Source organism: Eucalyptus grandis, chromosome 11 (genome assembly GCF_016545825.1).
Source record: "Eucalyptus grandis isolate ANBG69807.140 chromosome 11, ASM1654582v1, whole genome shotgun sequence".
In the NCBI taxonomy this organism is placed as follows: Eukaryota; Viridiplantae; Streptophyta; class Magnoliopsida; order Myrtales; family Myrtaceae; genus Eucalyptus; species Eucalyptus grandis.
In genome coordinates, this window is record NC_052622.1 from 2,743,142 (window position 1) to 2,815,230 (window position 72,089).

The window sequence follows — 72,089 nt, forward strand, 5'->3', positions numbered from 1 at the left end:
CTAAGTTAAGCCCGAAATTTTCCTCATTGTTTTCAATTTCAAGAACTTCAGAGAAGATGCCTACTGCTTCTTCCTCAAGCAAGTACGAATTCTCCTGAGGATTACAGTGAACAAAACTAGGACTGTGGCATCACACTTCTTGTATATTCACTGTAACTTGCTACGATATTCAGCATATCAAGCAACTACCCAGCTCCGGTGTCTCAAGCTGGAATGCTACCATGCCTTGTGCGCCCTTTTCATTGACGAAGTTTTCACTGCTAATCTGATGGTTGCAGTAACATAACATCAGGAAGACAAAGACAAACATTTCTGGAGTTCTGAAAAGATAAGAGTAAAAAAAAATTTCTCTGGCATCAGTTCACACTTTGGAAAGTTCAGCTTCCCTAGCTGCAGGCTTACTAGTTGAACAGCAGCCCAACCTTTCCTTCGCTCCGGAGCTTAGCTCTCCTTCTTTCTGCAAGTAAGCAGGAACAATCCGCTTGACAGGCAATACCGACCGCCAATAACTCTGCTAATTTGCTGGCCAAAAGTGGATATAATGAAAGATGCCAGAGCCAATAAGCTTTTCCTCGCTTATCATAATTTCCAAATTCTTCATTTTTCCAACCAAAAAGGAAAGGAACGTTGAACAAGGGAATACCAAAACCAACTGAAGTCAAACTACTATGCCTCGTGGACGATGAACTGTCTTCATATTCACACAAGTTCAGAGCTAATCCTGACGCAAAATCTAAACAGGCAACGCCTTAGAGGGCGAGGATCGCACCAAATTCAAACTGAAATCCACAGATTAAAACGAGAGCTCGATCTCCAGGCTTTTTCCCAATCAATCACACGTCAAACTCAAACTCCTAATAGATCGCTCAACATTTCCAGTTTCACCCTCACGCAGCTAACCAACACTGGCGAAGCATCACGAGTGATCACCGACTACTTCATGCATCAAACACGGCCGACGAGCGACATACCTCGACGCTTCCATGTCCGCAACCTTCTCCGCCTCCGGCGTCGTCGATGAACTGAGGAACGACGTCGGTCAGGAACCTCTAGAGGGCGGGCTCGATCTCCAGCCTGTGGAGCTCGAGGGAGACGCCGATCGCGGAGAGGGAGCCGGAGCAGAGGAGGTCCTGCTCCGAGGCGAGAGGAAGAGCCGAGGGGAGGCGAGGGACCGGGAGGTCTAGGAAGGTTAGGGTTTGGGCCGGAGACGACGACGGAGGCGGCGGCGGCGGCGGCGGCGGAGGAGGAGGAGGTTCGGCGCTGAAGTAGTCGATGTTGAGGAAGCGAGTTCGCATCTTGTTTCTCAGGTTTGGGAGAGACGGAGGAGGAGAAGAGGGAGGGAGGTTTTAACGGCCGGCTTGGAAGGAAGATTTTGAATTTGGCGCTTCCCAGGTGGGGGGCCTTTATATACTGGAAGGCGAGCCGCGAGTTCGCCGAGTTGCAGCCCCTACTCAGCTGAGTGGCTTACCGGGTTACGGGGCGATTGATTCCTTTGTACTTCTTACTTTTATATATAATAAATAATTGCATAAATAATCTCTAAACTTCAATCTGCTATTTAATATGGTCTCTAACTTTTTATTTTATTCCATGTGACCATTAAATTTTAACTTAATATGTAATATAATTGTGGGACTTTTAGTCTATTCAAACCGTCCTTAAATTTAGTCTGTAAATATTCAATTTAGTTTATGAATTTATTATATTCGTTGATTCAATACACGGAACAAGTTTAAAATGGATAAATCATAATACAAATTGAACCAAAATTTAAGAATCATTTATGTAATTTGTTTTGCGTATAATTTTCCTTTCGAGAAAAGTAATAAACAAAATTTGAATATTTGAACACTATACGACTTTATAAGTCGGTTTTGAAATATTTTAAAAGGTTCCAAGCACTTCAAATCAACTAAAAGATAAACAATGCGTTTGGCAAGACTAAAAAAAAATGAAAAGTTAAAAGGTACCGGTCATTTTTGATAAATTTCATCACTTTGCGACTCCTATTTCTAGAAACTTTAAGTTCATCTAGAGTCTTGATATGAACATTCAAATTTGATTATGTGACCAAATTACTACTTTTTTTTTCTGAAAATGTTATTACCACTTCCCTTTTCTCATTTGGCATATTGGCTTTTTAGTTTCGTTTATTGAAGGGGGATTTGCTTGATTAGGCAAATCCAACATGTAAAGTCAGAAGTTTTAAGATTTGGATATACACAATAATAAATCGATGAAATTTGACAAAGATATTCGGAATTTCCCATAAGAAAAGATGTTGAACTCAATTCAAGATCAAACAATAGCAGAAGTAAGTTATTCAATACCTTAATTTAATAGATGCCATTCATCTAAATTTCAATAAGCTGTGACGTGGAATTCTTATCTTGCATGAGCATACTATTAACAAAAACAAAAGAGAGAAAGGAAAATTCTAGGGATATGCAATTGACCAACGAGGATCACTCATTTTTTTCTTCATTTATTCTCCACAACTTTTGCTGCTTCGTTTTTCTCCACTTGGGGCTCCTCCTTTTCCTCTTTCTTGTCCTCTTTCTTCTCTTCCTTCTTCTCCTCTTTCTTCTCCTCCACCGCTGGTCCTACCGATATGATGTCCACCTTCCCCACTTTCTTCAGCTTCTTCACCACCGCCACCGTGTCCATCAGCCCTATTACCGTCAGCTTCTGATCCGTCAAATCCGCCGCTATCGAGTCCACCCCTTTCCTCGCAGCGCATAATGGAAAGCACCCGTCAGCCACATAAATTCATTAAATGACCAGATGACAAAGTAAACCAGCCCCAGGATTTGCAGCAACACCAACTGATTCTTACGTAATTATAAATCCTCGCGTGAGAGAATAGCTTGAAAATGAACAGATTAAGGGTTATGAATTATGATACGGAAAATATCAGCAGCAGCTTCGATGGCCTTCTGCTTCGTTTTGTCGTCTGCCATCGTCAACACCTTCAGTATCACCTTCTGCAGCAATGAATTTAGAACAGGAAGGAAAAGATGGAGTTTAGAACAGTTGAATTTAGACGTTTTAAGATGCAGTTTTGTGAAGAAAACGAGATCATGCAGCTGAGCTTAAGAGAAAGTTAACGTGGATGGAGAGATATATGTGAAGCTGGAATGGACCCGAGCCATGAGTATTTGAAGCTTGGAAAGAGGGAACTCCGAAGGTGGGGAGGTGAGAGGTGAAGGTGGGAAGAGATTATATGGGGCATATTATTATTCGAGCTTTATGTAGCGACGTGCGCAACGTCCAACTCGAGGTCGGTCGATCTTTCTGAAAAACGTTCATCTCAAACAAGGAATATAAGGCAAAAAGTGCGCAGGTCACATCAATCCTTTTTCCTTGGACATGAAATTCTCAGGAATCACGAACACACGAAATCGAAGGACTTACTAGCAAAAACTGAATGGAGACATCATCCCTAGTTCAGGGATTTTCCAATTCAAAAGAGGTAGCAATAGCTCAAAATCCAAAATTATCAAGCAAGCATGTGCATTTATGTATATCAAATATTGTCTCGATATATCACCTGAGCGAGCGTGTCCTAATGTTCTGCATGATTTCCTAGGAGGTTTTCCCTAGTCACAACTAGTGACATCAATAGTATGGCCCATGGTGGGTTTCGATACGATTATGAAAAAATCGAAATAGAAGTTCATGATTTGAGATGAGTTATCACTTCCACTAGCTTATGTATCTTATTAATTAAGTCGAAATATAGTAAGGATGGACAAATTAATCTTCACAGATGTATGCAAATCACCCTGTCCACTTTACGGTTCAAATCCTTCTTGTGGTCTTTGATTGGGTTAAGGGAAAGCCATAATCGACATTCGAGATATATTGCTACTCATGATTTTTCCTCTTCATAGACTTTCGTTCTCGTTGGTATTACAGTTTCATATTAATCAAATGTTGCAGGCTCGAGATCGAATAAGTTGGCGTGGTTTTCTCCTTCCTCGTTTCTAAATCTAATACACCTTGCCTATATATCCAAATCTGCAAAATTGGTGTCCATGAGTTCTTTAAGAACCGGCCACCCTGATGCTTGTTTATCCCTTTTTCTGTGGTTCTTTGAACCAGGTCCCTTGATTTGAACCGAGTTTTTATGTCATGAACAACACCTGTCTAAAGCGGAATTCACCAGAATATAGGAGGAGGGGTCAATGTGGAAAGCTTCTTGCACCTCTTTCCTTTAAAAGTAGCTGATAGCGTCTCCATCCGGAAGAATCCAAACCCATCTCTGTACATCAAATACTACTACTTCCAGGGAAAACCAGAGGTTAATAAGTATCAAAGTGTTCTCGGGCTTTCTTATGCGTTCATTTTCTGGCCTCTAGGAATAAATTTTGGAGCTATCTCACCTGTATGGATCTCCCATATGGTCTCATTTATACATTGAAGTTATGGACATCTCCCACTTCATTGCTATATGTTTCTTCCCAGGCTTTATTGCAGCCGTCAGAATGACTATCCACGGTGCAAAAGTTCCTCAAGTTTTTGTATGTAGAATTTGCCTGTTTCATGAAAAAAATAAATGATTTAAAAAAAATATTTTTTTCTAAAAATAATCATTTAAAACTCTTACTAAAGTGAATAAATGAAAAGTATTTCCATAGTCCATTGAAATATTTAAATATAAATCATTGTCGATGATAAAAATATTTTTCATTGACTAATTATTATAATCGATCAATTTTAGAATAACATTTTTTAAATTATTTATTTTCCATGAAACAAACCTAGTCGTAGTGTATGTTTGATATCAACTGTAATTCCACAGGTAATCAACCAGTTTGGGTTATCCAGTTGCTTTGTCAAGAGAGGTATTTCCAAGCTAAAAAAAATTTCCCGAGAAAAGAGCAATAGTTTGGTCCAGTTCAATAGCGGATGTGCTTTGACATGTAGATTCGACATAATCATCTCGCCAATTTTCTCTTTGGATAGATGATTGATCACACGATCCCTTTGCCTTGATATATGATCACCCAATGAGTTGAGGGTCCTAATGTCCTAAAGTAAACGTTTATTACGAGCGAGTGACTTAAAATTACATTACACAATTAAATGGCCACTGAACACGAATACCTACATAGCTCTCTCCGGCAATATGGAAGTCTCCGTATTTGTACTTCGGAAACATCTCGAGCCACTTATTGAAAAATGTTTGACTATCCACGGCAAAGATCGAAAGAAAAGGAAGTAACTTGGACTTTTGAAAAGTATAGAGCGGGAGACAGAAAAACTAAGCGAAAGTAAAGTATGTAGAGCAAGTCATAAGTGCCGACCGATGCTATTACCAGCGATTGACTTGGCAACACTGAGGATAGAAAATCCAGCTCCAGCAGGGGAATCAAGGAAGAACAAATTGGCCTCTAGGAAAAAAGAAACAACAATATGTTATTATTCAATCAACGTCTTACATATGGACTACTTAGTGATGTCTAGGGCCATAGAGATTGGTTGGAAGGCCTAAAAGATGCATTGTCCATGAGTTTGAAAGAGATAGACTTGTCAAATGAATGAATTGGATCAGATTTGTGCTAGACCCGATCGAAAATGATTTGCTTAAATTGACCTAAGCCAAATTAGATCACAAGCTCCCAAACCAAGCATGTGCCTGAGAGGGAAGATACATTGGGACTCCGTGTCCCAAGCCTATCGCAACAAGGAATGGAAACCCTTCGTATATCTCGAATGAACCTGTGAGCTGATCGGTAATCGGAGAGTCTAGTTTTAGTCTATTGTGAATTACTGCATGAAAGTTTTTTCTCTAACTCAATTTGAATTGCGCTTACTAGATCATTATGGTTCCAAGGGTCCTATTTATCCTGTACATAAAAACTAATATTAGGTCCAACTTCCAAAAAGAAAAGATATCTTGATGATGAATCAGAATATAATAGTCATTATCTTCGATGAATGTTTATGCGGTAATCCTACTAATTCATTAAAATCATGAGTATATCTCAAATTAATCAAACATTGCGGACTTGAGATTAAATGTGTTGGCTTGGTTTTGTTCTTTCTTGTTTCCAAATCTAATGGGTCTCTATGAGTTCTTCAAAATCGGCAACATCGATGATTCTTTGTTGATTTTTCTGTAGTTCTTTCGAACCAGGGCATTGCTTAAGCCAGGAAACCATATGATGTATTATTCTCCAGAAATTTTTCATGCCCTTGATTTGAGCTAAGCTTTTGTATCATGAACAATACCTAGCTGGAGTGTACTTCACCGGAATATAAAATAGGGTCGATGTGGAAAGATTCCTGCAGCGCTCATGATAAAAAGAACAGCCCACTTGTCCCTAGTGCGGAAGCGAATACCCTTCCACACTATACAAGCACAAGCGAATACCCTTCCGCACTATACAAGCACAAGGGTAAGGTAGATTTTAGGAGAGATTGCGACATGTAACTTCACACTTTTAAGACGGTATAGTCCAATGTGTTAAGTCAATGTTGACAAATTAGTAATATATGGGATGAGAATCAATTGAATTTCAGTAAATAAACCCACACCAATCTCATATATTGTACGGTATCTTAGGAGTTTCAGAATCTTTTCTAGCTAAATTTACATTTCGACATACTATTTTCAATAGCACAATTAATACCTTTATACACATGAAAATTTTTCCTATTTAAGTGGATCGGATAAAGCTTCACTTAGAGGGTGACAAGTGTAGGAAGTTTTAAATGTACAATAATATACCTATACTATTATCAATAATGACTAAAATTTGTTATTTAGTTGACATTTTTCTTGATTGGTGTCATCTAATGACTGATAATTGATGATATATGATGATGGTAGGCATAGAGTCCAAGGTTATTTTATACTTTTTATGAGCTTTCTTCTCACACATAATAAGTGTTCTCCGTTATGAAACTATCAAGCAGCATCGCGATGACTTGACTCCCAAGTCGCACGTCTCTAAAAGAATTCAGAGTCGACATCATCTCTTTAAACTTTTACGCTCACATTCATAAACGGTCGCACAAAGTTGTATTCAATTACCATACTTCAATTGATGGCGACATGCATTTGCCCCAAAATAATTGATGAGGCAATTAGTTTCCAAAATCACACTTTGAATTTATCGGCTAGATGACAACACAAGAGGCTGTGATTTTATTACATCCCATCAAGTGAAGTGTTATTTTAAATGGAGAGGTGCGAAGGATGGATGGGCATGGGGGGTGACTTTCCTTTCTAGAATATTCCATAGAAAAGTCCTAAAGAAAAGCAACCTCTCTAAATAATCTTCTGTGGTATACAAGCACAAGGGTAAGGTCGATCTTATGAGAGATTGTGACATGCAGCAAGTGTACTCAAATGTTTTAAGTGAATGGTGACAAGTTATCAATATATGGGATGGGAATCGATTGGATTTCAACGATGGAGTACAGTGCACGGGAGATTTTAAGTTAATAGTCAAACGTCTTACTATTAACCTGTTTTTTGGTGCGTACAGCGCATGGGAGATTGATTATTGATAAAATAAATGCGGGCGAATTTTATTTTACTAAGTGCAATGAGGTGTAATTGTTTCTGGCAAAAGCTGCAATTTGTTAATCCCATATTTTTTTCTGGACAACCGTCCATTTGATCATTTATAGAAACCCTATAAGCTAATTTTCCGCATATACCCTTGATTTTCGAAAAAATTAACTTTGATAAAAGATTTACAAGACATATGTATCAACTATAGTATCTTATATTAAAACTTGAAGCCTCGCACAAAAGGAGCTTCGATGGAAGCCTCACACTCAATTCTTAAACATTCGCCATCACGATTTCGTCAACAACATAACAAAGAAATCAAAAGATCGAGTCTTGTTAGAAGCTCGCGGTGGCTGGAAGACACTGCTGGAAAATCAGAAGTGCCTCAGGTCTTAAGGACGAAGGGAGAAATGCATCCCTAAGCAATCGTTCACCGGCCGCTTCCCCACGCGTCCTCGCGATCCAAAATATTAGGGGCCCGTTGTTGTTGCGGCCCATTTGACCAGCACCAATTATCATGGCAGATACTGTATTGACGGCGCACCTAAAACATTTTATATCGTAAAAGAATTGATATGTGGAATCATGCGTGATATCAAAAGTTGTGAGCAAACGTAGTGATTCAGGTACTCAAGACAGTGCCTATTGTCTATTTAAATCGTATCGAAGTCTGATTTTCAAATCTAAATCCAGATTTTAAACACCCATGCTGAAAGTTAACATTATAAAAATTTTGTTAACGTTTTAAAGTTACAAATGTCAATATTGAATTATGAATTATTTCTTTGATTAGATATGCCAATCCCTTTTTAAGGTTATTTACCAACGTGTATTGGTCGTGAGTGAGTGCACAAGCACAAGGGGGTCTTAGATCAAAGCAGAGAACACGATTAAGGTGAGAGAGGAAAGGACAAAAATCAGATTTGATATTTTTCTTTTTTAAGTCTTGATAATTTTTATTTTTATTTTGAAATTTGGGGCGATGTATGTGTCTTCAGAATTCAACATTTTGTAGTCCAATAGCTAGAACTGTCCTCAACATTTCATAAAAAGATTAGGAGGCCCAGGTAAATCCAACCCAAGAAACAATTAACCTCCAGTCTAGTAAGTACACTTGTACATATTTTATAATAAAAAAAGATAAAAATTACTAATTTATCAAAACGTTAGTAAGTTATCAGTTAATTTCAAATTTTAACAGTATGGTTTAGTAAACTACTAAATTTAATGAATTTGACAATATTCCAATAAATTAGTAAATAACAAACATCTTTAAAATGTTATAAGTTGGTCAGTGTACATCCACTCCTCTATAGAATTTTCCAACAACCTAATAAGTAACAATATTTGTCAAATATTACAAGTACGGTTAGTAAGATTTCACTTTATAACGAATTTACCAATATCCGAATTCACAATGTATTCACATTGAGAAGAGTTGTTTGTTCACATTTCACGGAGTCCTTCATTATGATTAGGAGTGTGACATCTTGAAATTCGACCACGTTTCAATAAAGTGAAATGGACATGTCGTCAACATGCCTATGATTCTTTTTCTCTGAGCTGATCACTCACGAGTTAACTAATCTATTGGGTGAAGTCGTTAAGGGATGTATTTGTAGTAAAATCTCTAAAAGCTACTTAATTGGTTTGATTGGACTAAAATCGCGTCTGATCGATTCTAATCATGAAATTTAAATTGGTTTCGGGAATCGAATATTCGAGCGTGTCACAATTCATTTTTAGGACCGTCTCATCGTCTGTCAATTTATTGACGAAATTTCAAGAAAGAATTATCGGAGGAAAAATTGAAGACCAAAAGAAAATAGAAAGGGAAAAGGAAAAGAAAAGAAAAATAAGAATAAGGCTATTATTTTATTTCTTTTTCTCTCTCTCCCTTTTCTCTCTTTTTCTCTCTCTCTTCTCTCTCCTCTCTCTCCTCTCCCTTCCCCCCTTCGTGCGAGAACCCACCGACCGCCTACCCCCCTCTTGCCAAGTTCAAATTTGCTTCTTCTCTCTCTCCTTTTTGACCAGTCAACTCTCTTATCTTCTCTCTCTCTCTCTCTCTCTCTCTTCTTCTTCCTCCTCGTGCGTCGAACGAACAGAACCAGAAGCTGCAGCGCCGAGAGAAGAGGAAGACCGGAGCAGCTCGCCGAAGCCGTCGCCGCCCGTCCCGCCGCCCGCGCCCGCGCGTTCGCCGCTCGCCGCGCGCTCCGCCAGCCTCCGTTCCCTCGCGCCCAGGCGTTTCCCCCGCGCGACCCAACCCTGCTCCGCCTCTGTCCAGCTCGTCCAGCCACCTCCGGCCGCCGCCCAACTCCGTCCGGCCACCGTTCGGACCCGCCGGAGCTTCCCTCGCCCTCCCCCGGCCTTGCTTCGCCGCCCTAGCCGCCGGACCAGCCTCGGCCAGCCCAGATCAGCAACCCCACCGAGTGGGTTTCCAGCCCCCTTTGGGCTCGTTTTGGGCTGTTTCTGGGCCCCGAACCCGAGACCCGCTTTGAGGTTTATCGTTCCTCGCGTCGTCCCCATCGGATTGATCCCACTTGCGCGCGATTCCGGTGAGTAATCTCACTAATCACTGCTTAGTTTGCTAATTATTCTTAGGATTGGTTGGGTTTAATTAAATGCAATTAGGTGGTTAGATTTGAATGAATTAGTGTTTATTAGTCAATTATGATGCGAATTAAACAAATTGATTGTGCAATTAGCAAGTAGACGTACTCTACTATCTATTGAAAGTATTTCGGGATTTTTCCCGACCCTTAGCATGCTTCAATTAGGCAATTCGGGCATAAATTGGATTTTTAGTAATTAATTATTAATTTTCGAAATTAATTAATTATTTATTTATTTTCCGGAAATTCAACTGGGATGGCCCGTGACCGGAATTTTATGCTGGTGATCGTGGTGAAGTCCGTTTATTTAATTGGGTCTTATTTTGAGCTAAATGGAATTTTTAATATTTATTAATTAATTTTCGAAATTAATTAATTATTTATTTATTTTTCGGAAATTAAGATTGAGATGGTCGACGACGGAAATCTCGTGCTGATTGTCGTGGCGCAGTTCGTTTATTTAATTGAGCTTTAAATTGTATGGAATTGATTTAAATTGTGAATTTTAGGGTATGTCATTATTGAGTTGATTTGATTATTTGATGGAGAAATCGTTGGGCATTGGTTGTTAGCATCGAAAGTAAGTTAGTAATCACCTGAAAGAAAATACGTGGGCTCGGTGAATTGGAATATCACCTGGAGAATGCACGTGAGTTCGGTGGTTGAATATGTCATCTTGGCGAAGAGGTCGTCTAAGAGAATGCATGTGGCTCGGAGACTCGGTATGTCCTCCTGAAGAATGCATGTGGCTCAACAGTGTATGGCATCGTAAAAAGGCACGTGGGCTCGGTTAATTGATGCATCACTTTGGTGAGATAGCACTTAAGAGAAGGCACGTGGGCCCGGGCATCGTAAAAAGGACACGTGGCTCGGTGATCTGATGCGTCACCTTGGCGAACTAGTGCCTTAGAGAATGCACGTGGGTCCAGTATTTGAGAATGGCATCTAAAAGGGCACGTGGCTCGGTGACTTGATGTACCACCTTGGCGAAGAGGTCGCGTTAGAGAATGCACGTGGGCCCAAGGTTCGAGGCACGTGACTCGGAGACTTGGGATGTCGTCCTGGAGAATGCACGTGGCCTAGCTTTTAGATACTCCTCAGTGGGGAATGATTTGTGTGACATGTAATCGACTAGTTCGATTTGTTTGGAGTAAATGGGTGCCTATTGTGAATTGTACTGACTTGCAGGTGGGATCTGAGGCCAAGGTAAGTCCTCTGACTTATGCGTGTTTAGGCAGCCTATAGTATAATGGTTTACTAATCGGACCTTAGTGCGGTAGAACTCGCTGAGACGTAGTCTCATCCCGGTTTGGGGAAAACATTTCAGGACCCCGATGAGGAGCTGAGGAGGAGGAATCTGAGAAGGAGAACTCCGAGGTGAAACCTGAGGAGAAGAATTTTTGGAAGAAGAAGATAATACCGAGAGGAATCTTGAGTACGACCTGGATGGACGGAGATTCTATCTTCTTTTGAGAACTCCATTTTGATGTGAATAGTTATGAAGTACTCTGATTTGTGTTTTGTATAAAAGTTTGGTTATAAGTTTCAATATGAAAAATATGGCATTGCTTTTCTATCCCATCGTATTTATTGTCTGGGGATTATAATTGCTTCCGCATGTGCTTATAAAATGAAAGGGTCGGCGATACATAGTCCTGGGATATCGCATTATAAAATTGACCAAGCAAAAAGGATATGTGCATGCCCGAGGATCGGGGCGTGACAAGGAGTTCATGCAAATTTTTATCCCATGTCTCGAAATTGAAAAAGGAAACATAATCTTGGGAAAGGAATAGCCCTATGCCATTAATAATTTCGAGTCCTAATTTTGTATTGCCCTCAACATGCAATTGACAGCAAAAGCATAAATAGGACGAAATGAAATTTGCCAACATAATTTCACATCATTGACAACCAAAACAGTTAAAGTATAATGACATGGAGTACTGCTAGATTGTTAAGCAACACCAAATTACAAAATGACATGATTTGCACTTTGCAAGTTGTTCCATTGACAGCTTGCTGGAACAAGGTTGAAATTAAAGAAAAAAAATAAGTTACTATTGAAAAGGAGAAACAGACCAACTACAAAGACGATTCTACTTGAACAAGAAAACAAGAACTTCACGAGATTAATAAAGCATTGGACTAATTGATGTGGATAACAGGCCCGTTACACTCTTCCCAATCTCCTCAACTCGGCCACCTTCACTGCAACAATCACGTACACCATGTCTGCTTTATGATCCACAAAGTTGAAATACACCCGTCTCCAGTTCTTCTTGTACACCAAACTGCCAACAACTCCCCAAAACCCAGTCACAAACCCGAGTATTGTTACTATGTAGAACATTACCTTTTCAAGCTTACCTTCTTTATTGGCAACTTCTTCCGGCGCTTGAGGGGCCTTTGCTTCGGGGCATTTCTTTTGTAGAGGATCACCACAAAGTAGAGGATTGTCGGCATAAATGGAAGGATCATCAGTGTCTGGATTTGATTTCCTTTCGGAATTGGCCCCGTGAAGTTGTTGTGTGACAAGTTTAGTTTGCTCAGTGATATGAACGCAGAAAAGCTTTGTGGGATTGTTCCCGAAAGGTGATTATTTGAAAGATCAAGTGACTCGAGCGATCTCATGTCTCCAATCATAGTCGGGATGCCTCCAGAAAGAAAGTTGCGCGATAAGTTCAAGCCTCGCAATCCGGAGAGCAAGGTAAGCTCTCCTGGAATCTGCCCAACCAATTTGTTGCTCGAGAGATCTAAATTCACCATAAGCTGTAGATCAAGTGTCGTGTAGTCAAGATCCATCCCCTTCACAACCTGCTCCACATGCTCTTGAGTCCAATCTGTTGGAGGGGTGGCTGCTATAGTGTTGGATGATGTTGGCCCAAGCATGGGAGGTGCAGCCGCATAAGCAGGAGAGAGTGAGTTGCCTTCGTCTATGCTTTTGTTTAGTTTCATACCTTTCATATAGCCAAGACAATTTGGAACCGGTCCTGTCAGATTGTTGACTGCCATGTCCAATATTTGTAGTGCAGAGAGTAAGCATAGTTGTGAAGGAATGCTTCCATTGAACATGTTTTCCCGTAGTCTAAGAATCTGTAGTAACCGAAAACTTGGTCCAATCCAATGTGGAACACTTCCTGAGATTTTGTTTTCTCCAAGATCCAAAATCTGCAAGTCTTTACAATAGCTCAAAGTCACAGGAATTTCTCCATGGAGACTGTTGTTGTTCAAGTGTAATGATGCAAGCCCAATTAGATTTCCCAAAGAGTTTGGTATGACTCCGTACAACTTATTGGATGATAAATCAAGGTTCACCAACGGGCTCTCCTTCCAACATGCGGGAATTTCGCCAACTAATTCATTCCTTCCAAGGTGCAAGCCATACAGAAATTCCATCTCGCATATTGAAGTGGGTATTAGACCACTTAAGAGATTATTATTCAGATTCAAGGTTTCCAACTGAGGCATCACTAGGCCAATATCTTGCGAAATTGGTCCTGAAATTAAGTTGTGAGAGAGATCTAACGAAAACTTAGGAAAAAGAAATTTCGATAGAGATCCATTTATTTGGTTACGAGAGAGATCTAACGAATTTATTTGGTTGTGAGAGAGATCTAAATGTAGATAATAAAAAAATTCCGACAGAGATCTATTTATTTGGTTGTGAGAGAGATCTAACCAAGGAAATATCGACAGAGATCCATTTATTTGGTTGTGAGAGAGATCTAACTGTAGGTTATAAACAAATTCCGACAGAGATCTATTTATTTGGTTGTGAGAGAGATCTAACCAAGGAAATATTGACAGAGATCCATTTATTTGGTTGTGAGAGAGATCTAAATTTAGATAATAATCAAATTTTGATAGAGATCCATTTGTTTGATTGTAAGAAAGATCTAACCAGAGAAATTTCGACAAAGATCCATTTATTTGGTTGTGAGAGAGATTCAAGTAGGATAATGACATGAGACCGAGCCAATCTGGGAGAGATCCTGAAATGGAGGCATTAAACAAATCTATCTCCTCGAGACTGGCTTGCGTTCTTATCCATCGTGGAAATTCCATTCCAAACTTGCATGACGCCATCCCCATGTACCAAATATTGAAAGGTGGTATCCAGTCAGAATCCACCTTGATAACTAAATGGTTGTTGCTGATGTCCAATAACCATAGCTCCAAGAGGTTGGAGAAGTGGATTTCGGAAACTATTCCTCCTAAGGAATTTGCTGAAAGATCTAAATAGAAAAGATATTGGAGTTGTCCAAGACCCTGTGGAATAGTGCCATTTAGAAGATTGTTTCCGAGATCTAAAATTGATAAGACTTGCAATCTTCCAAATGCATCGGGAATATTCCCTGTTAATTGATTACCATAAAGACAAAGTACTCTCAAGCCTAACCAATCATATGGTGATGGTATGGTTCCATGTAATTGATTATTCGATAGGTCAAATAATGTCAAGTTTTTCAAGTGAAACAACCAATCTGGCAAAGCCCCTTGAAGAAAATTACCACTTATCCCTAGTCGCTCGAAGTTTTTCCCGATAAGCCCTGAAGAACTTCCCTCCACTAAAAATATCTCCTCATCAAGTTCGTTATGATCCAAATATAGTGACTTGAGGAACGGTTTTCCCTTAAGAAGGAGAACAACCCTCCTTCAATGCTTTGCAACGAATTGTGTGCAAGCTTGAGATCGACAAGACTTCTCAAGTTATCGAACCACCTTGGTACTGAAGAGTTGAAATAGTTTGACGAAAGATGAAGGTGCCGGAGAGAAGTCATGTTTTGAAATGGAATGCTTGGGATGGGGCCCCCCAACAAATTGCTTGAAAGATCGAGGTACTCAAGAGAAGTCATGTTTTGAAATGGAATGCTTGGGATGGGGCCCCCCAATGAATTCGCTGAAAGATCGAGGTACTCAAGATGAAGAGCAGTAGAATTGGCCAAGTAATCAAAAGACAGGTGAAAGTTATAAAGCCCACAATCTGATAGCCTCAAATGGGATAAAGTTGGGAGTGCACTGATCACCTGCATGAGGTCTCCAGATTTGTTAACATGTATTCCACTCATGTCGAGGTACTTTAATGCCTGAAGATGTGAAAGCCATTGAAAGTCATCAATAGCACCCGCGGGATAATAACCTTGGAGATTGAGGACTTCCAACTCGGTGAGATTTCCCCATTCATGAGGAACAATTGCAAAATCGAAAGAGTATGACAAGTCAAGGTACCTCAACTGCTTCATGGAGCCAATGAATTTGGGCATGTACGCATGTTTGAAAAAAATCCCACTCAAGTCTAGGTAGCTCAAGTATCTCAAGTTGAGCAAAGAAGGGTTTAGTTCACCAGCTGTTGAAAAAGCTCGTCGGAAGACGAAACCATATTCTGATGAAAACCATTCTGAAAACCAGATTTCTTCTCCTAGTGGGAATGGATATTCATTAACTGGTGTGATTTGGAGCTTGACGACGTGTCCATTTGCTCGGTTGCACGTCACTCCGATCCATCGACAGCAATCTTCACCATTCCAAGAAGAAAGGACGTGAGATGGGTTTGAGAGACTTTGTCTGAGTTGCAGCAGAGCATTCCTTTCTTCTTCAAAGCAGATGGAGGATGAGTTTCCGTTTCTGCACAAGCATACATATGCATTGTCTAAAATTAACAACAGACTTACTAATACAAGCACTTTTACACTATCATGTCCCGCCATGAACGATGGCGAAATTGAAAATGAAAGCTATATTGCACGCCGGCTCAGGCTTCAAGTCTTTGGCTTGGGTGCATTTGTTTAAATTTTGGGAAGTTGGTTTTGAGTGGATTCTTAAGAATGGACAAAGGGCATTTATAGTGAGCAAGGCAAGGAATGATAGTGAACGTAATCAATTGTTGTTCTATATCATCAGTGTACCATGCATATCACGTGTACATAATTTCATTTACCATCTCTGCAAACGTAAACATCAGTTTGTTGATTTTAAAATTATCCAGCAACATCCCTATGACTTGACTCCAAATCGACAATCTCCCAAAAAGTCAAATTTAAGATCATCTCATCAGACTTTTGTGCTTACAGTCGAAGATGTTGCTGGCCGGTCGCATTTCATTAGCATTGATTGGACCGGTGGAGTTAAGGCTTGCGTTGTAACAGGCATATGCCCCAAATAATTGATGAGGCAATTATATATTTTAAAATCATACTTTTAATTTATTAGCTAGATTTTTTTTTTTTTTTTTGGTCGGTAGTTAGATGAAAACCCTCCAAGTTGTAATTGTATCCCATCATCGAACAATGTAGGATAAAGTTAGAATATGTGCAAATTGGATTGGGAAGACATCAGGCAAAAAACTTGAAGATTAAGGAATAAAATATGAGGGAACCCACTATTAAATTAAAGTTAAAAGAGTGATATAAAGATATTGAGGAACTTGGCTTTCTTTTTTTTTTTTTTTTTTTTGAGGAGCTGCTGGTCGAATCTCATGTTTGTGGAATTTATGTATGGCCAAGTTTTGCAGTGCAAAACCCGCAAGCACCAAGTCAAGTCTCGAGGTCCATGTCATTATCTTATACAACGACTTGGGCTGCTAGCCCTGGCCGCATGTTTGTGGAATTTATGTATGGCGAAGTTTCGCAGTGCAAGACCCGCAAGCACCAAGTCAAGTCTTGAGGTCCATGGCATTATCTTATACAACGACTTGGGTCTATATTGATCTGTTTGCATTTCTTTTGCAGAAATGCATTTTCTAATAGAATTTTAATGAAATGGACGCTTCTCTCTGTGTAAATCGAGCAACTTACAGGATAATAGTTCATATCAATGTTATGGAAGCTGTAGGATCATTCTCTGTAAATCAACAGGAGGAAAAGGCTGACTTTCAATTTCATTCAACTGACAATATTCATATTACTGCCCTTCCACGTTGTAGAACTTTTACGGGATATATAGATGGAGAAATTATGGAAATGATGAAGTTCGAAAGAGGAAAAAGATAAGTGTGGTACAAATCATGAGACATTCCATTCCAGTGTCTCCATATAAGGTTTTGCCAGCATAACAATCTTTAAGTTACCGTAAAAATAATTACTTATTACGAGCCATGAATTACAGAAGTAGTGGACTCCATAACAATTTATAACTATTTGTTATTTGATTTTTTATAATCCAAAATAGACTGTTATTTTCATAATAAATTAAAGATTGTCACACAATTATTTCTCTTCTATATATTATTGAATGTTTGATCTTATTGCATTCTTTCTTAAAAACTTAGACCGATGACGAGTGTACCTGTGAAGTCATAAGCCATCGAATTATGGCCAATTAGGAATTATCAATTTGCTTCTTTACCTCTATATATCCTATGCGGGCCTTCTTTCTTTCATATCTCTCACATGTGCACTCAATGGTAGTTTCGAACAAAAGTTAATAATTTACAGGTCGGCAAAGCAAACTGCGCAAATAAATGTTGATAAATTGTTGCAGGAGTTGGTAATTTTGAAGTGACCAAATGAACATTGATAAGTGACTCAAGTTACTGCAACCTAATTCCATTTCAAGAATTTAGGGAATGACCTATTGGCCTTTATAAGATAAAGGACGAAATCTCTAGCTAAATATAGTGATTTAACGAGAATATCAATTTATTAAAACCTTTCATCAAATAAATATAACAACAAAAGCAAGGCCTTGTGAATTAATCAAAATGAATGTCATATATTTCATTTTAAAAGCTTTTACTCAAGTAATGTAAAAAGGAGTCCATGCCACCTCTTGCTCTCTCTATGACTCGATTAAGTTTGCTTATATTCAGAACCTGAAATGCTAAAAAGTAGGGTGAGCAAATCTACAATTCGATAAGTGATAATCACCCTTCTATATGATCAAACAAAAAAAGAATGCAGCTTTATAAACTAAGTGTGCATCCATATATATCAAAACAATTGAATTCATTGCATTCCCAACGTTTTAAGCATAATGCTTACATTCCAACACTCATAAGGGATGCACCCTATCATAAATCATGCAAAATCATATATACAACATATTTCATACTCATTCAATTGCCCATATCAAGAAAACTCTACCGTCATGCTTCATCAGGCTCAAAAACCATATTGGCTATGGTTATGCCTCAAAAATCAAATCTGTTGTCATTAAGCCTCAGAACAGAACCAGTCCATACATGTATGCCATATCATGTCTCAATAAGTTAGTTCACAATAAGTATCAAATTCATACCTCAATACAACATGCTGGCGTTAACAGAGTTACTACGATAGTTACTTAAAAAATGGCTTTTACACATTTTTCAGTAATATGAAGTGAATTTCGATATTCTTAGAGCACACAAAGAGAATTTACAAAGGGTTGTATGGGTGTGCTCAAATTTCATAACATGTCATGTGCACCAGTGATTTACATGCCGTGTGAGAAACGGATGCGCGCACCCAACGTATCCAACAATTCCAGGGAATCTAATCATCGTTTTGGTTTTCAATTGCGATTGGACGTTTTCATGTTTCCTTTAATTGAAGGTCGTGATATTGAAAGTCCACGAATGACTCCAACCCGAGTCAACCTTTATCACTTTTCCATGAATCTCTAACTTCATCCTTAAGCTAGTCCAGTATTAGTTTTCTTTTTTTCGTTTTTCTATTTTTGTGAAGCAGCAGTCCCAGTAGAGTAGCTATGTCTCACTTCCATAGGTTAGAGTTGAAACAGAGAGGAGAGGGGTTCGCCTTTGCCACCGCTATAAGCCGATAAAATCTTCCCTCAAACATTTAAATGTGGAAATCCCGGAAGTACCACGTCTTTGAGGTCCATATCCTCATTCTTCCAGATCCTTTTTGTCCAAATTTTTATGCGTCCATATTTATCTAGTTTGCATTCATTTATTTTATAATGAGCAAATATCGTGTATCTCTTATAATGCCATATTGTTCTACAAATGTTCCTGTTGAGCGTATAATGTCCCAAAACTACATCCATCAGAATTGGCAAAATGGATTTAATTGATGCAAATGCAAAATGTATATGATTAAATTGATCAAATTAGAATGTTTATGCATGAATTGGGGAAAAGTACCAAAGAAATCTTAAACATATTGCATTTGTACCAATTTAGTTCTAAACATTTCAATTAAATCAATTTAGTTCTAAACATTTTGAAATTAATACTAATTCAATTCATCCAGCCAATTTAAGCCGAAAATTGTTGACATAGATGCACACCGTCATAAGTGACATGGCCGATGTTAATGCTGATATTTTTCAAAAAAAATTAAATACTTTTATTTAATTTTTATTATTTTTAATTAATCTTTTATTTTCTTTTTTTTTTTAATCTCTTTTCCTTCTTTTCCTTCTTTTTCTCTATTTCTTTCCTTTTTGTTTTTCTTTCTTTTCTATTTTTTATTATTATTACACTTCACCTATCGCCAACCAGTAGAGGTCGTCAGCCGTCGAGGGTGAGGGCTGGGATGCCTCGCCCTTGGTCACATCACTGTGGAAATCCCGCAAGACCTGCAAGCACCAAGTCCAAGTCCTATGATCTTTGTCCTCATCCTACCTTGGTCCCTTTTTCTAAGTCTTGTGGTCTTTGTCTTCATCCTACCTAGTCCCTTTTTCGTCTCCCATTCCAAATTCATCGCTCATGCCCTCATTCTACAAGACTACCAAAATTATAAGTCCTCAACTTTAATTCACACTTGAAATAGAACAAAATCCCAATTGTCCTGAAAGTTTCAGACCAAACAACACCAAAGCAAGAAACCATATATATTAATAGGATGTGTGCCTAATTCTGCTATTACCCAGGATATTCATCATGTTTTTTTTTTTTTTGTATAAACTCAAATTTATTCTGCAATGTAAATCTAAGGGATTTATATAGATGAAGAAATTATAAAAATTTGGAAGAGGAAACAATAAAAATAAGCAATCAATTACCACTCTTTAATTTTCTATTCATCAATGGATGAGGCAATCAGAGAATTAAGGACTAGATAATATTATCATATGCATTAGAACAGTCACAACTTTAGCAAAATTTAACATCGCCATATATAGAAGAGACTAGCGAAGTTTCTATCTAATGATTTAAGTTAGAAACCATCTCTTTACCGTCGATAAAAGGAAATGAAGAGAATCGGATGAACGAAGAAATACAACTCAATTACTTCCTCTAAAACATAAAAAGCAAGTTATGAAAAATTGTTCGTGGTTGCTGAAAAAGCTTAAAATTGTGCCAAGTTCACACATGAAGAGTTTCTAGAAATTCGTAAGGACTAAAATCATGGGGAGAGGCTTTGTTATGCATATACATTCTATTATTTAAAGTGTAACTAGAGATATAACAAAGGAAAGTACATACTTTTGATTGGAACACACATCACATTACTTGGATGAATGCATGTGGACCATCTCAAATGATGTATGTTCAGCAGATGTGAGGTCCACATGTCATAAATATAATCAGGAAGGAAATGCCCCTCCATTATTGCGATTGGACCCCATCTAGAAGAGAAAATCGATCCACCAAAAAATAGTGCAAGTAAACTTGGCAGCAAGTGCAGCTCCCTTAAGGAGATCGTGGAGGACTCCGTCCAGTTTTTGCAGTGCTGGACACGGACCAAGTCAAGTCTTCTGGATCAATGTCGTTAATCATACAAGTTGATCTCTCCATCTATGTCATTAACCAAGTCAAGTCTTTTGAGTGTTGGTAATCATAATAAAGAAAAACGCGTTCTTGTTTTAATAGGAGATCGTGAAGATCCGCGCATAAGCCCAAGTCAAATTGGACACTTTCTCTCCAGACTTAAATCAAGCAACTTCCAGGATAATACATATCGATGTTATGGATCAAGAAGCCACAGGCAATACAATTTACCAAGTCAATTGTACAGTGCCTTCTTTTTCTGCAAAAAAATAAAAAAAAAAAAAGAAAGCAACGCTGTGGCTGCAGGAGGAAAAGGCTGAGTTTTGACCCAAGTCAATTTTATTCAACTGATAATTTTCATGTTACTAGCCTCCCACACAGTAGCACGTCTACGGGGATGAATAGATGGAGAAATTATTAACTAGGTTCGATATATTTCACCGAGCACAGAGAAGGATTTAGGCCCCAATTAAGCGAGATGAGTCTGAGAGCCTTTATTCAAGCTACAGCGAAGTAAGTAAGCGAGATGGGTCTGAGAGGCTTTAATTAATCTACAGTGGAGCCTCTCTTTCTTGGTCTATGCAAATGGATGTTGAATTTTTGCAAAAGCATACACACAAATTATCTAAAATAAGTAATAGGATTACTAGTCAAGCACTTTGGATTAGTATATCCCTGTGATATCCAGGACTTAAACATAGCCCATGTGTGGCGAAGCGTGACTGTAGAATTTTCCTGACATGAGCAATCAAATCAATTTGACATATGTTGGCCCTACTATATTGATAATGCATACCTTATGACTTGTTGGAATATATGCATTTACCTTGATATACGGGAAATGCAATGAATGCGATTGTCTTGATACACATGGATGCACTCTCAGTTTCTAAAACTGCATTGTATTTTGCTTGATCCAACGAAAGTGCTGATTGACAATTACCGTCCTGTGGTTTTGTTCACCCCTCGTTTATGACCATTTTACTACTTTTCGATCAATCTCTTTCTTCATCCTTAAAGATTATTTTATTTTCCCTTTGGTGAGCAGCGGTCCCAGCAGGGTAGTCATGCCTCACTTTCATAGCTAGTCGAACTTGAAACAGGGGTGTTCGCCTTTGCCCAATGCTATAAACCGATGACAACAACTTCCCTTGGTCACATCACTCTGGAAAACCCGCAAGACCCGCAAGCACTAAGGGTGCGTTTGGGAAGACTTTTGAGAAAGACTTTGGGAAAATGCAAAGACCTTTGAGTTGAATGTGTTTTTTTAAAATGCAAATTGTGTTTGGTAAATTGTAATTTAAAAGCCCTTTGTGAAGTACCTTTAAGTAAAATGGTCTTTGGGAGACAAAGGGCTTTTGTGAAAAAAATATATCAAAAGAAAAATTAAAAAAAAAAACAAAAAAAATGAAAACTAGCAAGGGCGGGCGGCATCCGGCGGCGGCGGCGACCCTCGGCGACCTCCGGCGACCCGGATCGGGGCGGCGGGTCGCGCGACGCCGTCGCGACCTCCGGCGACCCGGATCTGGGCCCGCGAGGTCGCACGACGCCGTCGCGAGGGCCGGCGAGGTCGCGCGACGCCGTCGCGACCTCCGCGACCCGGATCAGGTCGGCGAGGTCGTGCGACGCCGTCGCGACCTCCGCTTACCCCGGATCTGGGCCGGCGAGGTCGCGCGCGTCGCGCGACGCTGCCTCGACCTCCGAGAACCCCGATTGGCCATTGCGAGGCTGCGCAACCCTCGCCTGAGGTCGGGGGACCTCGGCGACGGCCGCGCCCGGGTCGTGCGACCCCGATCGGCCGTCGCCAAGGCTACGCAACCTCGCCTAAGGTCGGGGACCTCGGCGAGGGCCGCGCCGGGTCGCGCGACCTCGCCGCATGTCGAGCGATCTCACCCGGCGGTCGCACGACCTCGTCGGTGGTCGCGCGACTCGGCGGCTGCCGCCGGGCCACCCTCGCGGAGAAGATGACAGTGCTTTTCACAAGGGCGAAAACGGAAAAACAAATAGTTCGTAAGGATAATTTTGGAAAAAAATATAAACGGTAACATCGAAACTTCGAGAAAGCTGAAATGCCCAAGGCGGGGTACCCCTGCCTTGGGCTTTCAGCCTTCACAAGGTAGGCTTTCAGCTAAATATCTTTATAAAACATTTTACCAAACACTCTTTTTTAGCCCAAAGGGCTTTGGAGGTCTAAAGGGGTTTGGAAATGCTAATTCCAAACGCACCCTAAGTCTAAGTCTTGTGGTCTTTGTCCTCATCCTACCTGCTCCCTTTTTCTAAGTCTTGTGGTATTTTTCCTCATCCTACCTGCTCCCTTTTTCTAAGTCTTGTGGTGCCTCACTTTCATAGCTAGTCGAACTTGAAACGGGGGTGTTCGCCTTTGCCCAATGCTATAAACCGATGACATCAACTTCCCTTGGTCACATCACTCTGGAAAACCCGCAAGACCCGCAAGCACTAAGTCTAAATCTTGTGGTCTTTGTCCTAATCCTACCTGCTCCCTTTTTCTAAGTCTTGTGGTATTTTTCCTCATCCTACCTGCTCCCTTTTTCTAAGTCTTGTGGTCTTTTTCCTCATCCTACCTGGTCCCTTTTTCTAAGTCTTGGGGTCTGTCTTCATCCTACCAATTCCCTTTTTCGTCTCCCATGCCAAACTCATCGCTCATGTCCTCATTCTACACGACTAACAAAATTATAAGTCCTCAACTTTCATTCACACTTGAAATAGAACAAAATCCCAATTGTCCCGAAAATATCCAAAGTTTCAGACCAAACAACACCAAAGCAAGAAACCATATATATTAATAGGATGTGTGCCTAATTCTGCTATTACCCAGAATATTCATCATTTTTTTTGGGGGTATAAACTCAGATTTATTCCGCAGTGTACATCTAAGGGATTTATATAGATGAATAAATTATAAAAATTTGGAAGAGGAAAAAAATAACCAATCAATTACCACTCTTTAATTTTCTCTTCATCAATGGATGACGCAGTCAAAGAATTAAGGGCTAGATAATATTATCATATGCATTAGAACAGTCACAAATTCAGCAAAATTTAACATCGCCATATATAGAAGAGACAACGAACTTTCTATGTGATGATTTAAGTTAGAAACCATCTCTTTACCGTCGATCAAAGTAAATGGAGAGAATCGGATGAACGAAGAAATATAACTCAATTACTTCCCCTAAAACATAAAAAACAAGTTATAAAAGATTGTTCGTGGTTGCTAAAAAAGCTTAAAATTGTGCCAAGTTCACATATGAAGAGTTTCTAGAAATTCGTAAGGACTAAAATCATGGGGAGAGACTTTGTTATGCATGTGCATTCTACTATTTAAAATGTAACTAGAGACATAACAAAGGAAAATACATATTGTTTTTTATTGGAACACACATCACATTACTTAGGTGAATGCATGTGGACCATCTCGAAGGACGTATGTTCAGCAGATGTGAGGTCCACATGTCATAGATATAATCAGGTAGGAAAGGCATCTCCATTATCGCGATTTGTTGGAAATATGTGGTAATAGCTCGTGATATTTGATAGGGGATTCGATCGGATTACAATTATGCACAAATCAATTAAGGATTAGATTGAGATTTAGATTGATTCATAGAATACTTTGTTTCCATTTATTATGTATATCTTGTGCTATATCTACAAAACATTGTACATTAAAAATTATTGAAGAGAGAATACAGAAAATCTTCCAAAATTCCATCGTTTTTAGTCACGATCTCTTTGCCTTCCTCATTTCTCTTTGTTTTCTTTTATGGTATCAGAGCATTGTAGCTCTTGATTTCGCTTCCGTTCCCTTCCTTTTAATTGCTACTAAGGATCTCCAATCTTGTAAAGTAGAGTCAACTCTTCAGTAAAGGAATCAATTTTGAAGCCTTTTTTCATCACCACCATGACCCAGAATTTACCTTCAGTTTCTAGCGAGCATCCACAAAAAGCAAACGCAACGCAGACCTCAAAAAACCAGGATTCGCCTTCTGATGTTTATGTCACCAGGTCCCAAGAACAAATTACTTGGGCCCAAGATATTCAAACCCTTCCGGCTTAGACAAATCTGGGGCAACCCATCTCGAGCCAGCCCATTGCAAGCCAGCCCATGGTAGGCCATCCTTACCAATGGCTACCATTTCAGATGTAGCCCAATCCGTGATTGTTTGGGCCGAGCCCAAGTGCATCAGTGCTAGGGATTCAGGGCCAACGAGTTTCTGTCCAACCCGATGGCAGACCCACCAACCATAAACGAGGCAAGCATAACCATCGGGTCAAATCCAAGTAAATGCGGGGCAAGCAACTAGATCAAACAAACCGTGTATTGGAACAAATCCATACCCAGCGTTTTTAATGCGGGTCAAGGAACCGGGTTGAACAATCCGGGCATGGGAACGAATCCCTACCTGGGATTTTGCCCTGGTTTTTGCCATATCCATTGTGGCCGTCACCGGCCGACCAAAACGTGGCGACCCCTTGTTCGTGTCTATCGCTAACGAACTAGAACTACGGCTAATCAGCCAACAATGGACCAAGCCGAAGAACTATTCTAGGTGGTCATAGGAGTTCTAGAGAGCCCTTGTGACAAATGACAAAGACGGGTTTCTCAATGGAATCGTCCCAATCCCCCTCGACAAACGCCTAGCCCAACACTATAGGAAGTGCGATCAACTCGTCCGTACTTGGATCGGGAATTGCATATCTCAAGAAGTCGTAGCCGAACTTCCACCGACAGAGGACGCCCAAAACATGTGGGAAAATATCAAAGAAATGTATGGTAAACTGGACCGAGCGAAGATTTTTTCCCTCATGCAAGAACTTAGCAAGCTAAAGCAAGGGACTATGATGATCACAGCTTGCTTCAAAAAGCTATCGTCATTGTGGAACGACCTTGAAGCGGCCAAAGAAAAACTTGACGGGCCAAAATCAACGCTTAAACAATACAAATCTATCAAAGAAAGGGAGAAAGCCACACGTTTCATTTTGATTTTGAACAAACTTACATTACCTTTTGTTCACAGATTTTGGCCATGGACCTAGTACTGCCAATTGGTTGGATTTTTCAGCTGGCCATTCAGGAGGAAAGCTAGCAACTCGCGTCGCCGGAACATGCGAAGGGCGGTGAAAGCATCGCGCTCGTAGCTCACGGTGAACGGCGAGAGGGAACCAGCAAAATCCTAAATCGAGAAAGGGAACAGAGAGGCATGCTAGGGTTCGGCGGAGGAGCCACGTGGAGCCTTAAAAGAGATGGAACGAGTGGCCCAAATTGCACATGTGGATCAGATAGCTCATAAGGGTCCGATTTTGTGAATGGATTAGACGGTGGACAAGAATCCGCGATTAAAAGGATGGACGGCCAAATTTTTGCCACGCCATCAAGAAATTTTGGGCATAATTTAAAAGGAAAAGGTAAATTGTGTCACAACCAAATTTTCGGGTGTGAACCACTTAAGGTTTGGTTAATGGATTGTTAAGCCTAAACTTAACTCGGGCTTTCCCAAGCTCATACCAACTCGCGATTTAAGATTCAAATATTTAACATGTAAATGATTATTATTTAGAAGTCGTTACTAATTAGTTTATGGTAGGTCAATTAGATAACTAAGTAAAATAATGGAATGATTATTTTACTCCTACAAATCAGAGACTTTGTGTACGGGGACTTGGTTACACTAAACTTTTCTAATGCCATTTCGATACCATTTCTTTCTATTTTCAAAAATATTTTTGCAGACAGTTTGGATTGATTTTAAATATATTTCCCTAACATATGAGGTGACCATGCGGGTGCGCAAACCACCAATTTAACATCCAATGAAAGTAATGAATAAATTGCATGAATTTACCTCAAAATATCTGTGTTGTTAAATCAGAATTCACATCAACAACCATATGATTTCTAATTAACATGCAATTTCCTTTTTTTTTTCACTTATTTAATAAGAATCATGCAATGCATGCTACTAATCTAATATGAAAAGATATGACATGGCAATATAACATAACTATAGGACATAATAAGATGCAATCTATTCTAAAAAATGGAATCAATCTATCCTAAGGCATTTTTTTGGTATTTTCTATGAAATTCGAAAATATAAAAATGCAAAAATTATCTATCTAAATTAAAATATCATCTAATTTGTATTAGGAATGAGGTTAAGCCAAATCCTAATTTAAATTAGAATGTTATCCTAACTTAGAAATCCCTAACTAAAATGCAATCTATCCAAAAAAATTATCTAAACTTATAATAAAGTAAAAAATATTATCTAGAATTAAACTATATGAAATTTTACCCTAAAATCAATGACATGCAAAGAATGCCTTAATTTTAATTTTTCTTCTTTTTTTTTTCTTGTTTTTATAAAAATTCGAAATTAAAATTAGCAAGTAATTAAACATGCAATTAAAAAAAAAGACTATTATCCTAAATTTATGTTTTTGGCTTTTTTATTTCAAAAATTCCGAATAATAAATTTCCTACCCTAAATATGCAAAAACCCTAAAACAAGAAATAAATCTAATCTAACTCACTTTTTTTTTATTTCTTTTTTTACGATAGCAAAATCAACTTAAATCACACGACGGCAAATCAAAGCCAAATAAGATTGATATCCAAAAAATTGATGAATCATATCACACATGAGATTGGGGGTAATTTTAAATAAAATCGCAAATCGAATCTAGGGCGTGAGATCGGATTGACGATTTTGCAAGTAATTGCGAGTCGGATTTCGGGCGCGAAAATCATACTATAAACCCCAAATTTCAGAGGCAATTTCGTATCGGGCAATCTCATCCTTATACTAAGGAATAATTATATTAAAAAAGAACAAATAAAGTAAAATAATAAATAAATAAAAAAGATAAATAAATAAAAGAAAAAACTACCTAAATTGATTTTGCTTTTTTTTTTCCAAATAAGACAGGGCAGCAACGTGGTGGTCCGCCGAAGGTCCGGTGAGGGGCGGCGGCGGGCGTCGGAGCTCCGGCGAAGGGGACCAGCAGGCCGGCAGAGGCTCGGGTTGCAGCGGTCCGGCGGAGCAGGGGCGTCGGGGCTTCTGGCGCTGCGGGTCGGCGACGGCAGAGGCGGAGCAAGAGCTCTCGGGTCGCGGCTGCTACAGGGGAGCTCGGGCGCTGCAAATCGGCGACGGCGGAGGCGGAGTCGTTGCTGGTGACGGACGAGCGAGGGGGGTCGCTCAGTGGAGTCGGTGGTCGTTGCGGGTGCTCGCGGACGAAGGTGGCCGGCGAAGATACAGCAGCAGCAGCGGAGCGTCGGGTTGTCGCGGATCAGCACGGCTGGGCGGCGGTGCGAGCTTGCGGGCGAGAGGAGCCCTGGTGGTGGCGCAGCACGAGCAGCAGAGGAGGCACGGGCCGGTGCGGGAGCTCACGCGGCGGTGGAGCGGCGACAGACTCAGATCTGCCGGCGTCAGGGCTCTCGAGCGGGCAGATCGGGACAGCGGTGGTGTCGCAGCGAGGCAGAGACGCGGAGCTGACTGGCGGACGCGGGCGGCGAAGCGGCGACGGAACAGGGGTGTGGTGGCGCGGCGTCGTGGCTGGACCTCGGGGGGAAGGCGCGGTGGCCGGCTGCACGACGAAGAAGATGAACAGCCCTCTGCTTTGTTTTTCTTTTTTTCTCCTTGCTGGCCTGCTGCACGTCCCCTCCTCCTGTATCTGCTGTACCTCCTCTGCAGAAGCCCAAGCTTCTGCTCACTTTTCTCTTTTCCCCAACGATCGAATTTCTTTGCCTTTTTTATTGGATTTTGACCTAGAAAAACCGAAAATAGGGTAGAGCTTGTGTTCTCCACCGAGGAGAAAATGCGAAGCAGAAAGGAAATGGTGCGCTCGCCTTTGGGGGTGCGTGGAGAAGCTCCGCCGACCCTTCGATCACAAAAAAAAAAAAAAAAAACGTAGGAAAAAAACGTGAAAAACTTAAAAACCTCAATGTGGCTGTGTATTTCTATTGTGTAGCCCCCGAACCCTATATATTTTAATCTATTTATAGGCCGCGAATTAGGGTTTCTAATATTTCCAAATCGGTATCCATAAATATTCTTTTTCCAAATGCAATATTTATTTTGCCAAACGCAATATTCGTTTTTGTACTTGCTCTATTCGAAAAAAATTCCATCATATCTCAAAAATTTTAAATTCTTATTTTACAAGATAATTTCCGATCATAAAAAAAAAAAAAAAAAAAAATGGTTTAGGCCAATTTGCTAGTTTGTGGGAGTTTAGTCCGATTTGTTAATTTAAAACTTAGAACCACTAATTCAAACTCATCCACCACCGGTCCAATAAATGCAAAAAATGCAAATGCACTTAAATCTATATGCTATGCAATTAATTAATTAATTAATATTTTTTAGGGGTTAAAATTAATTCCTAATCTTTTAATGCGATAAATAAATAAACGGATCGCCAAAATTTAGGTGTTAACAAATTGTTTTGCAAATATTGCAAACGACCTGACCATGCAATTGATAGTTGTTGGAAATTACATGGAAAACCCGAAGAGAAAGGGAAAAGGAAAGAATTTTCAGCAGCTTACCAAGTCACTAGACCCACCAGCCAAAGTGCTGACCAACCCATTACATATGGACAATATCAATAGTTGACGTAGGCATTGCAAAAGTTGGATACTTTCAACAAAGGAGGAAGTTTTTAAGGTACCACACATTGCTTGATTAATTCTATTTCAAGAATGACATGGATAATTGACTCGGGAACAAGCGACCATATTATCTGTGACAAATGATTTTTTTCGAGCATGAATAAAGGCTTGAATTTTCCTATTTCCACGCAATTACCCAATGGAAATATCACACATGTCATCGATAATTTTTTCGTCTTATTTTTTATACTCCCTAAAAAAGCAAACTTACAAACAATCAATCTCAATAATGCAACATTATGCAACTCCATATTTAGCAAATTTAAGATGACACAATCACTCTTCTTGACTAGCAAATCACTGTACAACCAAAAGTACTACTCTACTCTTCAAAAACTTCTATCATTTGACACAAATTGAAAAGCAAAGTACAGCTGTAAAATACAATTAAACCATAAAAATGAATATATAACTTCACATCTTGTTAATTAACTTGAACTTCTAAACACCAAAACAAAACAAACGACACTTAATTAATACTTAACAAAAGTTTTAAATTGAAATTACTATTAGTACTATTCCTTTATGTCTCGTAAAATACAATTAAACCATAAAAAGTTCCAATTTAATCTCATTTATGTGTCGAGAGTTTGCAAAAAAAATTCATGTCGGGTATTATTCAATGCTGACACTTGTTTCTTTCAGGCCATTTCGACTGGCAAATTAATGGACTTGAGTAGTCTTTCTAAAGGACTATTTTTCTAGACAAATTTTCCAAGTAATTTCAACTTATCCTGCATTTCCTTAAATAAGCCATCATTGTGTAACTTGACTACCAATGATAAAAAATTTATTATACATTTGAGAATGGGTCACAATGCCTCCTTTCCTTACCTTCAATATCCAATATGTCCTCTTGCAAAACAGTTACGTACCCCTTTTCCATTTGGTAGTACTTGTGCTAGTGATATTCTTTCGTTAATTCATATGGATGTCCGGGGACCTTATCATACGACAAATTATGATGGGTCTCGTTACTTCCTTACAATTGTAAATGATTATTCTCATGCAACATGGATTTTTTTTTTATGCAATCTAAAAGTCAAGTTTTCTCCCATTTAAAAACATTCATTACACTATCCAATAATCAATTCAGAAAATCCATTTGGCGGATCCATACTGATAACGGGAAAGAATTCTTCAACCATGATTGCTCTTCACTCTTTTCATCTCATGGCATCCAGCACGAAAGCTCATGCGTTTATACGCCACAACTGAATGAGGTAGTCAAGCGCAAACATCGCACCTTTTGGAAGTCACGTGTGTGTTGAAATTCCAAGCATCAATTCCAGAAAATTATTGGGGAGATTGTGTTATCACGGCGGCTTATGTAATCAACCACATGCCCACTCGGATAATTAATGGGTGTTTATGTTATGTCACAACAATGTGTCCTCGGGACAAGATGAGTCCCCGCGCTCGACGGTATATATTCATGGGATATCCCAACCTACAAAAAGGGGTATCGGGTTCTTGAGTTATCTACAAAGGAATTCTTGCTAAGTAGGGATGTTGAACATCTTTCCATTCAGCGAAAGGACATCTTCACATGAAGATTCACGGATGATAACCAACCCTCGTAGTTTCTTATCTTAAGAAGAGTTATTTCGAGATACTGATTACATTCCATTAGCACCACCGGCGAATGTTCCTTTTGTTCCTACGACTATTCTAGCAACAACACCTATTTCGAATGAGAACTCAAGCTCAGAGAATGTCATGGAAAATTATTAGAAGATCCTTTTGTTGATGAAGAAGTTCAGGATATCTCACTAACACCCTCCAATGAGATAATGCCTTCTCCTCCAAAGGTCGATCTTCCACGACATTCCGATGCGCTACACAACCTTCAACCTGGACAAAGGATTATGTTTGTGCCACTCTCAAATCACCAAGTATTCAACACTCAATCTCATCCTATGTTTCATTACACAAACTTTCACCAGAACATAGATGTTGCATTAGTCGCATATCATAAGACAAGGAACCATCTAGCTATGATGAGGCATCCACCGATCCACGATGCAGAAGGCTATGGAAGCAGAGGGGCACTAATTGATAATCAAACCTAGGATCTCACCTTGCTGCCTCTTAATCGAAAACCAATTGGCTGCAAATAGGTCTACAAAATTAAATATCGTGCTAATGGTTCCATTGAACGATACAAGACACGATTGGTGGCTAAGGGCTTCACCTAGCAAGAAGGTTTTGACTATCACGAGACGTTCTCTTTGGTAGCCAAAGATGTCATAGTTAGTTCATTCTTGACAGTTGCAGCTCTTCATGACTGGCCGCTACATCAAATGGATGTGTACAATGCCTTTCTTCACGGTTATTTAGATGAAAAAATCTATATGGATATTCCCCAAGGTTTACGAAGACATGGGGAGAATAAAGTGTGTCATCTCCGTAAATCCATTTATGGTTTGAAACAAACCTCTTGGTAGTGGTACGCCAAATTTGCAAATGCTCTCACGGTAGCAGGCTTTAAACAATCCAAACATGACTATGCTTTATTCACATGGACTAAAGGTATGTCATCTATTTATTTGATGATATATGTTGATGATATTCTCATTATGGGAAATGATAAAAATGCCATAGAAAGCTTCAAGGAATATTTGCATGCCACTTTCCACATTAAGGACCTGGGAGCACCTAAATATTTCATTGGAATTGAAATTGCCTGATCCGACCAAGGAATTTCCTCAGTCAGCGGAAGTTTATATTGGAAATTATATCAGAAGCAGGTTTATCAAGATACAAGCCGGTTGTTATTCCCATTGAGCAAAACACCAAGTTGACTACGGTAGATTATGATGAGGGGATATCTCAAAATGATGATCCTACGCTCAGAGATCCATCAAGCTATCAGAAGTTTGTTGGAAAACTTATATATCTAACTATGATGAGGCCCGATATTTCTTATGCATTACAAACACTCAGCCAATTCATGCATAGTCCAAAGCAATCTTATTTGAATGTTGCCTTGAAGGTCGTCAAATATTTAAAGAAGTGCCCAGGACTCAAGATACTCCTGTCTAGGAAATGTAACATGGAGATGACAACATATTATGATGCAAATTATGCGACTTGTCCCATGAGTCAAAGATCAATCACTAGATGTTGCATTAAATTGGGAGATTCACTACTTTCATGAAAGACCAAGAAACAACTAAATGCGTCGTTATCTTCAACTGAAACAAAGTATTGAGCTATGGCAAAAACCATCTGTCAAATAGTCTTGATACAAGGCTTGCTTAAAGACCTCGGAGTACAAGTGCGAGGGGCAACAAAGCTATTCCGTGACAATGATGCGGCTCTCAAATTTGCGGCAAATCCTATAGTGCATGAGAGAACCAAATATATAGAGGTGGATTGTCATTTTACACAAGAAAAAATTCAAGAAGGAGTAATTGAGACAAGAGGAATTGGGACGACAGAACAGCCTATAGACATATTCACCAAACCTTTGTGTCAAAGACAACATGCATATTTATTGAGCAAGCTAGGTGTCTTAGACATCTACAAGCCACTGCTTGAGGGGGAGTGTTAGAAGATATGCGGTGATAGCTCGTGATATTTGACAGGGGATTCGATTAGATTACGATTATGCACAAATCAATTAAGGATTAGATTGAGATTTAGATTGATTACTAGAATGCTTTATCTACATAACACTGTACATTAAAAATTATTGAAGAGAGAATACAGAAAATCTTCCAAAATTCCATCGTCTTTGGTCACAATCTCTTTGCCTTCCTTATTTCCCATTGTTTTCTTTCACAATTGGACCCCATCCAGAAGAGAAAATCGATCCTCCAAAAATTAGCGCAGGTAAACTTGGCAGCAAGTGCGGCACCCTTAAGGAGATCGTGGAGGACCCCATCCAGTTTTTGTAGTGCTGGACCCAGACCAAGTCAAGTCTTCTGGATCAATGTCATTAATCATACAAGTCGATCTCTCCCTCTGTCATTAACCAAGTCAAGTCTTTTGAGTGTTGGTTATCATAATAAAGGAAAACGCGTTCTTTTTTTAATAAGAGATCGTGAAGTGACAATCCGCCCGTAAGTCCAAGTGAAATTGGACACTTTCTCTCCATACTTAAATCAAGCAACTTCCAGGATAATACATATCGATGTTATGGATCAAGAAGCCACGGACAATACAATTTACCGAGTCAATTGTACAGTGCCTTCTTTTTCTGCAAAAAAAGAAAAGAAAAAGGAAAAAAAAGGCAACGCTGTGGCTGCTGTAGGATCATTTTATGTAAATGAACAGGAGGAAAAGGCTGTGTTTTGACCTAAGTCAATTTTATTCAACTGATAATTTTCATGTTACTAGCCTTCCACACAGTAGCACGTCTACGGGGATGCATAGACGGAGAAATTCTTAACTAGGTTCGATATATTTCACCGAGCGCAAAGAAGGATTTAGGCTCCAATTAATTATGAAAAGATTTCTAAATAAAAAGAGATTTGGAAATGATGAAGTTCGCAAGGGAAAAAGAAGAAGCGTGGGACAAAATCGTGCGATATTCCATTCCAGTGAGTACCTCTATATTATTGAATTGTCAATCTTGTTGAATTCATTTGCAGAAATTTACATTGATGATGAGTGCACATATGCAGTCATTAGCCATTTTCAGCTGAAGAAGGATTAATTTGATCGCTTAGTCTAATCTACTTGAGTTAATATACATTAACGAACATACTATTGGAAGGAAAGCGATTATTAAAAGCAAGAGATCACCCGAGCACAAGAAGTTTCATACACCCAAAATGAAGAACCAAAAGTTAGGTAGAGGGCACGAGATTGCTCATTACTTAAGCGGTTCTTGAATCGTTTCTTTAACTTGGCTACATTTACAATTATAACCACACATGCCTTGTCTATTGCTTGATCCATGAAGCTGAAGTATGCCCTATACAACATGCTTTGTTGGCATCAACAGAATTACTAGGGTTGTTATTTGTACTTAATCACCTTCACTGTTATACTTACTGCATGCAGTGAGTTTTGGCATTCTTACAACAACAAACAGAATTGACAAAGGGACTTATGGGTGTGTTTGAATCTCATAGAATATCCTAAGCATCTTTGATCTATGTGCCGTATGAGAGATGAGTGCATGCATCTAAGGTATCTAATAATTCCAGATAAAGTTAATTATTGCTTTCGTTTTCAATTGCAATTCGGAGTTTCCATGTTTCTTCCAATTTGAAATTGAAAGTCCCCGAATGACTCCAAGCCGAGTCAACGTTTATCACTTCTCGGTTAATCTCCTACTTCATCCTTAGAGCTGCTCCGGTATTCTTTTCTTCTTTTTTCTTTTATTTTCTTGGTGAGGTGGCAATCCCAGTAGAGAAGTCATGCGTCACTTTTATGGCTTGAAGTCGAAACAGAGAGGTGTTCGCTATAAGTCGATTACGTCAACTTCCGATAGTTAAATCACTATGGAAAACCCGCAATACCCTCAAGCACCAACCCCAAGTCTTGAGGGCCATATCCTCGTTCTGCCAGTGGCCAGGCCCAACGACCGGGGCAAAGAAAGAAGGAAAGGGAAAAAAATCAAAAAAAAAAAAAAATTCAAAAAAAAATTAATATATCAATATTGGCTATTCCACATAGGATGTTCGTCACTAACTAGATCAAACACATTAGTAGTTTCCAATCAAAATTGATTAAAATGACTAAATTGGCAAATTGTTAAGAGACTTAAGACTAAATTAATGAATTATCAAAATGTTTAAGACTAAATTTGCATAAGTTAGGTTTATGATTTAATTGACAAGTTGTCAATGGCATAATTGAAATGTTTAAGATTAAATTGGCTGCCGTACAATATATTAAGAATTTTTGGACAATTTTTGCTATGTTGGAGTGGTTTGGATGAAGAACAACACCATACTAAACCAACAGTTTTGGAATCCTCCGGAGCCTGGCATTGTCAAAATCAATATTGATGGGGCTTTTCCAATAGCGAGCAATGAGGGCGCCATAGCATGTGCATGTCGTGATCACTCCGGAACTCTAATCGATGGTTTAGCGTCCAAGCATCCTTCGAGCTGTAAACATAGATTCAAGCCCTAGTACTCACTCTCAAATATTTGCTGTAGAAAGGAAAAGCGGAAGATCACCTGCTGTTGGAATCAAACTGTCTGGTCCTTGTGCCTTGTGGAGACGGTGAACCATCTCAACTTGCCGCTGTGGGAGAGCCGAGCGTTGTTTGCGGAAAGCGCGACGCTGATCCCCTGCTTCTCCAACCTCCGAATATAGCATTGCAAAAGAGAGGCCAACTATATTGCTGATTGGGCCACTAAGGCCCATGGCCGTGGAACCTCCGGGCTTTTTCAGCTCCCCAACTTCTCTTAGATCTTCTATGTTCTTAAGCCCTAACTAAGGGTTGTCTTATTTTGCCTATTTGAATGAAATGCTACGTTTTCAGACCAAAAAAAAAAAAAGAATAAGGAGAAGATGAAGATTTGATTCATCGAGACCTTTTGCATCCAGTAGAGAGTTAGTCCTCCCTAGCACTAGCTTATTTTCCCATCATTCTGCAGTTTTTTGGTGGCTAAGACTCAAACTCGAAAGAAAATTTCAAATAAGGGCCCGAAATGCATTTATTTATTTTTTAAATAAGGATTTGAAGTTGACATTATTTCAAATAAGAACCAAAAATGACCATATCGTCTCAAATAAGGACTTTTGGCTAGCTAATGACTATTTCGACCATTAGAGAAAGGATATCTTAGTCGAAAAAATTCGAAATATATTTTTTTTTTTTTTTTCCCCTCTTCCCTCCCCCGGCCATCACTATGCCTCGTAAATGGTGCCATCACTATGCCTCGTAAATGGTTGCCAACCTCCTTACACCCTCGCCTGAGTCTAGCAACCATCGCCATGGCCAGTGGAGGGAAGAGGGAAAAAGAAAAAAGAAAAAGGGAAAAAAAATTCAAAAAAAAAATTAAAAGACAAAAATGCTCTCTAATATGCGAGATTAGGCCCTTCTTTAAGACTGATATGGCAATTTCATATTATTATTTGAGAAAACGATGGCACTTCAAGTCCTCATTTGAAACAATGTCCATTTTAGACCTTTTTTTTTAAGAAAATGAGAGCATTTTTGGCCTTTGCTTGGAATTTTTTCAGACTAAAATGAATCCACAAATTAAAGACATCCTTGGTTGATCTACACAGTTAAGCCTTTCTTTATGGATTTGACATGATGAAAATTTTATGGCTTCCATTCTTCGTGTAACTTTGGTAATTAATTGAGGATTGCAAGTATATTGTATCTACACAATAAACATATTTCCGAAACAAAGACCTACTTGTTCGGGCTTGTTTAGAACATGTTGTAAGTATTGGATTATCTCCTATGATCCCAATGTAAAGCACTAAGATGATCAATAGTCAGTAGTTTAAGAAATTTCCTTTCTCATTTGGCATTGCGTTATTCATGGGCGTAAAAACCCACTTACGCAACATATGTAATGTTTGAGCATGACAAATCATTTTCCAACTTATGATTTTTTAAAGAGACTTAAAGATTTAATCCTGAATAATAACGTTAAGAATCATACACGAAAAGAAAATAAAAGAATCCCGTAAAATATGTTCTAATTTTTATTGATCATAAGAACAGCTCCAAAAAAGCTAATGGATGCACTATCGCTCATGCCCAATTCCCATCAGAATGGCAGGGCACGATTGAGGCAAAATATTGGAAAAAGTGTTAGAATAGTCCTAAATCTATTGCATTTATGCTAGTTTAGTTTTAAAATTTTTAATGGTGCCAATTTAATCCTAATTATTTTCAAGTAATGTCAATTTAGTTTTAAACATTTTGACTTGGTGCTAATTCAGTCTTTTTGAGAAATTTTAGCCAAATCTTGCTGACATGGATATCGGCGGCGGACCGACATCGCCAATGCTAACATGAACAAATTTTAATAATATTTTGATAATTTTTCGATTTTTAATTTTCTTTCTTTCTTTTTTTTCTCTCCTTCCTTTCTTCCTCAAGTCGATGGCCAACCAATAGGAGATAGTCAACTCGTCGACCATGGGCTGGGCTGGCCTCGCTTGGCTGGGGCGAGGCTAGGCCCTAGCATGGGTTAGCCTTGCCCAAGCCAAATCTGGCAAGGTCAACCCTCGCCAGGGCCACCCTCCCTAGGGCTTGGCCTCACCCGACCATCGCCTACTGGTTGGCCACCATTTAGAGGAAGAAGAAAGGAATGAGAGAAAAAAATCATTAAAAAAAATAATAAAATAGAAAAAAATCAAAAAATCATTAAAATATTATTAAAATTTGTCCATGCCAATACGGACACGTAAGTCACCCGTAAATCAGCCAGCAAATTCTAGTCAAAATTAGCCAAAATAACTGAACTGGCACTAAGTCAAAAGATTTATGACTGAATTGGTATTATTTAAAATTTTATGACTAAATTGATACCATTAAAAGGTTTAGTATTGAATTGGCACCAGTTAAAAGATTTAAAATTAAAATGACACTATTAAAAGGTTTAAGACTAAATTGGTATCAGTACAATTGGTTTAAAACTTTTTTTTGACACTTTTCCGTAAAATATTAGTGAATTTGGTGGAGCAACTAAAGCAAAGAGAGAGAGAGAGAGAGAGAAGAGAGTGGGGGATTGGGGGGGTGGGGGGTAGGCAAGAGGGTAGAGCGTAAAAGCATGGGGAAGAGAGTGGGTTGCAGCAAAGATTTATGATGGGGATAAGCTTGGGCAATTGAGCACATTTCATGGGACGGGGGAATGATGAACGTAGGGTTCATCAATTTCCAGTCCGATCCAATTCCCAACTTTGAAAATGGAGAACCGGTCACTTTTTTTTTCATGTTTCCATCTAGATATCTAATTATTCAAAACATGGCCAGAAAAAATTCAAAGTTAGAGACAAATGCTATACTTCTATCCATATATCTTATTATCCAATTATAAACTTTTATTTCCTTGCCAACAACAAACTAAACCCACTGCTTTTTTTTCTGAAGAAATCAAAATAAAACAAAAGCATATGTAGTTGATATGATCTGCCCAATGTCCCTTTGGAATTAGAAATCGGACCACCCGAATACCAATTCCATTTTAAGAATCGGGAGCCGGACCAACACTCTTAGAATCAGAACCCAATCGGCCGATTCGGTTCGATCCAAGCGATTTTCGATTTGGGCGGTTCATTTTGGACACTACTACAATGAATGCATCCCTAGTTTCTGATAATGGCGTGGCAGTCATGAGATGTGGCAAAGTAAAAGATGGGCTCAAATGGGATAGTGAATGGGATGGGTTTTGAGGGGGTTCTTAAAAAGGCATTTAATAGAGAGAAGGGAGGCAAGGAATGATAGTGAGAATGGAGGGTCAATAGTCTCCCAAAAAATCAGAAAGTTGATATCATCTCTGTAAATGTTCCTGCATTGATGAGGCAGCGAGACATCCAAATCAGTGAATGGGCCGCGTACATTTGAAGATGAGACTTATGTTAGAGGCTTACAAAGCTAAGCTTCCTCATAACTCAATGCACCAATCTAGGACCATTATTGCGGCTGCTATACTTAGTATATGCATTCCCGATCGCAAACGCCATATCTCGCTCTCTCTCTCTCTATAATACTTTCAACCCTCTCCTTTTTGCTCCGACTGGCGGTCTTAAAAGAATCTGTACGCATGCACGTAGAAGTTCAAGTCTATATGTTCTATTTTTCACGTGAAGGCTTTATTTAATTTGGGCTTAAGGGCCGTCCGCCCAAGTTGAGCCAAGAGAGCCCGGCCCACGGGAATATGGCCCGTGGATGGGGGAGGTATAAAAGAGGGAGAGAGAGAGAGAAGATGTCTGTTGGAATTAAGAAATTACGCACGTCTTTTCTCTCCCGCGCGTTTTCTCTCTCAAAAGGAACAGTAGGCATATGGCTTCTAATTCTTCCCTTCAAGGCCTCCTCGAACATAGTCTGATTTCTCTTCCTCCATTGGCGTCGGTGTTTAATCTGTGGCTAAAAGGTACCCTCGAATATGTGGTGTGCTTTAGGATCGGTGATACGTCAATCCAGTCTTCCGCTTGAGTTTAGGGGTTCGATTTAGTGTCGAATCCAGTTTTTCGGGATCTGTCAATCCCAACATTGGTATCGAGCCCTAGTTCACGTTTTCCGATCAATTTGATGTTCTTTGATTGATTTTTGTGAAAAAAATTTGGCCCGTCTTGATCGGGACAAAAATCCCGACACCCGAGCGTTCTTCGGCCATTTTACTGAGTTTTCGTAAGTCGAAACTATTTTCTGAACAGATGGGGAGAAAGGCGACATCGAGACAAGTCTAGCGGTACGTCGTGCGCTGCCGGGAGACGCCGCACGCGCCCACACGCGCGGCCAGAAGCCGCTGCGCGTGGGCGCGACGCGCCCGGAAGCGCTGCGTCGCCCGGCCGCGTGCGCACCGCCGGGCGAGCCGGCACGCGCCGGTCCGCGGACCAACGCGTGCCGACGTCACCCAACGGTAAATAACCGCTAGGGTGACGTCATCGATGACGGTTCGCCGGACGGTCACCGGTCGGCGACCCGACCCGCGCGAGACCCGGCACACGCACGGCACGTGCCGGCTGGCGACGCGTGGCGTCGGCCAGCCCGCGCACGCGCGCGGCACGTGCCGTCGATTCGCGCGAGCCGGGCCCAGCCCGACCGGTCCGACGACCGACGACCGTTGACCGTTGACGACCGTTGACCAAAAAAGAAAGGAAAAGAATGTGTTTCTTTTTCAATTAAGTCTATGTGGATTATAATGTGATCCCTTATTTGTTCTGCATTTGTTGCAGGAACAATGCCTCCTCTGAGATTACGCGCACCTATTCGTGCAATTACCGATGAACAAAAGGATAGGCTATCTAAGTTGATAGCTGAGCTGACTGATCATCGATAGGAGAGAGGTGACTTAATTGATCATGTCCTTGAAGTCAACGGGAAAATTCAACAGGTCATATGGAAATGTCGTCCTATGTCACAGTCAGAGATGGTGCGATTTTTCATAAACACTCTTCCACCTGAATGGCAAGATGTGTTGAATCGCATATGGGATGTCAACGGAGCTGCTTCCTATAAGAAAATTGTGATGGATTTTGTAAATGAATATTACTTGTATTGTTTCAAGGGAAAAGATCAAGAAATTGAACAAAAGAGGATCTTTCCCGGTTCGTGTGCTGACTTGGTGTTAGTTGTATTGGCTGATGTATGTTAAGTGTGATTTGTGGACATATTATGTAATGATTACTACCTAATTGTGTTAATTGAAAGCATTATTGTTTTATTGGATATCTATAATATGTTGCTTTCTGTTACTGCTGGTTGCTCTGGGTAATTAGCTGTGGGTAGTTTTAGAAGTTTTTGTAGCTTCATAGAATTGGTTTTGCATAAGACAATTATATTGATGATAGTTTTAAGTTAGGATTTTGGAGGATGATTGGAAACATTGTGACCTTTTGATTCTGAAACCTTACTTGAAATTATTCATTAATATGATGGGTCTATGTAAATAGGGATGCATAAATGATAGGCATTAATAATTCGTGCATATTTGTCTCGATTTGTTCGATCAATGGCTTTAGCCACAAAGAGCATAGTTGCCGAGCTGAACAAAGGTGAAAAGCTCAATGGTGACAACTATGAAATTTGGCAAATGAAAATCCAGTATGTGCTGGAAGAGCAAGAACCACTTGAGGCTCTTGTCATGACCATGGTAGAACCCGAAGAGGGAACCACTTTGCACAAAGCACAAAAGAGACAAAGAAGCTTTTTCTGCGTGGAAAAGAATGAACTCTCTAACTCGCATCACGTTGCTGAGCAGCATGGAAAATGACGTCATGCGAGAGTTTGCGTTTTGACAATGCCAAGGAAATGTGGGAGGCATTGACAGCTAGATTTGGTCATACTTCGGTGACTAGACTTAGGCAGCTCACTATCAGGTTTGACTCTTATAAGAAGCCTCATGGTTAGACCATGAAGCAACATCTTAGAAAGATGTCAAACATGATAACTGAGCTGAGAGATGTGATATTGCTAGTATAAACACCTAGAGGGGGGGTGAATAGGCGCACAAACAATTTTTCTCAAATACGGAAGCAATTCTTAACAGATTGAAATACGATCGAGGTAAAGAGAGTAAGGAAGAGAAAATTGAACACAGGATTTATAGTGGTTCGGCTTATTCCAAGCCTACATCCACTCTTCCGCACCGAGCCCACCGGCTGGATTTCACTATGATCAAAGAGAAGTTACAGCACATGCTTTGCCTTGATTCCACAGTGTAGATGTTCTACCACACCTCCTCAAGGTCTCTCACAAATATAGACTCTCTTTTGTATACAAGTATTCGCTCAAGAGATTTATCTAAACAAATAGGAGCTTCAGACTTTGGAATTCTTCTATCGCGCACACCTCGAACAACTAAGAACGACTTCCTTATATACTCCTTTATGCCATCATACCCGTTGGACAAAATCAATTAGGAAGATTGTTCGAGCTATTAAAGGAACGTGTTGATAGCCCATCAATCCTGTTCGCCCATACAATCAGGATCTTGGTTTCCATAAATAGAACCTTCCAATAATACTTAGACAATCATCGAATCTTTAGTCATTGAATCAATCTTGATCAATCGAAAGGATTCTGATACGTCTTCTCCAGCCACGAGATCTTCTCCAGATGATAAAGTTAAATCCTGAACAAAACATTTAGTTCTGGATAACCTTTCTTCAATGGATTAGAGACTGTCAATGAGAATAGACTTTGAGTCTTGAGTGGGCTGTCCGGAAGTCTTCGAGACTTTAAGCGACGGAGAATCTGGGACTTTCAGACTAGACTGATGGATACGTTTTGTCAACTTCAAAACTCTTAATGAGGATTTCTCCAACAATCTCCCCCTTTTTTATGGTGACAAAACCTTTCTGCAGATTTGGATAACTTTGACCTGCAAAACATTTCTCAAACACATATGCATATCTTATAGAAATAAATGGCTAAAAGAATAACACTAGAATCTGCAACCACAGAAAATAGGTTAGTCCAATATATGATTTAAGCCATTCATAAGATATCAATATTGATAAATAGAAGCAAAGTCAAGTCAAATCCAAGTCTAGACAGTTTTTATCCAGACACAAAACAAAGTCAAACGAGTTCAAACCATAAACCTCAAATTAGTCCAACAAAAGTTTAATGAATGAAAAGTTTTTGAATCAAATCTCAAATCTTGCATCTCTCCCCCTTTTTGTCATCATTAAAAAGGATGAGATGAAGTTTAAGATTGCTTGGGAACGCGGACAAGCTGGATATCTTCCATAGACTGAACGATGTCTTCCGGCCTCTTAAAGTCTTCTTTCATTTGTACAACCTCCTCACTCTTGGCATTGGCCTGATTCGAATAGAGAGGGCTTGCATCTTATCATTCAATGAATAGGAAGAAGCTTGACTTTCATTCTTCAAGCTTTGAACTTCGCATCCCAAGGCATAAATCGACCTTTCATCTCCAAGAGAATATCCATGATTCTCGCGAAAATCTGCTCCATTATCGCCCGAGTACTTGCTTCGCTCGTTCGATGGAGTAAAAGCGAGACGATGGTGGATCGAAGCATAATCTCGCAGGTTTGGCGATGAAGCTTCATGACCTTCCTCCGGGAAATTGAGATGCATAAACATCTTCGGGTGGGCGAGCGATCGACTCCTTCACTTTCATCCGGATATGAAGATGTCACTCCTTTCTCCCGATCTCCCCCGTTTCCATGCCTACGGGTGGAGAAGAAATTTCCTCGGGTTCTCCTTCTCTTCTTTCTTCTTCGGGTCTTTCTTGCTCTGCTTCTTGTTCTGTTTCTCTTTCTTCTTCTTCCTTCTCCTCTGCTTCTTTCGTCTTTTGTTCCGATTCTTTCTGTGGAACAAGACGACTTAAGTTCTTCAAAGCCATTGCAGAGATGGTGATGTCTTCGTCATCATCTTCATCCTCAACGAGGAGAGCTCTTCTTCTCTTTGATGGAGCAGCCATGGGCTCCTTCCCTTTTCTCTTTTTTAGACAGAAGAGAGTTAATGAGACTTGGCATGAGTCTTCTCTTTGAATTTCTCCAATTCCTTGCTCGGTTCCTTCGAGACGCATTTTGGTCACCATTTTCAGTCCTACCACCATATGATCGCATGATCGAACACAAAAGATTTGCGGAGGCTGAATATTCGATGTCCGAATAACTTCGTAACAAGGCTTGGGTAAGGAAGTTGACCTCTGTCCTTCATCTTTGCTCTATACATGTGAAACATAACAAGTATGAGGGAGAGAAAACTTCTTTCCACGAGAGGATGGCATACATCAACTTTGCCTCGAGCTTGAAACATCGTTTTGGAAGTTGATTTCAGCCGAAGGCAATTAATCACAGTCTTGTGAAGCAAGATGTTGAATGCATTCATCCTTGAGTAGGTGATCTTCTCTTTGTTCTCTGTCCTTCACCAGTTCAAGTGTGGCCCGAGCAATTGAAACTTTAATCGGTTGATATCTGCCTCTCTCAACTTCTAACACATCTGCCAGCATATTCATATCCACAACATAATCTTGTTCTTTGACGCTGAAGGAAAATCTATTCGCATCTAAAAAGCTAAGATTTGAATAGAAATATGCAGTCAATTCAGCATAAGCCTCAGTTGAGTTAGAACAGAACTTTTCAAGTTGAAGATAAGCGAACTTTTCCCTCAAGTTCACTTTCACAAAGATCCGAAAAGCAAAGTCCACACTCCTAGGGTTTATTACCCCACGCTTCAGCAATTTCGAGTACAGATCCTTTTGTTCCTTTGATCCGAACAAATCTCCCTTTTTCCTTGAATGTCACCCCGCAATACCCATTTTCGGTTGAAATAGACCGAACAGATTGTCATCATCATTCCCATCTACAGATTCGACCCCCAGTCACGATGATCACTTGGGATATTCGCAAGGGTTTCCTCAGCCACCCCTCTACGAGCGATTCCCAAACTTTCCATCTTTTTCAGAAAGATATATTCGTTCCTATATCCTTTTTCTTTAACAAAATCATCAACAAAGCTCAAAGGAGTACGAATTCCTTTTAAAGCACGATATAGCTTGTAAATAAAAGCAGGCTTTTGAACTCTTACGAGTCCGGCTTCCTCGATGATTTCTTCCCGATGAACAACGCCTTGAGGACTAGATGGTGGAGAATGATCTTTGCTGAGAATGTTGTGGGCTCGGTTCCGATCTGGAGTAACTTCATCTTCGTAAGATCGAAGTGCGTAGGCCCCTACTCATTCTCTGTGGTCCCCGCTTTGCGATTCTTGAGGACTTTCGCGAAGATGACATCTTTCTCGGTGTTTGGAAGATTCCTTGCTTGACTTTCCAGAAAAGATGACAACTTTTTGAAGATTGAGCGAAGAAGACAAACGGGAGTGGAGGATCGATGCTTTCTAGGGTTTTTGAGAGTAAAGTGAATAGAAAAGTGAAGAGAAATCGATAGTGCTCGTTCGGTTAAAAAGAAGAGTAAACGAATCGTCACAAAGGAAATAAAAATATGCCTTTTCAAAATAACTGTTTTTATCCGTAAAAATAGCTATTTCAAAAATAACTTCCCTTTTGAAAATGAATCGATGCAATATTTACGGTAATTAAATATAGCAACAATTTAAACATAGTCGATGATCGTACCTTTTCAAGATAAGATTGGAGAGAGAAAGACTTACGGAGTCGAAGGTCGAGCCAAGGCGTTGATAAAGTCTTGTAAGCTCGAGTCGAAAGTCTTTAGACTTTGATATCTTCATACCTCAAAATGTTGAGTCTGGTCCGTATAGACTCAAATTGATTTTTTCTCCAAAGGCTTTGTGAGTATATCAGCCAGTTGATTCTTTGAGTCAACAAATTGGATTGAAACATCTCCATTTTGAACATGATCTCTAATAAAGTGATGTCGAATCTCTATATGCTTTGCTCTTGAGTGGAGAATTGGATTTTTGGTGAGGTTGATAGCGCTTGTGTTGTCGCAATTAATCTCCGTGCATGAGTCTTCAATTTCAAAATCTCTTAGCTGTTGTTTTATCCATAGAATTTGCGAACAGCAGCTTCCAAGAGCTACATACTCTGCTCGTTGTTGAAAGAGACACAAGTACTTTGTTTCCTTGAAAACCAAGACACATTCTACTTCCAAGCAGCGGCAAGTTCCTGAAGTGCTCTTTCTATCAACTCGCAACCGGCCAGATCTGCGTCGAATATCCCGGAAGTTTAAAGTCTCCCTTCTTAGGATACCAAAGACCGATGCTTGATGATGAAGCGACGTATTTAATGATGCGTTTCGCAGACCGAGATGAGATTCTCTAGGATCGATTGAAACCTAGCACGAGATGCAAACACTCAACAAAATATCAGGTCTAGAAGCAAGTAAGATAAAGAAGTGATCCAATAATGCTCTGTATGACTTTTGATCAACTTTCTTCCCTTCTTCATCTTTGTCTATCTTTAAAGAACTTGACATTGGTATGTCGGTCTTTTTGCAATTTTCAGTCCAAACCTTTTGACAAGATCATTAACATATTTTTCTTGAAAAATAAAAGTTCCTTCCTTCAATTGTTTTATTTGAAGACCAAGAAAGAATGTTAATTCTCCCATCATACTCATTTCAAACTCATCCCGCATAGACTTTGAAAATTTCTTGCACTGAGACTTTCATTAGAGGATCCAAAAATAATATCATCCACATATATTTGAACAAGTAAGAAACTTTTGTTTTCCTTCCGATAAATAAAGTCGTATCTACTTTACCTTTGACAAAACCATTTTGTAATAGGAAATTACTTAACTGTCGTACCAAGCCCGAGGTGCTTGCTTTAAACCATACAAAGCCTTTTCGGTCCAAGACCGAGTCCGGCTTCTTTGGGTCTTCAAACCCGGCGGTTGTTCCACATAAACTTCCTCATGGATAAATCCATTTAGGAAGGCGCTTTTGACGTCCATTTGGAATAACTGAAATTCTTATAACAAGCAAACGCAAGTAATAGTCGAATAGCTTCTAACCTTGCCCTTTGGAGCGTAAGTCTCATCATAGTCTATTCCTTCTTCTTGCGTATATCCCTTGGCCACGAGTCTTGCTTTATTTCGTACGACTTTCCCTTTTCTCGTTCATCTTGTTCGAACACCCATTTGGCTCCAATAACGGTTTTACCTTTTGGTTTGGATGTCAATTCCCGGACATCATTTATGCTTTGAACTGCTCGAGCTCTTCTTGCATAGCTTCAATCCAAATTTCATCGATAAAGCTTCTTCTATGCTCTTTGGTTCAATTTCGAAACGAGAGCCAAAGCACTAGACTCTTCTCGCCTTTTGGATCTGGTGCGAATTCCTTCATTCATTTCGCCGATTATAAGATCTTTGGGATGATTGGACTTATGCTTCCAAGTTACTTGTTGATTTGTCGGTTGATGATCTCTTTCTTTATTTGGATCTTCACTAACAACCCGATGCTGGTTTTCAGTCCGAGATGCTTCTTGAGTTGTAGACTTTGGAGGGTCAGGGAGCAGGTTCGGACTCTTCTTGATGAGTCGACTTGATTCATCTTGCGTTGAGTCTTGAAATTTGACATTCATTGACTCCTCTACGGATCGACTCTTCTTGTTATAGACTACGTAAGCTTTGCTTGAAGTAGAATATCCAAGGAAGATACCTTCATCCGATCTTTCTTCAAACTTACCAACTCGATCTTTTGCATTTTCAATATAAAACATTTGCAACCAAATACATGAAAGTATGAAACAATAGGCTTCTTTTCTTTGAATAACTCATAAGGGGTTTTTTGAAGAATAGATCTTAAGAAGACTCTATTGATGATATAGCAAATTTGTTGAAACGACTTCAGCCCAAAATCAAGAAGAAATTTTACTTTCAATTAAAAGAGTTCTAGCCATTTCTTGAAGAGATTTGTTCTTTCTTTCCACAACTCCATTTTCTTGAGGAGTATATGGAGAGGAAAACACATGATTACGGCCAGATTCATCACGAATTTTGTAAAATCTTGATTTTCAAATTCACCTCCATGATCTGTTTTTATACAAGAGATTACACATCCCTTTTCATTTTGAACCTTTTTAGCAAATTTTTCAAAATACGAAAAGGTTTCGAACTTACTTGAAAGGAAATATACCCAAGTAAAACGGGAGTAATCATCAACAATTACTAGGCAATACTTCTTACCCCCAATACTTTGAGTTCTGGTTGGTCCGAAGAGATCCATATGCAGCAACTGCAGTACATGATTAGTAGAGACATAGTTTATTGGTTTAAAAGAATTTCTTACCTGCTTTCCCAGAATACATGGAGTGCATGAATCAGTCTTTTGGTATGTCAATTTGGGTAGACCTCGAACAAGATGCTTTGATGAGATTTTGGCTAATTGCTTCATGTTGACATGACCAAGCTTTTTGTGCCATAAGCTTGCTTCATCTTGAATTGAGATAAGACATTGCGATTCATTTGGTTTCACATCCGGAAGATAGATATTTCCATGTCTTCGACCCGGGAAAGATTGAGTAGAGTCTTTGCGATTCCGTAACATGTTCCTTCTTGAAAGAAGATCTTGAAACCAGTATCACACAATTGACTAATCTTTGAGAAGATTGTAATTGAGTCCTTCCACTAAGGAAACATTACTTATTGTGAGAGTTCCAATTTTCACGGTTCCAAATACCACAATACTTCCTTTGATGTTTCCTCTGAATGAAACTTTTCCACCATTTACTTGAGCAGGCTTTATAAAGCAATTTGAGTCTCTGTCATGTGTCTTGAGCATCATTTGTCAAGATACCACTTTACCTGTTTCTTGATGGAGACTGTATTTAATAAAGAGTCTCAAGCTTTCTTTGGTACCCAAATTTTCTTGGGTCCTTTGGTGTTAGTAAGATAAACAATATTAGCCCATACTTTCTTAATAGGTTTCCATACCATAGGACACTCTTTTTCAAAGTGATCCGGACTGTTGCACTTAGAATATCTGAGAGCATTTCTACCTACAGGTTTTACAAAGACTTTCTTGAAGTGATTTTTGTAAACCTCACTCGAAAGCCTTTTCTTAATTCTTTCTTTTACTTTAGGAAAATCAATCAATGGAATTGTTTCTTTGTCATACCTAGACCAGAATTATTGAAGTAAGGTCTTTGTCTTTGAAAGAATTTTCTCAAGTTTTTCAGACCCTATAGAAAATTTCTTTGATATATTTGATAAGTCTGTTTTTAAGAAAGCATTTTCTTTTTAAAAGATTTCCTTCATTTTCTCTAAGATTGGAAACGAGACAAGTCTAGACTTTTAACTCTTTCGATAAAACATTTTCCTTTTGTTTTAGAGCTGAGTTTTCTTTTTCAGTTTGGAAATACTTTTGAGAGAAGTCTTAAGACTAAAGCATAGTTCATCAATATATTTAGAAACCTTGACAGGAATTTTAAAATTACTTGCCTCAAATTCACTATCTGAGTCTGATCCGAGTCGATCCAAAGTCCGAGTACGATTGTGCCATCGGACATAGATTTGCATATTCATTATCACTTTCTTCACACTCGTATCACTCCGGGTTTCAGCTTTGAGAGCTTTTCGAAATTTTTCAGCTTTTCATCTCTTCTTCTTGAAGAGGACGGTTGGATACGATGTGTCCATTTTTCTTGCATTCAAAGCATACTACATCTTTATTTGGTTCCTCATCATCACAGACTTGGTCTCGCTGTCTTTGAAAGCCTTGTTTCTTTAAGTTGAACCTTCTTCCTTTTCTATTTAGTTTCTGAATCTTCTTATCATGAGAGCAAGCTCCTCATCGTCCATATCATCTTCAGAATCTGTAACATCAAAATCATCATTTGATTTTAATGCAATGGATTTCTTACCTCTTGGATTTTCATCTTCATTGATCATTTCCACTTCATAGGACTGAAGAGTTCCAATCAGCTCATCAACAGATAGTGGCATAATTCTCTGCGTCTCTCTTATCGAAGTCTTTATGTGATTCTAATCCTTGGAGAGTCCACGCAGTAGCTTGTTTACCTTCATGGGATCAGAAGTTGGTTGACTTTGATTTTCAAGACCATTCACAATATCGTAAAACGACTAAACATGTCGATATTGATTCTCTGGTTTCATTCTAAAGGCTTCATATTGACCAAGAAGAATGTTGATTCTTGTTTCCTTCACTCGATCTATTCCTTCATAGGTGATATGCAATCTGTCCCAAACTTCTTTTGCTGTACCACAAGAAGATATTCTATTATACTCGGTTGGTGATAAAGCACAATATAAGGAGTAAATTGCTTTTGCATCGAGTGTTTGTCTCTTGGTTATTTCTTCCCGAGACATTCCGCGGGTTTCTTCAAGTATCTTTTCCTCTTTCGAGACCCGATGCGTGGTAGGAGTAATTCTTTTTCTACAACGTCCCATTCGGAGGATCCTTTGATCGTAGGAAAGCTTTCATCTTGTTTTTCCGGATGTTGTAATCCTTTCCATCAAAGTAAGGTGGTCTGGTATTGCTTTGCCCTTCCATCGCCCCCCGGTGCTAGCATACTAGCCATGGATCTTTTACTATGAAGTAAAACACTTCAAATAAAGTAAGTACACGAGTGCTCGATACCAATTGATATTGCTAGTATAAACACCTAGAGGGGGTGAATAGGCGCACAAACAATTTTTCTCAAATACGGAAGCAATTCTTAACATTGAAATACGATCGAGGTAAAGAGAGTAAGGAAGAGAAAATTGAACACGGGATTTATAGTGGTTCGGCTTATTCCAAGCCTACGTCCACTCTTCCGCACCGACAGCCCACCGGCTGGATTTCACTATGATCAAAAGAAAAGTTACAAGCACAGCTTTGCCTTGATTCCACAAAGTGTAGATGTTCTACCACACCTCCTCAAGGTCTCTCACAAATATAGACTCTCTTTTGTATACAAGTATTCGCTCAAGAGATTTATCTAAACAAATAGGAGCTTCAGACTTTGGAATTCTTCTATCGTGCACACCTCGAACAACTAAGAACGACTTCCTTATATACTCCTTTATGCCATCATACCCGTTGGCACTTACCAAAGGAATTCCTCCAATCTACCCGTTGGATGAGAATCAATTAGGAAGATTGTTCGAGCTATTAAAGGAACGTGTTGATAGCCCATCAATCTCGTTCGCCCATACAATCGGGATCTTGGTTTCCATAAGTAGAACCTTCCAATAATACTTAGACAATCATCGAATCTTTAGTCATTGAATCAATCTTGATCAATCGAAAGGATTACGATACGTCTTCTCCGACCACGAGATCTTCTCCGGATGATAAGGTTAAATCTGAACAAAACATTCGAGTTCTGGATAACCTTTCTTCAACGGATTAGAGACCTGTCAATGAGGATAGACTTTGAGTCTTGAGTCGGCTGTCCAGGAAGTCTTCGGACTTAACCGCGAGTCCGCGGACTTTCGGACTAGCGATGGATACGTTTTGTCAACTTCAAAACTATTCATGAGGATTTCTCCAACAAGATGCTGGCCATGTCCTCACAGATGAGCAGCAGGTGCAAGCAGTGATTCGTTTCTTGCCTCAAAGTTGGGAGCACATGAAGGTGCACCGACTCACAATGAAAATATCAAAACCTTTGAGGATGCAATGCGTCATCTTGAGCTGGAAGAGGACCTTTGTTGGCGGCTAAGCGGATCTTGAACTCATCATGCTAGTTCTAGCTCAAATGGAGCTTCGAGCTCCAAGCGTAAGCGCCCTAACTGGTTTGATAAGGGAAAAGACAAGGAAGAAGCAGGTCATTCAGGCAAGAAACCCAAGTCTAACCAACATGAAAGAGGGAAGCGTCCCCACATGAAGAAGCTTGCAAGGGTGAAATGCTACAACTGTGACAAGAAGGGTCACTATGCTCGCGACTGTCGTGAGCCAAAGAAGGTATGCACCCCTTGTACTTTTCAGAACTTTACTTATGTGTCGAGTTCTGTGTTCTTAACTGAGTCTAATCCTTTATGGACTGTGGATTCAGGAGCGACGGACCATGTAGCGAAGGATAGAGGATCCTTCGTGGAATTCGACGAGTACCAAGCGGAACTAAGTTGATCTATGTGGGAAACAACTCCGAGCTGAAGTGAAAGGAATTGGCACATGCCAACCGAATATGCGTGGTGGACGCACTTTGTTCCTTCATGATGTCTTGTATGCTCCGGAGATTCGTCGGAATTTAGTGTCTGTATTAGTGTTGGTTAAATTAGGTTTTAATATGAACTACGTAATAGAGGTGTGAATTTGTTTTTGGATACAAATTACTATGGTTGTGGTTATTTTCTGGATGGTTTTATTGTATTAGATATTGATTATGTTAATGCTAATGTTTGTTATTCCCTTCTCACGTCTCCTAATAAATATGATAATGATGTGAATGTGTGGCATGCTAGATTTGGTCACATTGGCCAACAGCGTATGAATAGACTAGCCAAAGAGGGCTTGTTGGGCAATATTGAAAAAGTCCATATGTAAGCATTGCCTAGAAGGGAAAACGATAAGGAAACCATTTGGAAAAGGAAAAAGAGCTGAATTTCCTCTGCATTTAATCCATTCTGATGTATGTGGTCCAATGAATGTGAAAGGAAGGCATGGGGCTGTTTATTTCATCACTTTTATAGATGATTATACTCGATACGGATATGTCTATTTGATTTCTCATAAATCTGAAGCAATAAGTTGTTTTAAAAGGTTTATGAACTTGGTAGAGAATCAATTAGACAAGAAAATAAAAGCATTGAGATCCGATCGAGGTCGAGAATATTTATCGATGAGTTCAGAAAATTATGTGATGAAAAAGGAATAGAAAGACAGTTGTCTATTCCATATACTCCTCAACAAAATGGTGTTGCGGAGAGAAGAAACAGAACCCTACTGGAAATGGTTAGGTCCATGATGGCGCATGCTAACTTACCCATTACCTTTTGGAGTGATGCGTTGTTAACTGCTGCCTATATACTTAACCGGGTGCCTTCCAAATCAATTACTTCCACTCCATATGAGTTATGGAAAGGTAGAAAACCGGACTTAAGTTTTCTTAAGCCATGGGGTTGTGCTGCCTATACACATGAGTCCTCTCACAAGTTTGGGAAATTGGGTCCGGAGGAAAGAAGAGTATTTTCATAAGATACTCGAAACACTCGAAAGGGTATGTGTTCATTGGTGAGCAGGAAAGTGGGAGTATAACTGAATTTGAATCACGAGATGTCACATTCTTAGAAGATGAGTTTCCTAAGAAGGGCGAAATAGGGGAAGATCACTCCCTATTTGAAACCTTGGATCAAGATAATGACCTTAGTGGACTTCATCCAAGTGGGAGCACAAATGGGAATGATGTGCAAAGTGTACAATCTCCCATACGGCGAACAAGTCGCCAAAGTATTCCTCATCGACGTTTTGACATTGAAGGGGAGACTTTTATGGTTGCTCCACAAGATGAGGATGAGCCAAGAAATATTAATGAGGCTCTGAATTGCCCTAGTAAGGAAAAATGGATTCATGCAATGGAAGAGGAAATGGAGTCAATGAGATCAAACCAAGTCTGGAAACTGGTTGATCTTCCAAAGGGACGCAGAGCTATTAGGAACAAGTGGGTTCTCAAAATAAAGCGAATGGCTGATGGCTTGATTGAAAGGCATAAGGCTCGCCTTGTGGCGAAGGGGTACAATCAACGGGGAAGGAATTGATTATGAAGATACGTTTTCTCGTAGTGAGATTTACCTCGATTCGCATTATTCGGCAATAGTGGCTAGTCTCGGATCTTGAATTACATCAAATGGATGTAAAGACTGCTTTCCTCAATGGAGAATTAGAGGAAGAAATATATATGGAACAACCTGCTGGTTTCATAGTGAAAGGCCAAGAAGAAAAAGTATGTCGACTTTTGAGGTCGATATATGGTCTTAAGCACGATCATCAAGACAATGGTATATACGTTTTCATAATGCCATAATGGCATATGATTTTACAATGATTGATGAGGATCATTGTGTATATATCAAAATATCCAAGGATCAATTTGTGATCATATCATTATATGTTGATGATATACTAATTGCTGGAAGCAATATGGAGTTTGTTAAGACTGTCAAGAGTTGGTTGTCTTCCAACTTTGAGATGAAGGATATGGGTGAGGCTGCATACATTATTGGAGTTAACATTTTGAGAGATCGTTCGAAGAGATCGTTGTCTCTTTCGCAAGAAACCTATATAAATAAGGTTCTTGAACGATTTCGTATGCAAGACTGTAAACCTATAGACACTCCTATTGCAAAAGGTGAAGGATTGAGCCATAGACTGTGTCCAGGGACTCCACAAGAGAAGGAACAAATGAAACATGTTCCTTATGCTAGTGTTGTTGGGAGCTTGATGTATGCTATGATGTGTACAAGACCCGACATATGTTTTGCAGTTGGAATGGTGAGTAGATACCAATCCAATCCAGGTCCAAAGCACATTGGAAAGCCGTCAAGAGAATACCGAGGTATCTCGAAGGGAACTGCTGATTTCAAGTTGAATTACCAAGGAAAGGATCTGCGACTTGAAGGCTATTCAGATGATGATTGGGGAGGAGATTTAGATGAAAGAAAATCTACCTTTGGATTTGCTTTCTTACTGAACAATGGCGTCATATCATGGAGCAATAAGAAGCAAACGTGCATAGCTTTGTCCACGATGGAAGCTGAGTTCGTGGCGTTATTAGCAGCAGTGCAAGAAGGAGTTTGGCTTAAGAGATTCTTGGATCATTTAGGTGTTATTGAGAAAGCTGCAAATCCATTGTTGGTTAACTGTGATAGCCAAGCAGCTATAGCATACACCAAAGATCCAAAATATCATGGCAAGACCAAACATATAGATACCAAGTATAACTTTGTGAAAGATATGGTTGCACGAAAGGATGTGAACTTACAGTACATATCTACGCATAGAATGGTAGCAGATCCTATGACAAAGCCAATACCTAGAGATGTGTTTTGTGGTCATGTAAAATCTCTAGGATTGCGTAGAGTCGATGATGTACTTGGATATTGTATTTTCCCTGAGTTATTCACATCAATGAACTTGTGTTGTTTCATTATTAATGCCTATGAATCTTTGTATGATCTGTATGCATCTTAATGCTTAGTGCATTATTTTAAGTTGAAGAAGTATGTCGGACAGATAAAAGATTAGCCCACTCACACGGGTAATCGCCTCTATTTACTGTGTGATAAATAGAGATGAGACTGTTTTTAAGCTTATTATCTAGGTGATAATCGAGAGCTCAAGCTTAAAATACGTATGTCGCCTTAACTAAGTGTTAAGATGAGGACATAATACTTACTATGTCTGAAAGTAAAATACCCAACATATTTTACTTTATCTGTCTAAGATGTCAGATGTGAGTTCTGATGAATTTTTGTAAAAAGAGTAGATACGTGAACTCAAGTTAGACATTGGGTATGTCTGAACTATCATCTGTACGGTATTGAAAGGTATAGACATACGCTCCATGGGAAAGGAGTTAATACCGTAATACGTATTTCATACTACGTATGCATGAGACGACCAATAAGAGTGGCAAAAAGTTTGATTTCAACTTTTATGACGTGTGAGACTCTTGAGGAAAAGAGTTCCTCAATTTTTTAAGTCCCCTCATGACTCTTACTTATTCTCAAGATTTCTATTTATTGTTTGCTATCTTAAGGTGTTGCTAATGGTCATGAGATGATTCGATCTAATGGGGCATTTCTAGAAAAGCAAGCTGGACTAAAATTGAGAGTTTGAAGGAAAGAGGAAGATCGATTATGGAGAATCACATTGTGGTTTTGTATTCACTGGTCGACCAATTATGAGTGTCTTTGTGATAATTATAATTGTGAATACAATATATATATATATATATATATATATATATATATATCATGTTTAAAAGAGATCAAGAGAGATATAACATGTGATCGATCGATCTAGGGTACTACATACTAAATCTACTCAAAGTGTGACGCCCAATTATGAGCTGCTACATATTCCTAACAGATGTATAGCAACAAGCTCTCAAAGTATCTGGTCGCACGGATTATTCACCCGGTATGAAAGTTGAAGAGAGGTAAAGAGAATCATGTTCGGCCCACCATGTGCGAGTGGGAGATGAAGGCTTTATTTAATTTGGGCTTAAGGCCCGTCCGCCCAAGTTGGGCCAAGAGAGCCCGGCCCACGGGAATATGGCCCGTGGATGGGGGAGGTATAAAAGAGGGAGAGAGAGAAAGAAGATGTCTGTTGGAATTAGAAATTACGCACGTCTTTTCTCTCCCGCGCGTTTTCTCTCTCAAAAGGAACAAGTAGGCATACGGCTTCTAATTCTTCCCTTCAAGGCCTCCTCGGATCGAACAGAGTTTGATTTCTCTTCCTCCATTGGCGTCGGTGTTTAATCTGTGGCTAAAAGGTACGCTCGAATCTGTGGTGTGCTTTAGGATCGGTGATACGTGTTAGAATTCTCGGGCTTGTCTTCCGCTTGAGTTTAGGGGTTCGATTTAGTGTCGAATCCAGTTTTTCGGGGATCTGTCAATCCCAACATCACGTTTTTCTCTTATAGGCAAGTGATCTTATGAATCAACCAAGTACCAGTGAGAAAACGTAACGTTGCATCTCGTTTGATCCACATGCTTGGGACGAGATTTTTCATTTTAGGAGGAAATGTATGTTCATTTCCTCACAAATGGATCCAGAGCGGAAAGAAAGGATCTTTCCCTCTTCAGCTGTTTTTTCTATCTAACACACCTTTTATCGGTATAGCATGGTTCTCGATTGGACTTGTCTAAGAGACAAAGTGCAATGCTAGAATGTTCATCTCATATATTTTCATGAACCTCAGCTCACAAAATTAACCCATTGAAGCAAGTCACAAAAAAATTCGGTTGATGAGAGAACTTAAAATCGTGCTGACCCAACACAAAGAATTTTTGGAAAGTCCTAAGGGCTAAAATCAGGGGCAGAGACTTGAAGAAATAGTAGTTTCTGTTATTGTCTTATGATCTCTCTTGTACAGATTGTATATAAAGATATTACAAGAGCCCTAAATTAGGGATGATTGAGGATGCTTAAGGTAAGTAGAGAAATTACGGGAATAATATCAACAATATCTTAAATTAGATACAAGAGATAAGATTGCTGACTAGGAACGTTATCAAGACTTTGTCTGTTGTCGTGCAAATACATTCCATTAGTATAAGATGCAATACTAATTATGATCATTTGAGTGTCAATTATAATAGGATATTGTATAAGTGACACTTCACATATAACTCAAACTCCAGTGGGTGTTCTCTCTTTCTCTGTGAAAATCAAGAAACTTACGGGATAATACATGTTGATGGTCATCGAGTCGATTGTGTAGTATATTTTTTCTCCCAAAAAAAGAAAAAGACTCCGACGTATGCTACAGGATCATTTTTTGTAAATATATAAGAGCAAAAAACTCTCTTTCGATTCAACTGGTAATGTTCAGATTACTAGCCTCCCTCATATTCTCTTCGAGAACTTCCTGATAACAATAAGAAACGTCAAGCACTTCAGACCAACTACCCACTATGAATTCCCAGGCCTCTAATATTCCGAAAGCGCTCCAGTAGTTTTGCATCAAGTGCAAAGGTTGACATCAACCTTTCATTATATCTAACATTGAACATGAGCATTTCATTAAATCATCCCTCGTAGTGATTTCATCCTGAGCTTCTCATTGTTTAAAAGGTGCCTTCGGCATCGGTGCATTGGACAAGAAGCTCCTAAACAAAGCGTATGCCTGAGAGGGGAGATACGTCGGCACTTCATGTCCCGGTCCCATCACAGCGACGAAAGTTTTATTGAATCGTGATTGACCATATGAAACCATTCCTTAAACTGATTTCAATAGCACTTACCCAATCGTTATGGTTCCAGGGGGACCATTTATTCTGTACCTTCAACTTTAGTGCCGCAATGTTGCGTCAGGTTGATGACAATGGAACAGTTGCATCTGTTGTCCCACTACTCAAGAAAAGACAATAATCCATGGAATGTCAACACTCGACACCACTAAATTGCTGTAAGAGAATAGACACCTTTGTGATGAAATAGAAGAAACGTATATTTCTGCATATGAATGTGCAGCAACTATATCGATTAAATCCATTGTAGGTATGTCTCAAGTCTTTATTGCATGTGCTGTGATACAGTCTTGTTTCGGGTAACTCGTTACACATCACCTATCTATCCAAATCCGCAAGTGAGTCCCTATGAGTTCTTTAAGGATTGGCAGGACCGATGATTTTGTGTCGCGTTTGCTGTATCTGATTTGGACATTACATTCATTGCATAAACCAAATCAAAAGATTAATCTCCCAATGTTTCACATGCCCTTGATTTGAACAAGGTTCTTGTCTCATGACCAAGACCTGCAGAGTGTAGTTTAATGGAATATCGGAGGTGTCGACATGGAAGGACTCTTGAACCTCTTTCCTTTTCATGTACTTCATAGTGTCAGTCTCCAGGCAGAAATTATCCCCATTTCTATATATCAAATCCTGGTTCCACAGAAAAACAATGGACAAGAGGGACCCCTGAGCGCCTAAAAGTTGGCGCGAAATAACACTTAAGCCGCCAAAAGTTCTGAAATGTCCTTTAAGTCCAAAATCGGAGAAAAATTGATCACTTGAGTGCGAATCCGCGAAAATGCCAACGTGGCATTTTTCGGCGAACCGAGCCCAAAACGACGTCGTTTTTGCACTCGACATGGCAAAATAATGCAAAAACGACGTCGTTTTTTACTCATGTGATAAAAAAATAATATAAAAATTAAATAAATTAAATTTAAAAATAGATTTAGTTAAAATATTACAAAATAATAACTTTAATAGTTAAAATATTAAAAAATTAATAAATTTAAAACTACATTTAGTTAAAATATTAAAAATAATAATTTTAAAATTAAATTTAATTAAAATATAAAAAATTAATAATTTTAAAATTAAAAAAATTTTATTTTTTAAAAAAATTAATAATTTTAAAATTAAAAAATTTTATTTTCTTAAAAAAATAATAATTTTAAAATTAAAAAATTTTATTTTTAAAAAAATAATTTTAAAATTAAAAATTTTATTTTTTTAAAAATAATAATTTTAAAATTAGATTTAGTTAAAATATTAAAAAAATAAATTTAAAAATAAATTTAGTTAAAATATTTTAAAATAAAAATTTTAAAATTAGATTTAGTTAAAAATTAATAAAATTTAAATTTAAATTTAGTTAAAATATTTAAAAATAATTTTAAATTTAAAAAAATTAAAAAATTAAAAAAATTATCAAAATTTTATAAATTAATAAAAAGGAGGGCCGGTGGCTGAGGGTAGCCTCACCACCCCCTTCTTTTAATTTCTTTAATTTTAAAATTATTATTTTTTAATATTTTAATTAAATTTAATTTTAAAATTATTATTTTTAATATTTTAACTAAATCTAATTTTAAAATTATTATTATTTTAATTTTTTTAATTTTTTTATTTTTTAAAGTTATTATTTTTTAATATTTTAATAAATTATTTTTAAAATTATTTTTTTAATTTTTTTAACTAAATCTAATTTTAATTTTTTTGAAATTTTTAACTAAATCTAATTTTAAATTTTTAAATTTGTTTCTATTTTTTTTATTTTTTAATTTTTAAAATTATTATTTTTAATATTTTAACTAAACTTAATTTTAAAATTATTTTTTAAATTTTTTAACTAAATTTATTTTTAAATTTTTTAAATTTATTTTAATTTTTAAATTTTAAATTATTAATTTTAATATGTTAACTAAATTTTATTTTTAAATTATTATTTTTAAATTTTAACTAAATCTAATTTTAAAATTATTATTTTTAATTTTTAGTTTTTAAAATTATTATTTTTAATATGTTAACTAAATTTTATTTGAAAATTATTTTTTTAAATATTTTAACTAAATGAAATTTATATTTTTTTATATTTTAACTAAATTTAATTTTAAAATTATTTTTTTAATATTTTAACTAAATTTAATTTTAAATTTATTATTGTTTTTTATATTTTAACTATTAATTTTTTTTGTAATATTTTAACTAAATCGAATTTTAAATTTAATTTTTAATTGTTATATTATTTTTTGCCATGTTAACCCAAAGCGACGCTGTTTTCGCATTATTTGTCATGTCAGCATGCAAAACGTCGTCGTTTTGGGTTCACTTCGCCGGAAATTCATCGGAAAAATGCCACGCGCCTTTTGGCAGGAGTGACACTTAAGTGATCCGTTTTTTTTTCGAATGTGACATTTCAAGTGTACCTTTCGTAACTTTTGGCACTTAAGTGTCCATTTCGCGCAACTTTTTGACTTCAAGCGTTCTTATCCCGAAAAACAATGGATAAACTTTGAAGCTATTCTATACATTTCTTTTCTTCCCTCCGAAAAAAAGTTTGGGAGCTATCTCACCTGTGGGGAGTTATTCCCACATGGTCTCACATATATGTTATATCCATTTACATCTCCAATTTCATTTGTGTTTGCTTCAATCCACGCCTTCGGGATCTCCATCCACAGTGCAAAAGTTCCTCATATTTTCGTACGTAGTGTCTGAAATAATCTCGTGATTCCAAAAGTACTCATACCTTCCAGGATCTCCAGTTGCTGAGTCGAGAGTAGGATTTCCAAACTAAAATTTTTCTCCAACAAAATTGTGCTCAACCGGAGATTCTACTTCAGTAGTGAAAAGAATCTACTTCAACTGGAGATTCCATGTCTATTATCTCACAAAGAATCCCTTAAGATTGATTATCGGTCGCATGATATCATTGTTTTGATTTGCAATCACTCTAGCGAGTTAGGGAACATAATGACCTAAGACAAAGGTCCACAGAGCTCGTGAGTGACATAACCTATACTGTTTAAGTAGGATCATTAGGGTCACTGTTGACAAATACACATACCTGCATAGCTCTCTCCGGCAAGATAAAAGTCGCTGTACCTGAATTTTGGGAAGACCCGAAGCCATTTATTCAGAAATGCATAATTGTCCACGGCTGAGATCAGTACAAAGGTACATTAATTGATCTTTGGGAAGAAATGCATCAGCAAGACAAATAATTAAACCGTGAAAACAATATAAAGAAATAATGCAAGCCGAAAGTCCTGACCTGTGCTATTATCTCCAGCAGGCTCAACAGCACTGCGAACAGAATATCCAACACCAGAAGGGGAATCAAGGAAGAGCAAATTCACCTCTGCAACAAAACAATGAGATGATACGAGTAATTTGTCATCTAAAACATGACCTCTTAGCACGAATTTGAAAGAAATAACATTCATTACGACTTTCATTTGTTCAAACAGGATTCCCTTAAAATGAACCATTTAGTCCAGCTACATGAAAAGTTCATTGCTTTGGTTTCTATTGGCAGCGTCCTATCATATCACAAATTAGCATTATAGAACTTCACACATACTAACAACCATTCACGCCATTCAAAAAATGAGTGCTCCTAAATATCTAAGCTTTGCTCATATAAAATTACCAGTGTTCCACGAGAATTGTCTCTTAGAAAGTGTCCACTTGGGCAGGACCCGAAAGGGTCCACTCTCTTGAAAAGCTCCTCAGCCAATGGACGAGCAACCTGGTCCTCCATTGAGCCAGAGGAGAAGAGGTTTATGCTCTGCGTCTGTCAACGCTTCAACTAACCAGTAGAACAGCCTCTTTTTTTTCCCCTGTTTTATGGAAAAGTATCCTGAATACTGAGCAAAACGGATATCTTTAGGTTGTCCGGGCAATTTAGTAATCTCTGCTGCTCTTGCAATGATAGACAACTTTTGTAAGCTCCACAGGAGAAAGTGAAAAGCGTTTCTTGGTGAGAATTAACATGGAATCTCCAGTGGAAGCAGATTCTTTTCACTAATATATTGAACTAAATTTTTGCTCTATTGTTGTGGAAAAAGTTTTGTTAGGAAATCCTACTCTTGACCCAGCAAATGGAGATCCTGGAAGGCACGAGTACTTTTGGAATCGCGGGCTTATTTCAGACACTACATACGAAAGTTTTGAGGAACTTTTGCACTGTGGATGGAGATCCTGAAGGCTGCCATAAGGCATGGATTGAAGCAAACACAAATGAAATTGGAGATGTAAATGGCTATAACATATATGTGAGACCACGCAAGAATAACTCCACACAGGTCAGGTAGCTCCCGAACTTTTTTTTCAGAAGCAAGAAAAGAAATATATAGAAATAGCTTTAAAGTTTATCCTACGTTTTTCTGTGGAAGCAGGATTTGATGTATAGAAATGGGGATGATTACTGGCTGGAGACCGACACTGTGAAGTACATGAGAATGAAAGAGGTTCAAGAATCCTTCCATGTCGACACCTCCTATATTCCATTGAACCACACTCTCTGCAGGTCTTGGTCATGAGACGAGAACCTTGTTCAACTCAAGTGCATGCGAAACATCAGGAGATTAATCTTGTGATTCGGCTTATGCAGTGAATGGAATGTCCAAATCAGATACAGCAATGTGCCGTAGAATATGTTGGACAGGCTTGAGATACACCTATGGTGGAATTAATTGATAGGATTATTGCCCATTCATATGTGGAAAATGTAAATTTCTTCTAGTTCATCACAAAGGTGTGTATACTCTCGCCGTAATTTAGTGGTGTCGAGTGTCAACTTCTCCTGGTTCATTGTCTTCTCTTGAGAAGTGGGACAGCAGATGGAGCTGTTCCGTTGTCAGCAACCCGACACAACTCCGCGGCACTGAAGTTGAAGGTATGGAAGAAATGGTACCCCTGGAACCAACAACGATCGGGTAAGCGTTATCGAAATCAGTTAAAGAAAAGCTTTCACACAGCCATTCAAGATTCACTAAAACTAGGCCCTCTGGTTACCCAGCATGCGGGTTGGATCGAGGCACGTGAAGGATTGACTTCCATCGCTGTGATGGGATCGGGAGGCGAAGTGCCGACGTATGTCCCGTCTCAGGCGCGGGCTTTGCTTCAGAGCTTCTCGTTTAATGCACCAATGCCGAAAGGCACCTTCTAAACAATGCGAACTGTGATAAGCGTTCGTCACTGCGAGTTTTTCCATCTTTCGGTCTCTGTTTTGCTGAGGCCCCTTCATGTTCTTTAGAATCCTTCTCTCTTTGTACTTGAATGTATTACATATAAATTATAAATATTTGTTAGAAGTCAACATCTACATACGTAAGCTACCACAAGGCTGATGGCATGGGACTATAAATGCCTTCACGTGGATATGTCTGAACAGATGCATTTTGGTTGCACATCCCCCTCAAGGATCCGTAAATAGAGCAGTAGATTAGAGCCAATAAATAGGGCATCGGAACTTAAAAGGCCCTAGAATTTATGATGAGAGAGCTCCCAAATAGAAAGTTGCTCGTCTGTGAGGGAGTGAGAGCTAAATTTTAAAGCTCTTTTATTTTGCGAAAAAGCAGTATTTTGAAAAATATTTTTTACGAAATAATTTTTGGGTATTTGGCTTAAACCCAAAAATAAACTAGAAATTTTTTGCCATTTAGTATGAAAGATCTAATTTGATTTTATGAGAACTTACCAACTAATTTGAATTTTTTTTTTTTTTTAATTTTTTTTCTCCTTCTTCCTTGACTGGTCATTGACAAATGTCGCTGGTTTTCGATCTCCGCTGCCGCTGATCATCGATGAACAAAGCTGGTTTCTGATTGTCGGTTGCTAATTGTCACCTATGATCTATTGTCAACCTTGGATGAGGGTTGAGCACGCTTGTGGCCAATCGAGAAAGAAGCAAAAGAAAAGGAAAAAAAAAAAACCCCAAAAAAATTTCGGAATATTTTTTTCCAACAAATTAAAATTTTGAATTTTTTAATAATAATAATAATAATATATTTTTAAAAAAATAACCAAGGACCCAAGCTGAGAGCCAAGGACCAACGCACAACCATTGATGTCCTGGGCCTAAAGGTGGGAACTCGGGCATGGCCTTTGTGGACCCTGACTTGTGCTCTGGAACACTGGGTAAGGGGGGTTTTGGCCCAGCCTCCATGGACCCGAGTGTGGGCATCACATACCCAGGCTCATTTTCTTAAATTTAAATTTTGGTAGGAAAAAGAATTTCGTTGACTCATTTTTCTAGGCGAACCAAATACTAGAAGATGAGGAAAATATTTTTTGCGAAATAAATGGAGCCTTATTATCTTTGTGCCTAATGTGAGAAAATAAATTGTAAAAATTGTGTGAGATAATATTTTACTGGAGTGATATAATCATACTACATTTTGATGTAAGTGTATCTTGAGTTGCTCGCTATAATTATCTCATGTTACCATCATCAACGTGCTTTCGCAATCCTACAATGTACTTGTTTTAGTGTCAAGTAATTAACCAAAGAGACAGGATTAATTATGGCTTTGGGCATTAACGATAATTTATAAACTTGATGACAACCCAAAGAGGATTACTTCCTCTTGATTACATGGTTTCTCCATCTTTGCCCGAAGCGTGTTCTGATAAAAGATGACAGCATAATAAAAAACGTCACTCCAGGAAAGCAGTGAGACCAAAAAAAAATTGTATATTACAGGATGCAGCAGATACATTTGAGTTTGAGCTAAGGGAAGTCTAATTGCGACACCGTTACAACATCACCGATTGAGGAATGGAAAAGAAAACAGTTTTTTAGAACAAAAGAAGCGACGGCTCTCAGCCTTTCACACACGATACCGTAGACGAAAAGAAAAAAACCAGCAGGAATTAAAAAGGACGTCGAGATCGTATTGAGCGAGCCATCTAAAGCGCTCGGCCTTTGATGATGTCTAAGCTCATCTCGCTCGGGTCCGTGGCTTGCAACTCCACTTGAATGCCATCCAATTCCCTCTTGAACCTGTCCTTGGAGCTGGCGTACACCATCTTACTCCTTATCTTTGCGGTATCAGGTGCCCTACCAACAACACATTCGGTCAGTGAAGCTCTGTCTTTGTTCAATTCAATCTGATTGTTTTCTCGTTTTTGCGGAGAGAGAGAGAGAGAACACACAACATATAAAGCTCAGCACAACTGCAGCAGACTAGTCGGACTTTTGGAATTGAGGAACGGTGTGAAATATAATGGTCGAATTTCTGAAAACAGTCCAGAAACTGGATGTACGCCTTTTTCATGCATTTGGAACTATAAGATTATCAGAGGTCACTGTGATTGAAAATTTGCATGAGTTTGCGAATGAAATTTAGAACCTCTGACTCGTGTGAAATTCTTGCACATCGCGCATATACAATCCTTTCGAATGATGAAGCACAGATCTTCCGTAAGCAACAACATTTCATGACTAACTATCATCGTCTTTCTGATACTGAAAGGTACTTCAGACTAGTCACATGGATAAAAGCTAGGCCATATTGGTTGAGAGATAATGTTACCATGCAATGAAGAAGATCTTGCTTTTCTGGCAATTCTCATTGGTGATGAAGTCGAAGTCGAATACCGAATAGCGGCACTCATCAGCAGGAAAAGAGGCGGAGAAATCCTCGTAGGTTTCCTCCGGATTCCCAACCTTCTCTACCACAACCTGCTGGTTCTCAATCTTGAAGATGATGAATCGGTAAATCCTCTTCGCTTTTAGCTCCATGAATCTCAGCTTGCACTCGTCGCTGACAGCCATTCCAGAAGCCGCGTTCGCCTAAAATCCATTCATTTTCAAGTCGATGCGACAAAATTTCAGGCAGTCAGGACGATCATAAGATTTCAAATTGCCAATGACGAGAATGAGGACGGCATGAGGGCATTCGTTCATGCACGTCCAGATACTCTTCACATAATTCTCGATACAACCAATTACAATCACCTTGAGCATCTAATAGGGTCTCTACCTAGATCATGCCCATCTACAACCATCCAATCTAGACTATTATGAAAAAACAAAAATAATGCTCGACCATTTTTGACATGAATCATAATCGAAAGGAACGTCAAAACGGTATTCATATTTGCAATTTCCCAAAGCACGAAAAGATCGTACGTTCAGAGAGATCGGGGACGGTGAACGTACCATTTTGCCTTCAATGAGAGACAGAGAAGCTCCTGGCAAGAAGAGAGAAATTGGAGGAAGAAGCAAAATATGATGAGAGAGAGAGGAAGAGAGAATGAGGAGGAGAGGCTGGGAGAGGGCGAGAGAGACGAAGGTGATCCTTAATCCCGGGGGGGATTTCTAAAGCCGATGGAGAGGAGGAATTGCAGGAAAAGAAAGAGGCTGATATAAAATAGATCATGCCCCTCCAACGCCAGCGCCAACTACCAAGCACTTCGATGTTGCCACGTTCTTGATGCGTCTTGCATGGCACGTCTGTTTCGTTCCATCGACACATAGACAAAGTTACTTTTTTCTTGGTTTTTCCTTGTGTTTTATTGAGTTCAAATTCCATATATAGTAGTGGCCATCTACCCACGTTCTAAAAAATTCATATATACTACATGAATGGCATTAGCTTATACCCTTCAATTGACTATTTTTCTCAGCCCGGGAAAGCACGCGGCTCCGGGATGCGTCCCTCACGATCTTCAAGAATTAGTGAAGAGAAATCCAGTCGAAAGCACGAATGGATAGCCAATCGACGACTAGGATGATCGACAGCAAACAATGTCGAACCTATACATACTGGAGTCCAGGTCGTGGGGTCCGCTTAAGAGAGAAGCCGAGGCCGCCTATGTCGTCATATGTTTTACTCCCACATGATAAAATGCCACATCAGGAGTCCATGTACATTCGGGGTGTGTATGAATTTCACAAAAAAATGACGCAGGCTCTAGTTCAGAAAATCATCCTTCAATGGAAGCATTCGACTCTTGAATGAGTATATCAGTCTGCACCCGAACTCAAGTTTCAAATAATGAACTATAAATTCAAGAACTTCCAACTACACGGGAAAAGCTTCATTGCAACTACAAGACATCGTCGACAGTAAACAAATACTACAGTATTTTTCCTGCATCTCTTTTGGTTCGTTTTTGGGAAAGTAGGGATCCAAACACACTGGATCCAAGGGTCAAAATTGCTTGAAGAACCAAAAATGAAGAAAAGGCCAACGACGCTGTAATCCTAGCTATCTCTCGTGAATCGACAATAATTAACCAGCAAAATTAACAACTTTTGTACCCTGTTTTCTCTTGGCTTTTACATGATCATCTTTTGAGCCAGAAGTATCAGCTACACATGCACTAGACTTGTCTTTCTTAGCGGGTGTTTCATCCATCACAAAGTCATCATCAAGATCATCCCCGCTAGTGAATTTGGTAACTTGAGGTCTCGGCGCCTCTTCTGTTTCAGCCACTGGAGACAAGACAGAGACAGAATCAGAATAGACCTTAAAGTCGTACGATGTTATATAAGCAATTTAACTTGTCAACGAAAAGTAACATTTGAGAACATTAAGCAAGGAAACATTCAAAAGAAAGGTCAGAAATTATAGAACAAGTACCAAAATACTATATCCGTGCCACTTTATCTTTAACCCCTGCGGAGATTCTATGGTAAGCTTGTGTGGGTCAAACAGAGGATTTTACTTTACAAGCAAAGAATCAGATCCACATAAGAATGATGGATGTCAAACCGAAGTCACTTTGAGATGGCAGCATTGACATCCTTAACTTTATATCTCATTTTTATAGCCAAGCCCCAAAATGTTATCCCAAATGTTAGCCACCTATAAGGCAATAGCCCATCAAGGCCAACTCAGGAGCACCAGACTTGCCAATACAAAGAAAACTCTTGCCAATCATTTCATATGGTATCAGCATGAACAGTCACACAAAAAAAAAAAAAATTCTGCACAATAATTTTCTGCATCCAAATTGCAATGAGGTCAATTAAATAAGTGAGCGAGCCATAGGAGAAAGATGATTAGCTTCAAACAAGAATCAAGCAATAAGAAACCAAGAGGACAACACTAACGTTCTTATGGAGTAATCACTATGAAGATCTGATGTGATTTGTCTATTCTTGATAAGAGTAAGTCCACCATGCTTCTCAGTTCAAAGAATAAAGAGAAAATTTTCTGGATATACTGAAGCCATTTTTCTCCACTCTTTCATGCTTAAGCAGCCGATCATCTCACCCAACTGTTCTTCACACGTGCTAGAGGAGTTAACATCCAAAGGTTGCGGAGGCTCAAGAAATTAGCAAACTGTTACACTGTTTATTCTCTGTTACTTAAGTCAATCTGGTTTATCCTAGGTTCCTAATGCCTGAGGAACATTCCATTGAAAAATAATAAGGTTGGTGGGAACAATTTGTACTAAAGGCTGCAATATTTATCCTCAAATGCAAATGGACTTTGCCACAGAACACCATCAGAATTAAGAATCCTTTGGGCTGGCATGAGTTTAAGATGTATAGAAGATGACTCACATCTACCACCAATTCCGGAAAATCTTTTGCCCTTTTCAGGGCAATCCTTAGCCAAATGTGTCACGCCACCACAGATTTTGCAGCAACCACCCTACAGAAGAGCAATTAGATGTCTCCTCTTCATGAGAGTATCGTAATGAGTATAAAAAGATATAGAACAAAGCACGTATATACTTAGCCATTTACAATAAACAAAACAATGTACCTTTGGATAAATTCCATGAGCATTTTGAGGGCAGTTTTTGCTCAAGTGACCCTGCTCTTTACAAATAAAGCAGCTGGCGAACTTAGTCCCCCCTGTCACCACAAAGGAGAGTAAATGATCAGGGAAACACCATTCATGACGTAAAAGTAAGCACTGCAGTAGCAGAACAATGGATGGAGGTTTATATGAGCAGTCACATTTAACAGATTCGCCTCTAGATGATGAAGTTAGCCATCCAGCACATCACCAAACCAAGGCTTGTGTAAGTAAACTTAAGTTTAACCTTTCTAGAAGAGGATTCAAGAAGCAAACTGAGAATGACGCAAATCAAAGGATAGACCAATAAGAAAAGTAAAATGCTAGACTACAATATACAGAGAAAAAGGACGGAAAGACTTCTGCATTAGTGGACATCCTAATTGTATGACTTGTAACATGTAATTCATTTCCAGCAAATATCAACATAGAATAACAATTTTCAGTACAATCTCGTGATATCAAATTACCGTCTTTAAGAGGTTGAGGACAGTTTGCTAGAGAATGCCCCGTGTCCCCGCAATTATAACACAGCTTCCTATCAACGGACTCGTCATTCTTCTGCGGGCAGTTTTTGAGGCTATGACCGCGCCGACGGCAAAGCAAACATATCTGCGTAACAGCATAAAACCCAAGAGTCAGACAACCTAATCAACACCGAGAAACTGAAGGAACTAAAATTCTGGACCCCGGGAATTCAAATGCATATGCCTGGCTTGATTAAACGCCCATCAATACCCAACCCAAAAAATACAAAAAAAATCAAGAAACCACCTGAGCAATGTTCATGGGACTGGCACACTGTTTCTCAAGCAACTTCCGCATAATTCAGACAACGAAATGACTCTTATAGAAAACCAAGAATCCCCAGACGTTAAAATACAATCAAGAAGTAAGGACTGCCAATTCTGTCCAAGGCCCAACCAAAAAAAAAAAAAAAAAAGCAAGAAAGACAAACCTTATTCTTCTCCCACTGAGCTTTCTCAGGGCAGAGCTTGGCAATATGGTCCTGACCTTTGCAAATATAACAGCCCTCACCGGGCATCAATCCAGGAATTCTAAGCGGGTGTCTCTTGAAGGTTTTCTTGGTGGGTCCTCCGGCGCCATTGGAATCTGGTTTCTTGCGCTTGAATTTGTTTAGCTTCTTCTTCTTCTTCGTCGGGTCTTTGGGCGGGGTCGGCTCCGGTTTGGGGAACAGCTCCGGGTGGGCTTCTCTGTATCGCTTGCGAGCGAGTCTCTGCCTTTCGCTCACCATCTTGCGAAACTCGGTGCCGGCGCGGACGATGGTTTTTCGCCTTCGAGCTAGCAGCAGAGGCGACGCGGTCTCGTGCCGGCGGACGTTTTAGGGTTCATCGAGTTGGCGTATCAGGCGATGGTGATTTTCTACTTTTGCGAAAATTTCGATTTCTTACTGTATTCTTTTTTGGGGTACGGAATTGTTATTTGCCTTCTTTTAATGAACAAATTATTTTTCACGCACACAAAAAATCGGTCTTGATGTTTGGAGTTATTTCAATCTTTATGGCTTGTAAAATTTGGAACCCTTTTGTTATTGTGAGAAAGCAAAATTTTTGGAGTGATGGGAAAAATTAATTTTCAATAATAAATGTATAATGTATATTGGAAGTATAATTGAATCTGAAAAATTTCATATCTTGCGATTAAATGTAAAGTATAAAAAAAAATGCAATCAAGCAATTTAGCAATCCAAATTGCAAACGTAATGCTGATTAAAAAAAAAGTAATTTCACTACATCCGTTTACCTAAGTTATGAGAAAAATCGAGATGAAATTGTTGTGTACATGCTAAATAGGTCTTGAAGTTTTATTAAGTTGGGGGGATTGTTGCGAGTCATCAAAATTGAGATATGAAGTTTCCTTGTTGGTAGATGTGGTATGATTTTGTTGGTGTCAAATCACAAATCGAGGAATAGAGAAGCCGGCATTAGAGTCTCATTATTTTGAGAGAATAATATAGGACCTCCAAACTGCACATCCTGAGTTAGAGGAATTCAGCAATCGGGACTAACTTGTGAGCGATGGCTGAAGGTAGCCATCTTACTATAAATATAAATGTCGATAAACTTCGTTAGATCTATCTAATGCAAAGGAAAAACACGTATAACATCTACATAAAAGAGCAGCTTTCACGAGATTTCAAGCTAGATTCCCTTCCTTGTTCTTCGTTTAAGATTATAGCGACACAGTCCTTAATCCCTTCCTTTTTTTGTGCGAGTGGATAAACAAATCTTCACTTCAAAATCAAGTCCGTCGCTTTTTTAGATCAATGGGACCGTCCTCTTCTTATTTTCCAAAATTGGGAGGTCGACATAGATTGAAGGGCCAAAATTGATTAAAAAAATACCATACAGGTGCAACAATTGAAAAAGGAAATTCCATAGTAATCCATCGACTTCCAAAGTATTCATCAACTTTCAGCCTTAATGACCAATTTAAATTGAGCCACTCAAGCGGTGCAGTTGGCAAGTTGTGGTTAAACCAACTTAGATCTCACTTGTTGCTGCAACCATGACAAGTTTGCAAAAATCTAATTCCAAACAAGTGGCATCACATGCCTAGGTTGCTATGATTTTCAATTACCGTTGTGGCTAGCACACTACCTCTAAAATTTTAAATCTATCAAATCAAAGATGTAAATCGATTCTCAATATGCAGCCCATTAGTTTCTTTGGATTGTGTCTACACTAGCAAATCATGAAAATAGTTTCAAATTGTTAAACTCGTGTCAAGCAAATATGTATTGTCCTTTTAGCTAACAGAATGTAACTAGCAATCTCTAGGGTGAGAAATGGGTTGTTGACCTCATTTCACGACATAAATGGACAAAAAAAAGGGTGACGTCAAAATTGCATCTTCTCGCAGCACCAAGTTTGGATTGGATGGTCAAATGGAACTTTTCGGTGCCAAGGAGACCCGCCATTTCTTTTTTGGGGTCTCTTCACTTGTCCCTTAAGTTGCTTCCAAAACCTTCCAAGTGCATCCGCATTGATAACAGTTCGTTGCACAGTCGCTTCCAAATGATACAGCTCAGCTTCTTTCCTATGTTAGAGAAAGCCCCCCCTCCCATCGTCCTTTCTGTTTAGACAATGCACGCAATCGATATCGAAACATACTCCATCTTCCTGTTCTCTGAAAAGTAGGTTCCGGGTTTGAGTCGACTATTTTACACAATCAAGTTCCAATCAAATCTTTCCCAAGCGGGAAAAGCACGTCGATGTCGCACGTTTGGATTCAAGAAACTCTAACAGATCCTTTCATCAAAATACGTTTTGATCGTCTTATGTTTGCAAACATCTTCATATCATAAGTGTGGAAATCATAGATTCTCTTCGAGTTTATGTGGTTGCAATTGCAATGATGATCCTTCCGGTTGTGGCATCGGGAGGCATCGGCAGATCTGGGAGATGCTTGCTTTGGCACGAAGCGTCGATTTGCCCTTTTTTTGTCAGAGCAGTGATGGGGGTAGTGCGGTGTGCAAAGTGGGAGTGAGCTTTCTTTGATGTCCACCGCGCAACTTTCTTTTCTATGGATGGAGGATCGGAGGGGTGAATCGGAAGACTTGCTCTTCGGGTTTCGATCGTTGGCCCACTTCTGCCGCTCGAGTGTTTTTCTGCTAACAAGATAAGAGTGAATCGTACGCTGAAATGGCGTGTGGAGGGACCCTCTGCCCTTGACTCGAGCTGGGCCTTCGATGGTTCTTCGTCCATGTCAACTCCGATCGCTGGCCCACTCTCCTCCAATGCTTTCTTGCAAGCTACGCGGGTGAATGACATATATAGCCTATGGTTTTAATCGAACATGTAACGTGGTTTCTGAGTTTTAACGTAACATGTAATATCAACTTATGAACTTTTGAT

The 72,089-nt window shown here is 39.0% G+C and overlaps 2 protein-coding genes and 1 long non-coding RNA gene across 4 annotated transcripts; all 3 read right to left on the bottom strand.

Moving 5' to 3' along the window:
• Positions 1 to 2,536: 2,536 nt before the first annotated feature.
• LOC120289352 lies at positions 2,537 to 3,280 on the bottom strand. Its single transcript, XR_005547276.1, has 2 exons — positions 3,144 to 3,280; positions 2,537 to 2,984 (listed from the first exon to the last, which is right to left on the bottom strand). It is a non-coding gene; the product is annotated as an uncharacterized LOC120289352 (long non-coding RNA).
• Positions 3,281 to 12,313: 9,033 nt separating this feature from the next.
• On the bottom strand, positions 12,314 to 13,814 carry LOC120289570 (receptor-like protein EIX2). Its single transcript, XM_039304662.1, has 2 exons — positions 12,497 to 13,814; positions 12,314 to 12,434 (listed from the first exon to the last, which is right to left on the bottom strand). The coding sequence occupies exons 1-2, from the start codon at positions 13,609 to 13,611 to the stop codon at positions 12,314 to 12,316; spliced, it is 1,236 nt and encodes a 411-aa protein (XP_039160596.1). The 5' UTR covers positions 13,612 to 13,814.
• A 50,311-nt stretch (positions 13,815 to 64,125) lies between these two features.
• Positions 64,126 to 69,665, bottom strand: LOC104426974 (actin-depolymerizing factor 7). 2 transcript variants are annotated; one of them, XM_018865928.2, is made up of 7 exons: positions 69,170 to 69,665; positions 68,682 to 68,823; positions 68,176 to 68,267; positions 67,977 to 68,061; positions 66,775 to 66,791; positions 64,987 to 65,246; positions 64,126 to 64,511 (listed from the first exon to the last, which is right to left on the bottom strand). In XM_018865928.2, the coding sequence occupies exons 1-7, from the start codon at positions 69,464 to 69,466 to the stop codon at positions 64,361 to 64,363; spliced, it is 1,044 nt and encodes a 347-aa protein (XP_018721473.2). In that variant the 5' UTR covers positions 69,467 to 69,665; the 3' UTR covers positions 64,126 to 64,360. The 2 variants fall into 2 exon arrangements, with proteins under 2 accessions (XP_018721473.2, XP_018721472.1); XM_018865927.2 differs by lacking the exons at positions 66,775 to 66,791; positions 67,977 to 68,061; positions 68,176 to 68,267; positions 68,682 to 68,823; positions 69,170 to 69,665 and adding an exon at positions 65,616 to 65,781.
• Positions 69,666 to 72,089: the final 2,424 nt, after the last annotated feature.

Excerpts from the sequence above, each read along its gene's own strand:
- LOC120289570 (XM_039304662.1), bottom strand. The coding sequence starts at position 13,611 with ATGCCTCAGTTGGAAACCTTGAATCTGAATAATAATCTCTTAAGTGGT. Across the intron at positions 12,435-12,496 it reads AAGAAGGTAAGCTTGAAAAG|TTTGGTGTACAAGAAGAACT; the intron begins GTAATGTTCTAC and ends AGTTGTTGGCAG.
- LOC104426974 (XM_018865928.2), bottom strand. The coding sequence starts at position 69,466 with ATGGTGAGCGAAAGGCAGAGACTCGCTCGCAAGCGATACAGAGAAGCC. Across the intron at positions 68,824-69,169 it reads CTCAGTGGGAGAAGAATAAG|ATATGTTTGCTTTGCCGTCG; the intron begins GTTTGTCTTTCT and ends GCTGTTACGCAG. Across the intron at positions 68,062-68,175 it reads CTCATGGAATTTATCCAAAG|GGTGGTTGCTGCAAAATCTG; the intron begins GTACATTGTTTT and ends GCTCTTCTGTAG.